Raw genomic sequence first — 72,089 nt, forward strand, 5'->3', positions numbered from 1 at the left:
ACAGGGTTAATGCAGGCAAGGTACAAGGCAAAGCAATAGGGGACCTGAACACTAGCTTACTAAACACGTAGAACAGGCCCCGCCCACCAGGAAAGAGAACCCTTATATACCCTGTACCTTTCTATGCAATATCCTGTTTCTGGTTGCTGGCCCTTTAAGAAAGGGTCAATGACCGCGCGCGCGCCCTAATGCGCATGCGCGAGGCCCGTGTGCCAGAAGTCAGTCCAGGAAGCGGTGAGGCGGAGGCAGGAGCGCCCGGCTGGGAGTCCCACCTCGCAGAGGAGCGCCGGGAGCGGGGAGCAGGACGCGTGGAGGCTGCAGGCGGGGACGAGGAGGACGGGACCGGAGTGGTGACCAGGGGACGCCGCCGGGGAGCGGGAAGCGGGCCACGGGGACCGGAGAACGGGACAAGGGGACCGGGACGCGTGACACGTGCTTAGGGTCATTGTCTTGTTGGAAGGTGAACCTTCGGCCAAGTTTGAGGTCCAGAGCACTCTGGAAGAGGTTTTCTTCCAGGATATCTCTGTACTTGGCCGCATTCATCTTTCCTTCAATTGCCACCAGTCGTCCTGTCCCTGCCCCCATAGCATGATGCTGCCACCACCATGCTTCAGTATGGGGATTGTATTGTGCAGGTGATGAGCAGTGCCTGGTTTCTCCACACATACCGCTTAGAATTATCACCAAAAAGTTCCATCTTCATCTCATCAGACCAGAGAATCTTATTTCTCATAGTCTGGGAGTCCTTCATGTGTTTTTTTGCAAACTCTATGCGGATTTCATATGTCTTGCACTGAGGAGAGGCTTCCGTTGGGCCACTCAGCCATAAAGGCCCGACTGGTGGAGGCTGCAGTGATAGGTGACTTTGTGTAATTTTCTCCCATCTCCCTACTGCATCTCTGGAGCTCAGCCACAGTGACCTTGGGGTTCTTCTTTACCTCTCTCACCAAGGCTCTTCTCCCACGATTGCTCAGTTTGGCTGGACGGCCAGGTCTAGGAAGAGTTCTGGTGGTCCCAAACTTCTTCCATTTAAGGATTATGGAGGCCACTGTGCTCTTAGGAATCTTGAGTACTGCAGAAATTATTTTGTAACGTTGGCCAGATCTGTGCCTTGTCACAATTCTGTCTCTGAGCTCCTTGGGCAGTTCCTTTGACCTCATGATTCTCATTTGGTGTGACATGCAGTGTGAGGTGTGAGGTCATATACACACAGGTGTGCGCCTTTCCAAATCAAGTCCTATCAGTTTAATTACACACAGCTGGACTCCCATGAAGGAGTAGAACCATCTGAAGGAGGATCACAAGGAAACGGACAGCATATGACTTACATATGAGTGTCTGAGCAAAGGGGCTGAATACTTATGACCATGGGATATTTCAGTTTTTCTTGTTTGCGAAACTTTCTGCATTTCTGGGTTTTTTTCTACCAAGATGGGGGATGGGGTGCAGAGTGCACATTGCTAAGAATTTACCAAATGGCTGCAATGAAACAAAGAGTGAAAAGTGTAAAGGGGTGTGAATACTTTCCGTACCCACTGTACGTGATTATTTTCTTCCTCCGTAGTTTTCAGTTGCTTTTCTTGGGCCTGTGGTGGAGTTGTTACCCCGGGTCTGTGGCCTCCGCTCCGGCCTCCTGCAGTCTCTACATTTATCGCAGTAATGGAGTCCAGTCGCTGTCCGGTGTCTAGACAATGTCCCTACAGACCTGAGTAAATATTTTTGGGACATTTCTTTATTTTGTCACTTCCTTTCTTTTTTCCATCCTCATCTCCAAAAATAATGTTTATGTGGCGGCGGCCCCCACGCTGCCATTACATGGGGGGAGGGGGGGTGTTACATCTGTCCTGAGCACAGGTGAAGCCTGATGGGTCTGATACATTTATATCATTTTTCCTCTGCATTGCTTCATTCTTTTACCTAAAATGTCCCCAAAATAAATTAAAGTTCACTACAAATGACAGTCCCACATTGTATCAGTTGCTCCTGACACCAGTAACCCCACTATTATAGTGCACAGGGGCAGGCCGGGTGAAATAGGGGCCATCTGGTGTAATAGGGGCCGGCCAGTGTAATAAGGGCAAGCTGGTGTAATAGGGGACGCCGGTATAATAGGGGCCGGCCGGGTGTAATAGGGGCCGGCCAGTGTAATAGAGGCCGGCTGATGTAATAGGTGCCGGGCAGTGTAATATTGTCCGGCCGGTGTAATAGGGGCCGGCCGGTGTAGTAGGGGCCAGCCAGATGTAGTAGGGGCCGGCTGGGTGCAGTAGGGGCCGGCTGGTGTAATAGGGGCTGGCCGATGTAATAGGGGCTAGCCGAGCTTAACTGGACGTCCAGTGTAGTAGGGGCCAGCCGGGTGTAGTAGGGGCCAGCCGGTGTAATAGGGGCCAGCCGGGTGTAGTAGGGGCTAGCCGGGTATAATAGGGGCCGGCCAGTGTATAGGGTCTGACCAGTGTTATAGGGGCCGGCCAGGTGTAATAGGGGCCAGCTGGGTGTAATAGGGGCCGGCCAGGTGTAATAGGGGACAGCCGGTGTAATAGCGGCCAGCCAGGTGTAATAGGGGACGGCCGGTGTAATAGGGACCAGCCAGGTGTAATATTGGCCGGCCGGTGTAATAGGGGCCAACCAGATGTAGTAGGGGCCGGCTGGTGTAATAGGGGCCGGCCCGTGTTATAGGGGCCAGCCAGGTGTAATAGGAGACGGCCGGTGTAATAGGGGACGGCCGGTGTAATAGGGGCCAGCCAGGTGTAATAGGGGACGGCCGGTGTAATAGGGGCAGGTCAGGTGTAATAGGGGCTGGCCAGTGTATAGGGGTCGGCTCGTGTTATAGGGGCCGGCCAGGTGTAACAGGGGCCAGACGGTGTAATGGAGGCCAGCCAGGTGTAATAGGGGACGGCCGGTGTAATAGGGGCAGGCCAGGTGTAATAGGGGACAGCCGGTGTAATAGGGGCAGATCAGGTGTAATAGGGGCTGGCCAGTGTATAGGGGTCGGCCCGTGTTATAGGGGCCGGCCAGGTGTAATAAGTGGATGGCCAGTGTAATAGGTGGATGGCCAGTGTAATAGGGGACGGCCGTTGTAATAGGGGCCAGGCGGTGTAATAGAGGCCAGCCAGGTGTAATAGGGGACGGCCGGTGTAATAGGGGCAGGCCAGGTGTAATAGGGGACAGCCGGTGTAATAGCGGCCAGCCAGGTGTAATAGAGGCCAGCCAGGTGTAATAGGGGACGGCCGGTGTAATAGGGACCAGCCAGGTGTAATAGGGGACGGTCGGTGTAATAGGGGCAGGTCAGGTGTAATAGGGGCTGGCCAGTGTATAGGGGTCGGCCCGTGTTATAGGGGCCGGCCAGGTGTAATAAGTGGATGGCCAGTGTAATAGGTGGATGGCCAGTGTAATAGGGGCCGGCCGGGTGTAATGAGGGCCAGCCGGGTGTAATAGGTGGATGGCCAGTGTAATAGGGGCCGGCCGGGTGTAATGAGGGCCAGCCGGGTGTAATAGGTGGATGGCCAGTGTAATAGGGGACGGCCGGTGTAATAGGGGACGGCCGGTGTAATAGGAGCCAGCCGGGTGTGGGGTATAATACAGGACGTAACTCAGGATCAGTAATGTAATGTATGTACGGTGTGATGTCGGGATTAGAGGTGATATGTTTCTTGTATGAACCATTCCTTGAAGGCCTCTTAAAGGTGCAGTGTCACTAGTAACAGATAACGTTGTCTTCTATATTTTCCCTGATATCTTCCGGTGTTATCTCAGTCACTAGTAAACTCTGCTCAGACCTTCCTTTCTGTAGGACGGTATTTTTCCCATGGGAGCCATGAGCCCACGCTGGTGTAAGGCTGAGGCCCAGCGTTCAGTGTCTGCTCCCGGCTAATCTGGGCCTGGTCCTGCGCTTTCCTGGATTTTTGGTCCATGTTTGGTGCCACTTGACCCCTGTCCTGTGAGTGATGATGTCTGCAGAAATCTCCGCTCCTCTGCCCTCAGCTCCATTCCTCTGTTTACACAAAGGCCAAGTGCGTCTTCCCTGCAGAGCGGCGCTCTTGTAAATACTGCTCTTTCTCTGGATTTGCTTCCATATTTGTTAATGATCTGGAGATTCACCATGGTGGATTTAATATCATTGTGCTCATATTAACTTTTACTGCGTCTTTCCCTGTAGACGGCAGTGATCAGGATTTGTCACTTGTACCTGCTCCATCTATAACCCCTCACCGAGAATAATAAAAATAACCCCCCGTACCGGCACGGCTCTGCGGTGTGCGGCCCCTGAGCACCTCAGTCTATGGAGAGGCAATAATACTGGAATATATATAGTCATATATATAGTCAGTGTCTACCCCCGTGTCCCCCTGCACCGACACGGCTTTGCGGTGAGCGGCCCCTGAGCCCCTCAGTCTATGGAGAGGTCCTAATACTGGTAATATATATTGTCAGTGTCTACCCCCCATATCCCCCCGCACCGGCACGGCTCTGCGGTGTGCGGCCCCTCAGTCTATGGAGAGGTCCTAATACTGGTAATATATATTGTCAGTGTCTACCCCCCATATCCCCCCGCACCGACACGGCTTTGCGGTGAGCGGCCCCTGAGCCCCTCAGTCTATGGAGAGGTCCTAATACTGGTAATATATATTGTCAGTGTCTACCCACCATATCCCCCCGCACCGGCACGGCTCTGCGGTGTGCGGCCCCTCAGTCTATGTAGAGGTCCTAATACTGGTAATATATATTGTCAGTGTCTACCCCCCATATCCCCCCGCACCATCACGGATCTGCGGTGTGCGGCCCCTGAGCCTCTCAGTCTATGGAGAGGTCCTTATACTGGAATATCTATTATCAGTATCTACCCCCTCCCCGTATCCCCCCGCACCCGGCATGGCTCTGCGGTGTACGGCCTAATACTGGTAATATATATTGTCAGTGTCTACCCCCCGTATCCCCCCGCACTGGGCCGCAGGGGCTTATTCCAAGGATAGAGAAATATTCCTCACTTATACAAACTCCAGCGTAGACTCTGCCCAAGGCCACATTTTGGCTAAGTCAACATTCCCACGCCAACACTCTACACAGGATCTGGATTGCGCCAAAAACCCCTTGTCTTCTGCGTGGGGGGAACATACAGCAGAGCCGAGCGCCGGTCCGTCCTCTCTGATCTCTGGAGGCAAAAGAACAACACTTGGCAGATGTGCGCGGTCTGTGTATACGAGTGCAGAGTTTACACAGCGGCACAGAACCGTCCCGTCTGAGTCGGGAAAACAATGCCGCACTGCTCTTATGTTATTGCTTCAGAACGGCAGTGTCCAATGTGCAGGGCGGGCGCATATCTGCTGGGTAGGTGACCAAGCCACGGACACCCAGGATGCCCCACACCACACCCTGGACACCAGTGTCCTCCACATGTGTGGGGTCCTGGGGGATTAAGCACAGACCTGCAGGAGAAAGGTCCAGAAAGCCATGGCACAATGAAAGCTGCGTGCGGAGGTATCAACCTAGGTCCCCGACACGGTTCGTCCATGCAGGAAAGCCATGCCACAGTAAGAGGGCATTACAGCAATGGTGCAATCACACCGGAGGGCTGCACGGGGCCAGTGTCACTTTTCTACTATGGTTTGTGTAATTCAGGGGGTACAGAGGTGGCATGTGTGTCTAAGATGCCCCGTGACCACAGCAGGACTATACACGGCCCGAGCTTCAGATTGGGCATCAAAGTCCAGAGGCAATACCGTTATTATTGGCATGGGATGAGGGGCGATGAGCCGCAGCAGCACGCCACGCCAGGCTTCATTTTACCAAGTGTACGCCGCTTTTATCAATGCAGTGACACTTATTCTGCTGCAGAACGTGTCAGCGAGCACAAGGCAGGTGTTGTCTCCCATCGCTGCTCCGTATGAGGAGGGGACATGTCCGGGCAGAGATCTCAGCCCGGATCTTGTGCCATCGGCTTGTTATGAATTGAGCGGGATGTTTTCTTTTGAAAGTTTCAGGTAGAATGATGCAGATTCCTCCAGAAAGAAAACATTTCACACATCGTCCTGCTGCTATAATTGGCTGCGACTCTGCACAAAGCCCCGAGCTCGCTGAATGTGACTGCGAATCATCGGCCAAACCTGCCGTCTCATCGGTCGAACCTGCCATCTCATCGGCCGAACCTGCCATCTCATCGGCCAAACCTACCGTCTCATCGGCCACACCTGCCATCTCATCGGCCGAACCTGCCGTCTTATCGGCCGAACCTGCCGTCTTATTGGCCGAACCTGCCATCCCATCGACCAAACCTGCCATCTCATCGGCCAAACCTGCCGTCTTATCGGCCGAACCTGCCATCTCATCGGCCAGACCTGCCGTCTTATCGGCCAAACCTGCCATCCCATCGACCAAACCTGCCATCTCATCGGCCAAACCTGCCGTCTCATCGGCCAAACCTACCGTCTCATCGGCCAAACCTGCCATCCCATCGACCAAACCTGCTGTCTCATCGGCCGGACTTCCATCTCATCGACCAAACCTGCCGTCTCATCGGCCGAACCTGCCATCTCATCGGCCAAACCTGCCATCTCATCGGCCAGACCTGCTGTCTCATCGGCCAGACCTGCCGTCTCATCGGCCAAACCTGCCGTCTCATCGGCCAAACCTGCCATCCCATCAACCAAACCTGCCGTCTCATCGGCCGAATCTGCCATCTCATTGGCCAAAACTGCCATCCCATCGACCAAACCTAGCGTCTCATCGGCCAAACCTGCCGTCTCATCGGCCAAACCTGCCATCCCATTGACCAAACCTGCCGTCTCATCGGCCGGACTTCTAGCTCATCGACCAAACCTGCCGTCTCATCGGCCGAATCTGCCATCTCATCGGCCAAACCAGCCATCTCATCGGCCAAACCTGCCATCTCATCGGCCAAACCTGCCGTCTCATCTGCCAAACCTGCCGTCTCATCGGCCAAACCTGCCGTCTCATCGGCCAAACCTGCAGTCTGCCCCGATTATCAGTAATAACCCGAGATCTGCCCCGATTATCAGGAATGACCCGAGATATGCCCCGATTATCAGTAATGACCTGATATCTGCCCCGATTATCAGTAATAACCCGAGATCTGCCCCGATTATCAGGAATGACCCGAGATATGCCCCGATTATCAGTAATGACCTGATATCTGCCCCGATTATCAGTAATAATCCGAGATCTGCCCCGATTATCAGTAATGACCTGAGATCTGCCCCGATTATCAGTAATAACCTGATATCTGCCCTGATTATCAGTAATGACCCGAGATCTGCCCCAATTATCAGTAATAACCCGAGATCTTCCCCGATTATCAGTAATGACCCGAGATCTGCCCCAATTATCAGTAATGACCCGATATCTGCCCCGATTATCAGTAATGACCCGTGATCTGCCTCGATTATCAGTAATGACCCGAGATCTGCCCCGATTATCAGAAATAACCCAAGAACTGCCCCAATTATCAGTAATAACCCGAGATCTGCCCCGATTATCAGAAATAACCTGAAATCTGCCCCAATTATCAGTAATAACCTTAGATCTGCCACGATTATCAGTAATGACCCGAGATCTGCCCCGATAATCAGTAATCACCAGAGATCTACCCCGATAATCAGTAATCACCCGAGATCTACCCCGATTATTAGTAATGACCCGAGATCTGCCCTGATTATCATTAATAACCCCAGATCTAACCCGATTATCAGTAATAACCATAGATCTGCCCTGATTATCAGTAATAACCATAGATCTGCCCTGATTATCAGTAATAACCCGAGATCTGCCCCATTATCACTAGTAATCAGAGTAATAACCCGTCCTCTAGGCTCCATCCACTTCACATTGGTGGAGCTGGTATAAAGCAGCCAATACTTCGCACATTTTCCCACCAGTTTCAGAAATGTTTTTCAGCAGTTTTTCGGCACCTGCGGACGGATGATTTGGCCTCTGAGGTTTCGGTGTTGCCTCTAGCTCTGATTTCAGGCCTCCCCAGCTTTCTGTACTCCGGGCACCGGATTCTGCCATCGCCCGAGGCACGCTTTTTATAGTGTGATCTGTCTGCCAGTGTCAGGTAATTGTAATTGCTTTGGGGTGATGCCATTCTCACTCGGCCGGGGATTTCCACCTTTTCTATTAGAGTGATAATTAAATTGCGGATTTCCACTTCACATAACTTGTTTTAAATGTGAGAATTCCCCGCAGACGTTGCTTCATACTGTGGATGAAGGCAGCCATCATCAGTCGTGTATCACCCTGCGTCTGGGGGGTCCCAATGCTGGCACAAGGAATGCCAAGATAGCATCAGCGCAGAACACCTGGAGAAGGTCTGCTCTATCTCCATCATCTGTGGCCCCAGAAGGGAGGTCAATCACATCCTCCATGTTCTCCCACTCCAGCCTCTGTATATTATGTGCACAGTCAGGTCCACTAATATTTGGCGTTTTACCAAAACATATTCCAGATTCAGTTCTATCAATCTGGGCTTAAAGTGCCGACTCTCGGCTTTAATTGAGGGGTTCACATCCTAATTGGAGGAAGGTTCAGGAATCACAGCTCTAAAATGTCGCTTTATCAAGGGACCAAAAGTACTTGGACAATTCTCTCAGAAGCCTTGTATTGGGCTGAATGTGTAATTCCCTCATCAATTAAGCAAGATACAATGAAGTGTCGTCAGTGTGGGATGTGGCCAGCGGACGTCTTTTCTGTGACTCTTTCAGTCTCTCTGTGTCTCTGTTGTAATCTGCTGATGACACTCTGTGACGCTATAAGCTCAGTGGCCACTTCTGTGACTCTTCCAGTCTCTCTGTGTCTCCCTACAACCTGTGATGCTTTAAGCTCTGTAGCCACTTCTCTGCCTTTATGTGACTCCTCCAGTCTCTCTGTATCTCGGTACAACCTGCTGGTGACACTCTGTGATGCTCTAAACTCAGTGGCCACTTCTCTGCCTTTCTGTGACTCTTTCAGTCTTTGTGTCTCTATACAACCTGCTGGTGACACTCTGTGACACTCTAAGCTCAGTGGTCACTTCTCTGCCTTTCTGTGACTCTTCCAGTCTCTGTGTCTCTATACAACCTGCTGGTGACACTCTGTGACGCTTTAAGCTCAGTGGCCACTTCTCTGCCTTTCTGTGACTCCTCCAGTCTCTCTGTGTCTCTGTACAACCTACTGGTGACACTCTGTGACGCTTTAAGATCAGTGGCCACTTCTCTGCCTTTCTGTGACTCCTCCAGTCTCTCTGTGTCTCTGTACAACCTGCTGATGATACTCTTTGACGCTCTAAGCTCAGTGGTCACTTCCGTCTGAGACCCACCTTCTTGAAGCCTCAGAATTGCGCGGTGCTGCTGATCAGTTGTTAGGTGTCGTGTTGGTCTCATGATGAGGAGGACGGTTTAATACCAATTCTACCTGAACCCCAAAATTTATTGAGCGATTCATGGACCAAACACCTGATGTTAATTTTGCCATAAAGCTCCTTGTTAGAGAACAGCGAGTTGTGCAAAAGTCCTGAAACATTGAACAGCTGGACGTGAGCATCAACAAGTGCAGAGAAGGTCACACTAAGGTCACCGAAAAAGGTCAGAGGGCAGTGTAGGATCATCACCAAATTTCACCCAAAACCCAAATATCCCTGACTTTTTGTGAGTAGTGTATAAATGAAATCATTAACCATTTACCTTCAGGACAGGTAAGTGACAGCTGCTCTGCAGCCAGTGACCTGCAGCTGACTTTCCTCCTGAGCTGCGCTCCCCCCACGGTCCAGACTTTCCTCCTGAGCTGCGCTCCCCCCACGGTCCAGACTTTCCTCCTGAGCTGCGCTCCCCCCACGGTCCAGACTTTCTTCCTCAGCTGCGCTTCCCCCACGGTCCAGACTTTCCTCCTGAGCTGCGTTCCCCCACGGTCCAGACTTTCCTCCTGAGCTGCGCTCCCCCCACGGTCCAGACTTTCCTCCTGAGCTGCGCTGCCCCCACGGTCCAGACTTTCCTCCTGAGCTGCGTTCCCCCCACGGTCCAGACTTTCCTCCTGAGCTGCGTTCCCCCCATGGTCCAGACTTTCCTCCTGAGCTGCGCTCCCCCCACAGTCCAGACTTTCCTCCTGAGCTTGCGCTCCCCCCACGTTCCAGACTTTCCTCCTGAACTGCGCTCCCCTCACGGTCCAGACTGTCCTCCTGAGCTGTGCTCCCCCACGGTCCAGACTTTCCTCCTGAGCTGCGCTCCCCCCACGGTCCAGACTTTCCTCCTGAGCTGCGCTCCACCCCACAGTCCAGACTTTCCTCCTGAGCTGCGCTCCCCCCACGGTCCAGACCCTTCTCCTTTCCTCAGTATATAGAGCTTGTCACAGGATTCTGGGCTCTGTTTCCAGTATGGCCGCCATGTTGTTCTCGGACGGGCTGTTCTTCGCTTTCTTAGCGCTGTGGATGGTGGTTCAGGAGTAATCAGGACACGGTCGGGGCAGGTGTTCTCATTCATTGACAGCAATCAGAGAACTGGAAATGGAGCGGAATTCAGCACGGAGAGGGGACAATATCAGATGTTATGCACCAGGATTTTGGTGCATTTTGGGCCCTTCTAGGACAGCTGTGCCCTCTCTGTAAAGCGTCCTTTATTTTGCGCTCGTTGCACCGGCCGCTTCCCGATCGGATTATGACCTTTCTTAAAATGTTGCAAAACTGCTCCAGTAGAAAACAGCATAAAAAGTGAGATATCTCGATAAATCCCCCAAAGTCCTCCTGAAAGCTGGGCAACTTTCCTTGTAATAAGTGGCCATTATCCCTTTTTAACCTTTTGAATGCTGGGGTAAATAGTGATAAAGCCGAAGGTGTTCCCGGCCAGCAGCCGCCAGCTCCATATTGTCCTGACTCCATCCAGTGAGGCCGGGGGAGGGGGATGGAGTCTGACAGATGGTGGTACCCAGTCCCTCATTCACAGATGAAATCCACACTGCACCCTCCCCACAAGGCATGTGCCCGGGGAGACCCTCCAGGACCAGGCAAGGCGCTGCTCCGAGGACTCGGGAAGACGTCCAGAGTCGGAGTAGTCTCCATCAACAATTTCAGACCTGGAAAGAGAAATCACAAGATGATTCTAGGCAGAGTTCCACTCAAAATAGGAAAATCCGTACAAATAAAGGGGCTGTGAGCAGGTGTTTTCCCCTCGTAGGGTCCATGTTAGGGGTCTTTGTACTCATAGGGCCAATGGTAGGGCCCTTGTGCCCTCGTAGGGCCCATGGTAGGGATCTGGTGTCCCCGTAGGGTCCATGGTAGGGGTCTGGTGTCCCCGTAGGGTCCATGGTAGGGGTCTGGTGTCCCTGTAGGGTCCATGTAAGGGGTCCTGTGTCCTCGTAGGGCCCACGGTAGGGGTCTTGTGTCCTCGTAGGGTCCATGTTAGGGGTCCTGTGTCCTCGTAGGGTCCATGTTAGGGATCTTGTTTCCTCGTAGGGTCAATGTTAGCAGTCCTGTGTCCTCGTAGGGTCCATGTTAGGGGTCTTGTGTCCTCATGGGCCCATGTTAGGGGTCTTGTGTCCTCGTAGGGCCCATGTTAGGGGTCCTGTGTCCCCGTAGGGCCCATGTTAGGGGTCCTGTGTCCCCATAGGGCCCATGTTAGGGGTCCTGTGTCCCCGTAGGGCCCATGTTAGGGGTCCTGTGTCCCCGTAGGGCCCATGTTAGGGGTCCTGTGTCCCCGTAGGGGTCCTGTATCCCCGTAGGGCCCATGTTAGGGGTCCTGTATCACCGTAGGGCCCATGTTAGGAATCCTGTGTCCTCTTAGGGCCCATGTTAGGGGTCCTGGGTCCCCGTAGGGCCCATGTTAGGGGCCCTGGGTCCCCGTAGGGCCCATGTTAGGGGTCCTGTGTCCCCTTAGGGCCCATGTTAGGGGTCCTGTGTCCCCGTAGGGCCCATGTTAGGGGTCCTGTGTCCCCGTAGGACCCATGTTAGGGGTCCTGTGTCCCCGTAGGGCCCATGTTAGGGGTCCTGTGTCCCCGTAGGGCCCATGTTAGGGGTCCTGTGTCCCCGTAGGGCCCATGTTAGGGGTCCTGTGTCCCCGTAGGGCCCATGTTAGGGGTCCTGTGTCCCCGTAGGACCCATGTTAGGGGTCCTGTGTCCCCGTAGGGCCCATGTTAGGGGTCCTGTGTCCCCGTAGGGCCCATGTTAGGGGTCCTGTGTCCCCGTAGGGCCCATGTTAGGGGTCCTGTGTCCCCGTAGGGCCCATGTTAGGGGTCCTGTGTCCTCGTAGGGGTCCTGTGGCCTCGTAGGGGTCCTGTGGCCTCGTAGAGGTCCTGTGTCCTCGTAGGGCCCGGTCTTTCTACAGTTTTCTGCCACAGTCCACTACATATCTATTAAAGTCACCCCCTGCCGCGTAGTGAGGCAGGCCACTTCTGCTGTAATGTGGCACCACAAAAGTACCACAAATACCAGCTGGTTCTGCACCCTAGGGTTCATTTGGTGACTCAGGACTGACAGTTGATGTAGGACTACAAGTACCAGCAGGATGTGACATGAAGTAAGAAGCAATCACAGTACTGCACACTGCTGGGATTTACGGTCCCCTGACAGCTCTTCCTGTCACCAGTCCCCTGGGCCCTGTGCCTGCAGCCATAGCCACCAGCCCCCCCGGACCCTTCCCCCTCCACCCCGGCCGCACTGCGCCCTCCACACTCCCATTCACATGGTAATGTGTGAGCAGCAGCCGGATCCCTCCGCAGCCACAAGTCACAACTTTTGAAGTTTGTATAGAAGTAGTCCCTCCCTCTGCTGGCGGAAGGAGACTGGCGGTCGCGCACTCCCCGCGCTGCGCTCACTCTGGCATTTCCCTGCTGAGACCTGGAGCTCCGGGGACTGAGAGCGGACACCTGCGGAGGAGCCGGCACTGTACGAGGGAGGAAGCCGGCCAGTGTGCGAGGGAGGAAGCCGGCCAGTGTGCGAGGGAGGAAGCCGGCCAGTGTGCGAGGGAGGAAGCCGGCCAGTGTGCGAGGGAGGAAGCCGGCCAGTGTGCGAGGGAGGAAGCCGGCCAGTGTGCGAGGGAGGAAGCCGGCCACTGTGCGAGGGAGGACGCCGGCCACTGTGCGAGGGAGGACGCCGGCCACTGTGCGAGGGAGGAAGCCGGCCACTGTGCGAGGGAGGAAGCCGGCCACTGTGCGAGGGAGGAAGCCGGCCACTGTGCGAGGGAGGAAGCCGGCCACTGTGCGAGGGAGGAAGCCGGCCACTGTGCGAGGGAGGAAGCCGGCCACTGTGCGAGGGAGGACGCCGGCCACTGTGAGAGGGAAGCCGGCCATCCCCAGCAAAGGAAGCCGGCAAGTTGGAAGAAGAAGCCGGCCATCGCGAGCAAAGGAAGCCGGCAGGTGGGAGGAAGAAGCCGGCCAGTGAGAAGGAAGCAGGCAGGTGGAAGAAGCCGGCCAGTTTGTAGAGGAGCCGGGATTATTACCGAGGAGCAGCCGATCTCCGGGACTTATGTGTCTGCTGTAGCCGCATCCAGGAGGAATGGAGCGGGCAGGAGCCGCCGCTGTTCTGGTCCTGGCGCTGACAGTCACTGCACAAGGTAAAGCCTGAGCCCAAGAGCTGACACTCCATAGTATAACGGACGGGAGCTGTGCACAGACTGATAGTGTAACGGACGGGAGCTGTGCACAGACTGATAGTGTAACGGACGGGAGCTGTGCACAGACTGATAGTGTAACGGACGGGAGCTGTGCACGGGCTGATACAGTGTAACGGACGGGAGCTGTGCACGGGCTGATACAGTGTAACGGACGGGAGCTGTGCACGGGCTGATACAGTGTAACGGACGGGAGCTGTGCACGGGCTGATACAGTGTAACGGACGGGAGCTGTGCACGGGCTGATACAGTGTAACGGACGGGAGCTGTGCACGGGCTGATACAGTGTAACGGACGGGAGCTGTGCACGGGCTGATACAGTGTAACGGACGGGAGCTGTGCACGGGCTGATACAGTGTAACGGACAGAGCTGGAGGTGTGTGTACTGAAGCTGTGTAATTGTGCTATAGGTGTGTGTACTGATGCTGTGCATGGACAAATAAAACGTAACGGACTGATGCTGTGTAACGGACTGATGCTGTGTAACGGACTGATGCTGTGTAACGGACTGATGCTGTGTAACGGACTGATGCTGTGTAACGGACTGATGCTGTGTAACGGACTGATGCTGTGTAACGATGCTGGAGCTGTGCATGGACAGATACAGTGTAACGGTGATAGAGCTGTGTAACGGACTGATGCTGTGGAGGTACTGATGAAGTGAAATGGTGCTGGACTGATGCTGTGCATGGACAACTACGATGTAACGGACTGATGCTGTGTAAAACGGTGCTGGAGGTGTGTGGACTGATGCTGTGCATGGACAAATTCAATGTAACGGTACTGGAGCTGTGTAACGGACTGGAGCTTTGGAGGTACTGATACAGTATGGTGCTGGAGGTGTGTCTACTAGTGCTGTGTACCTACTGATACACTGTATCGGTTCATGCACAGCTCCAGCACCATTACATTGTAACGGTGGTAGAGCTGTGTAACTGACTGATGCTGTAGGGTACTGATGCTGTGTAATGGTGCTGGAGATGTGTGTACTGATGCTGTGTATGGACTAATGCTGTGTAAAGGACTGATGCTTTGTAAAACAGTGCTGGAGATGTGTAGACTGGACTGTTGCTGTGCATGAACAAATACATGTAATGGTGCTGTGTAATGGGCTGGAGCTTTGTAATGGATTGGAGCTTTGGAGGTACTGATACAGTACGGTTCTGGAGGTGTATGGACTGATGCTGTGCACGGACCGATACAGTGTAATGGTGGTAGAGCTTTGTAACGGACCGGAGCTGTGGAGGTGCTGATGCTGTGTAATGGACTGGAGCTTTGGAGGTACTGATACAGTGTAACTGCTGGAGGTGTGTGTACTGATGCTGTGTATGGACAAATACAATGTAACGGACTGATGCTGTGTAAAACAGTGCTGGAGGTGTGTAGAGTGGACTGATGTTGTGCATGGACTGATACAGTATGGAGGTGTAACGGACTGATGCTGTGTAACGGACTGATGCTGTGTAACGGACAAATACAATGTAATGGACTGATGATGTGTAACTGTGCTGCAGCTGTGTAATGGACTGGAGCTTTGGAGGTACTGATACAGTATGGTTCTGGAGGTGTATGGACTGATGCTCTGTAATGGTGTTAGAGCTGTGCACGGACTGATACAGTGTAATGGTGGTAGAGCTTTGTAACAGACCGGAGCTGTGGAGGTGCTGATGCTGTGTAATGGACTGGAGCTTTGGAGGTACTGATACAGTGTAACTGCTGGAGGTGTGTGTACTGATGCTGTGCATGAACAAATACAATGTAACGGACTGATGCTGTGTAACGGACTGATGCTGTGCATGGACAAATACAATGTAATGGACTGGAGCTTTGAAGGTACTGATACAGTACGGTTCTGGAGGTGTATGGACTGATGCTGTGTAATGGTGCTGTAGCTGTGCACGGACCGATACAGTGTAATTGCTGGAGGTGTGTGTACTGATGCTGTGCATGGACAAATACAATGTAACGGACTGATGCTGTGTAACGGACTGATGCTGTGTAAAACAGTGCTGGAGGTGTTTAGACTGGACTGATGTTGTGCCTGGACTGATACAGTACAGAGGTGTAACGGACTGATGCTGTGTAACGGACTGATGCTGTGTAACGGACTGATGCTGTGTAACGGACTGATGCTGTGTAACGGACTGATGCTGTGTAACGGACTGATGCTGTGTAACGGACTGATGCTGTGTAACGGACTGATGCTGTGCATGGACAAATACAATGTAATGGACTGATGCTGTGTAACTGTGCTGGAGCTGTGTAATTGACTGGAGCTTTGGAGGTACTGATACAGTGTAACTGCTGTAGGTGTGTGTACTGATGCTCTGCGTGGACAAATACAAAGTAATAGACTGCTGTGTAATGGTCATGGAGCTGTTTAACTGACTGGAAGTTTGGAGGTACTGATACTGTGTAACGACGCTAGAGGTGTGTGTATTGAGACTGCATAGATTGATGCAGTGTAACGGTCTGATGCAGTGTAACGGTACTGGAGGTGTGTGGACTAATGCTGTGCATGGACAAATTCAATGTAGCGGGTCGATATAGTGTAACTGACTGTAATTTTGGATGCAGTGTAATGAACTGATGTGTAATGGTACTGGAGGTGTGTATGGACTAATGCGGTGCATGGCCAAATTCATTATAGCTGGTCGATATAGTGTAACTGACTGGAGTTTTGGAGTTACTGATACTGTGTAACGGTGCTGGTGGTGTGTGTATTGAGGCTGTGCATGGATAAATGCAGTGTAATGGACTGATGTGTAATGGTACTGGAGGTGTGTAACGGACTGATGCTGTGTAATGGTCTTGGAGCTGTGTAACTGACTGGAATGTTGGAGGTACTGATACAGTGTCACGGTGCTGGAGGTGTGTGTATTGATGCTGTGCATGGACAAATACAATGTAATGGACTGATGCTGTGTAACGGACTGATGTGTAATGGTACTGGAGGTGAATATGGACTAATGCTGTATATGGACAAATTCAATGCAGCGGACAGAAGTTGTGTAGCGGGTTGATATAGTATAATGGACTGGAGCTGTGTATGGACAAATACAATGTAATGGACAGGAGCTGTGTAACTGACTGATGCTGTGTACAGACCGGTACAGCGTAACAGACAGGAGCTGTGAAGGTACTGATACAGTATAACTGTGCTGGAGCTGTGTATGGACTGATGCTGTGTATGCACAAATTCAATGTACCGAGCCGGAGCTGTGTATGGACCGATACAATGTAATGGACAGGATCTATGTATGGACTGATGCTGTGTATGGACTGTTGCTATATACGGACTGATACAATACACTGTATAATCAGTAGGATCTGATCACTATTCAGGTTTCTGGCATGCGGAGCTGACAATCTTCAGCTGCCTCTCATGGGTATGTATAGATGATTTTGTATTTGGAGGGTAAGGTTCTCTGGTTTTTCGGGATTCATCCACGCTACTTTAGTGGTTGGAGGGGGTACTCTGTCCCTGCCCTGGGTCTATCACCCACACATTGTTGGGGTGCAGTGTGTAGACCTCTGAGGTTGGGGGATCTGTGTGGCCTCAGTTTTATTTTCTAGTACACAGGGTACACCTGCTGGGCCCTGTGGTTCCCAGGAGGAAGGAGCCTCAGATTCATCTTGTCATTGTATTTGCGTTTTTGCTGCGTTGGCCACATAAACCCTGGATATCTGTGGGTGCCTTTGGTGGTGGGTGGTGCTGTGAGATGAGGGGTCTGCTGGTGTAGTATGGGGGTTTATGTGTGATTAGCAGGATTCAGGCCTGGGTGCCTCTGCAGTATCTGCTGTTATCTATGAAGCATCTTCTAGTGGGGCCGTTCTGAGATGCTGCAGGTCTCGTCCCATGAGCTTGCAGTCATTATCGGTGGCTTCGCTGTCTGCTCCATTTTGAGGGTTTCCGGCCTCTGACTAGGGACAGTTATTCTTCTGCTTTCTGTTTAGTGGCGGAAGCAGAGTCGCCCCCACATGTAGGTGTCCTCCCAGCCTCCATCTGCGCTAGCCTCCCTAATCTGCCCTCCATTTGGGGTCGTTCTGCACCTGCTGTGACCGTACTTATTAGTGTAGGAAAGTGCTGTATCAGGAAGGGTTAAATATCGTGTTTCTACTTTATTGCTGATATGTGAGGGGTCTTCTATGAGGCAGCGCCCCCTGTGGTGGACGTATTAGGAAGTAGCTGAGAACTTCACTTAATACTCTGCGCCGTGTTATGACTTTTACCATTAAAAACGGTGGATGATGATTAGCACCTAGTGATTTTTCTGGCTATAGTAGCATGGGCTCAGTGGCAGTGTTTGTAGTAGTGCGGGCTCGGTTGTTGCAGATTGCAGTGGCGTGGGCTCGGTGGTGGAGGCTCCAGTGGTGCTGGCTCGGTGGCTTTGTGGCGCGGGCTTTGTGGCGGTGGTTGCAGTGGTCTAGGCTCTGTGGCAGTGGTGTGTGCTTGGTGGGGATGGCTGCGTTGGCTAGATGGAGGTTGCTGCAGTGGTGTGGGTTGCAATTGCATGGGCTTGGTTGTAGTGGCTGCAGTGGTGTGGCTTGCAGTGGTGCAGGTTTGATGTGGTGGCTGCAGTGGCGTGGGCTTGGTGCTGGGCGCTCTGGGTACACTGGCTAACATGTCTCTGGCTTGTATTTGAGGTGCTCGTGCCCCGTCAGGGTGGAGTAAAACATTCTAGACGCCCGGGGCTTGCCGCTGGTGCCCGGGGCTTGCCGCTGGTGCCCGGGGCTTGCCGCTGGTGCCCGGGGGTTGCCGCTGGTGCCCGGGGGTTGCCGCTGGTGCCCGGGGGCTGCCACTGGTGCTCGGTGGTGGCCGCGTCTCTGAACTTGTTTTGGAGCAGAGCTCTGTTCCTCTAGAAGAAGCTGGAGGCGCAGACTTTCCCCGTCTAGTTTCATAGCGCAGATCATTTCCTATCACAGAAAGACTTGCGGGGGAATGGGAGGAGGGCGAACGTGAGACTCGTCTGCTTCTTAAGATGCAGAATTTCCAAGTGTCTGTTTGAGTCGTCCCTGAGAGGATCATAACCAGTCACAATAAGACGGTGTCGTCCTTTCTGCTTTTTTCTAGTTGTATCAGAGTCTGGCCGACATTAGAGGATGGCGCCCAGGTCGCTCACATCTGCTGCTGGGGTATGTGGTCTCCGCAGCCGTGGCCTCACAGGTGGAGTGTGGTGGGCTTGTTCCCTTTGATGCCCCCTCAGCAGGGCAGACACAGGGGCAGTGTGCTCCCCTGGCAGGGGGTCATTATTGCCCCTGCCCCAGGCTGCAGGTATTATGTGACGTGGGGGGGGGGGGGGGACATGGATTCCTGCCCTGCCCTGAACAATATGCCAGGAGGTGTGCGGCTCCGCACAATGGCCGGCTCTGATTTCCCTCTTTGTTGGGAATGAAGAATAGACCCTGCTCTGCAGCTGTTGTGTTTTCCCAGGAGCAGCCCGAGGGGTGGTGGGGCGTCCCCTCCCCCACACTGGGCACTTCAGGACACATCAGTAGTGGTGCTGAGGAGTGACCCCTGAGATGTGGCACCGCTGCTAGTAAATGAATAACCAGACTAGTGGGGGAGCACTACAACTCCCAGCATGACCAAGGTGCAGACGTTGTACCCCGCTGTCCCCTACTCCATATAGGGCCACTCATTGTGATGTTTGCTTTGTGCTTCTTGTTAAATGAAGACTCCGATGCAGGAACAAATAAGAACATGTCACCGGCCGGCAGCCACAAAACGTGTCCAGGTGACCACAGGGCAGTGCCCACGTGTGCAGCGCCCCACGCTGGTGCGTGTCAGGAGAGCGCTCCCTACCCTGGTGCCTGGCAGGAGAGCGCTCCCTACCCTGGTGCCTGGCAGGAGAGCGCTCCCTACCCTGGTGCCTGGCAGGAGAGCGCTCCCTACCCTGGTGCCTGGCAGGGGAGCGCTCCCTACCCTGGTGCGTGGCAGGAGAGCGCTCCCTACCCTGGTGCCTGGCAGGAGAGCGCTCCCTACCCTGGTGCTTGGCAGGGGAGAGCGCTCCCTACCCTGGTGCCTGGCAGGGGAGAGCGCTACCTACCCTGGTGCCTGGCAGGGGAGAGCGCTCCCTACCCTGGTGCCTGGCAGGGGAGAGCGCTCCCTACCCTGGTGCCTGGCAGGGGAGAGCGCTCCCTACCCTGGTGCCTGGCAGGGGAGAGCGCTCCCTACCCTGGTGCCTGGCAGGGGAGAGCGCTCCCTACCCTGGTGCCTGGCAGGGGAGAGCGCTCCCTACCCTGGTGCCTGGCAGGGGAGAGCGCTCCCTACCCTGGTGCCTGGCAGGGGAGAGCGCTCCCTACCCTGGTGCCTGGCAGGGGAGAGCGCTCCCTACCCTGGTGCCTGGCAGGGGAGAGCGCTCCCTACCCTGGTGCCTGGCAGGGGAGAGCGCTCCCTACCCTGGTGCCTGGCAGGGGAGAGCGCTCCCTACCCTGGTGCCTGGCAGGGGAGAGCGCTCCCTACCCTGGTGCCTGGCAGGGGAGAGCGCTCCCTACCCTGGTGCCTGGCAGGGGAGAGCGCTCCCTACCCTGGTGCCTGGCAGGGGAGAGCGCTCCCTACCCTGGTGCCTGGCAGGGGAGAGCGCTCCCTACCCTGGTGCCTGGCAGGGGAGAGCGCTCCCTACCCTGGTGCCTGGCAGGGGAGAGCGCTCCCTACCCTGGTGCCTGGCAGGGGAGAGCGCTCCCTACCCTGGTGCCTGGCAGGGGAGAGCGCTCCCTACCCTGGTGCCTGGCAGGGGAGAGCGCTCCCTACCCTGGTGCCTGGCAGGGGAGAGCGCTCCCTACCCTGGTGCCTGGCAGGGGAGAGCGCTCCCTACCCTGGTGCCTGGCAGGGGAGAGCGCTCCCTACCCTGGTGCCTGGCAGGGGAGAGCGCTCCCTACCCTGGTGCCTGGCAGGGGAGAGCGCTCCCTACCCTGGTGCCTGGCAGGGGAGAGCGCTCCCTACCCTGGTGCCTGGCAGGGGAGAGCGCTCCCTACCCTGGTGCCTGGCAGGGGAGAGCGCTCCCTACCCTGGTGCCTGGCAGGGGAGAGCGCTCCCTACCCTGGTGCCTGGCAGGGGAGAGCGCTCCCTACCCTGGTGTAGGGTGAGGGGAGAGCGCTCCCTACCCTGGTGTAGGGTGAGGGGAGAGCGCTCCCTACCCTGGTGTAGGGTGAGGGGCAGACTGGTACACAGCGTTCGGTGGTCACGCCTGAGCCGCGGACCTCCCCCGGTGAAGCTGCTCATTGACAGGCTATCGCTCGCGGTCTGCAGCCACCGCAGTTCACTATCGTTTTCAGCCGGTCACTGCTGGAGTTTAATGGTGCTGTCCTTTTTGTAGGTTTACGGTGTACGCAGCCCGGAGAAACGTGCCTGAATAATGGGAGGTGTGAGGCCAGCCGGACAGAGTGCAGGTGAGTGACCGAGGCGGGAACAGCAGGAGTGCTCGCTATTGCCCTCTTTTATCGGCCATTACAGGATAGGGAGGGGCTGACTGTGTTCACAGTTCACTATTGCTTTCTGCTATCAGCCATTGCATCTGAGGAGGTGCTGACGGTACCTGTCATCATTGGGATGAGTGATGGGTGTAGATGCCTCCTGCCCACCAGGATCAATACATTTGTTGCATACCTCCAGTGCCACAGTCACCAGTGTATGTATATGTGTGTGTGTGTGTGTGTATATATATATATATATATATATATATATATATATATATATATATATATATATATATATATGTATGTATATATTATATATAATATGTATATATAATATATATATATATATATATATATATATATATATATATATATATATATATATATATATTTCTATATGTGGCGCGGTCACCAGTATATGTAGTTCTATATGTGATATGTGATGCTCTTACCAGTATATAAAGTTCTATATGGGGCCCTGTTACCAGTATATATAGTTCTATATGTGATGTGACACTCTTACCAGTATATATAGTTCTATATGCGGCCCTGTTACCAGTATATATAGTTCTATATGTGGCCCTTTTACCAGTATATATAGTTCTATATGTGACACTGATACCAGTATATATAGTTCTATATGTGGCATTACCAGTATATATAGTTCTATATGTGACACTGATACCAGTATATATAGTTCTATATGTGGCATTACCAGTATATATAGTTCTATATGTGGCATTACCAGTATATATAGTTCTATATGTGACACTGATACCAGTATATATAGTTCTATATGTGGCCATACAGTCATATGAAAAAGTTTGGGCACCCCTATTAATGTTAGCCTTTTTTCTTTATAACAATTTGGGTTTTTGCTATTTCAGTTTCATATATCTAATAACTGATGGACTGAGTAATATTTCTGGATTGAAATGAGGTTTATTGTACTTACAGAAAATGTGCAATCCGCATTTAAACAAAATTTGACCGGTGCAAAAGTATGGACACCCTTATCAATTTCTTGATTTGAACACTCCTAACTACTTTTTACTGACTTACTAAAGCATTAAATTGGTTTTGTAACCTCATTGAGCTTTGAACGTCATAGGCCGGTGTATCCAATCATGAGAAAAGGTATTTAAGGTGGCCACTTGCAAGTAGTTCTCCTATTTGAATCTCCTATGAAGAGTGGCATCATGGGCTCCTCAAAACAACTCTCAAATGATCTGAAAACAAAGATTATTCAACATAGTTGTTCAGGGGAAGGTACAAAAAGTTGTCTCAGAGATTTAAACAGTCAGTTTCCACTGTGAGGAACATAGTAAGGGAATGGAAGAACACAGGTACAGTTCTTGTTAAGCCCAGAAGTGGCAGGCCAAGAAAAATATCAGAAAGGCAGAGAAGAAGAATGGTGAGAACAGTCAAGGACAATCCACAGACCACCTCCAAAGACCTGCAGCATCATCTTGCTGCAGATGGTGTCAATGTGCATCGGTCAACAATACAGCGCACGTTGCACAAGGAGAAGCTGTATGGGAGAGTGATGCGAAAGAAGCCGTTTCTGCAAGCACGCCACAAACAGAGTCGCCTGAAGTATGCAAAGCACATTTGGACAAGCCAGTTACATTTTGGAAGAAGGTCCTGTGGACTGATGAAACAAAGATTGAGTTGTTTGGTCATACAAAAAGGCGTTATGCATGGAGGCAAAAAAACACGGCATTCCAAGAAAAGCACTGGCTACCCACAGTAACATTTGGTGGAGGTTCCATCATGCTTTGGGGCTGTGTGGCCAATGCCGGCACCGGGAATCTTGTTAAAGTTGAGGGTCGCATGGATTCAACTCAGTATCAGCAGATTCTTGACAATAATGTCCAAGAATCAGTGACGAAGTTGAAGTTACGCAGGGGATGGATATTTCAGCAACACAATGATCCAACACACCGCTCCAAATCTACTCAGGCATTCATGCAGAGGAACAATTACAATGTTCTGGAATGGCCATCCCAGTCCCCAGACCTGAATATCATTGAAAATCTGTGGGATGATGTGAAGCGGCTGTCCATGCTCGGCGACCATCAAACCTAACTGAACTGGAATTGTTTTGTAAACAGGAATGGTCAAATCTACCTTCATCCAGGATCCAGGAACTCATTAACAGCTACAGGAAGCGACTAGAGGCTGTTATTTTTGCAAAAGGAGGATCTACAAAATATTAATGTCACTTTTATGTTGAGGTGCCCATACTTTTGCACCGGTCAAATTTTGTTTAAATGCGGATTGCACATTTTTTTGTTAGTACAATAAACCTCATTTCAATCCAGAAATATTACTCAGTCCATCAGTTATTAGATATATGAAACTGAAATAGCAAAAACCCAAATTGTTATAAAGAAAAAAGGTTCACATTAATAGGGGTGCCCAAACTTTTTCATATGACTGTAGTTCTATATGTGGCCCTGTTACCAGTGTATATAGTTCTATATGTGGCCCTGTTACCAGTGTATATAGTTCTATATGTGGCCCTGTTACCAGTGTATATAGTTCTATATGTGGCCCTGTTACCAGTGTATATAGTTCTATATGCGGCCCTGTTATCAGTATATATAGTTCTATATGTGGCCCTGTTACCAGTGTGTATATATATATATATATATATATATATATATATATATATATATATATATACCAGTATTGATGGCGCTATAATAATAAATATAGTTCTATATGCGGCCATGTTACCAGTGTGTGTGTATGTATATATATATATATATATATATATATATATATATATATATATATATATATATATGTTCTATATGTGGCCCTGTTACCAGTATATACAGTTCTATATGTGACACTGATACCAGTATATATAGTTCTATATGTGACACTGATACCAGTATATATAATTCTATATGTGACACTGATACCAGTATATATAATTCTATATGTGGCCCTGTTACCAGTATATACAGTTCTATATGCGGCCCTGTTACCAGTATATATAATTCTATATGTGGCCCTGTTACCAGTATATACAGTTCTATATGCGGCCCTGTTACCAGTATATATAATTCTATATGTGGCCCTGTTACCAGTATATACAGTTCTATATGCGGCCCTGTTACCAGTATATATAATTCTATATGTGGCCCTGTTACCAGTATATACAGTTCTATATGCGGCCCTGTTACCAGTGTATATATAGTTCTATATGTGACACTGATACCGGTGTATACATAGTTCTATATGCGGCCCTGTTACCAGTATATACAGTTCTATATGCGGCCCTGTTACCAGTGTATATATAGTTCTATATGTGACACTGATACCAGTATATATATACTAGTATTGATGGCGCTATAATAATAAATAATATTATAATATAGTTCTATATGTGGCTCTGTTACCAGTATATATAGTTCTATATGTGGCGTTGTATTTGGGGGCAGCCATGAGTCTTGTGAATGTTCCCGGTGATGTTGGCCGCTTCCCCCCAGCATGGTCTGCAGGACGGGCGTCCGTACGAGTGCAGCCCCTCTATTGTCAGACCCTCATGAATACAGATGCCCCCCTTCCTCCTTCACACTGAAGCCGCACGGACGCTGACGCTGTAAATCTTGTTTTCTTTTCATTGAGAGAAGCGACAGCTGGGATCGCTGGAGACTGTCCTCCATTATTCCGAGATGCAGATTAGCATTGTGTGACTAATCACCGCTGCCCAGAGAGCTCTGCGGACGCGTCCTGTTCAGGGGGGGGCTACACTGCCGCCCACCCCCACCCCGAGGACAGTGAGAGCACTGCGGACGCGTCCTATTCCGGGGGGCTGCGGACGCATCCTATTCCGGGGGGCTGCACTGACGCCCACCCCCACTCCGAGGACAGTTAGAGCACTGCGGACACGTTCTATTCTGGGGGGGCTACACTGCCGCCCACCCCGAGGACAGTGAGTGCACTGTGGACGCGTCCTATTCCGGGGGGGGGGGCTGCTGACTCGTTTTAGTGAATAAAGTACATATGAAATAAAAATACATTGTATACAAATAAAATACAGTGAATAAAGTGCTAAAACTTTAGATGAGTAGCGCTGAGACCTTCTATCCAGGGGAATCCGTCCTGACGTATCCCTCCCTGAGATCCGGAGGGGCAATTCTCCGTGTTGCGCCTTCTCTGTTGCTAGTTGGATGGTCTTCGCTGCGGACCCCCTGACTGCGTGGTATGGCACCTTTCTCTCCAGCTGGATCTCGGTGAGCGTCCCCCCGATGATGGTTTTGTGCCTCTGTGTGTAATTTGCCTGTAGGAGCCGGATAACGCGAAGCCGGGAAGGAAGCTGCGAAACAGCGATGTTAAACGAAGCGTGGTGCCCATAATCTGCGGCAGATGGTCGCCCGATCCCGGGGGGCTCTGAATAACACCGCGGCCCTGATGAATGTTTTCCTCCCGGGTATCTGGCTGTGTAATGCTAAGTAGCTCAGCCATCTTAAGCCTGATCATCTCCTTAAATAATTTTCCCAAAGGGACGTCTTTAAAGAGAAGTGCAATTATCACCCTATGTTCTTGTATCCTGCCCCTCCCCCACTACGGGAGCCATGGACATTAATTGCTCCAATTAAGCTCCTTGGTATAATGAGGAGTGAGTTCTCTGGTATTTGCTGTCCGCCGCCTGTCCTCCGCCCCTGTCATCGCAGCGTCCGGATGGCGGGTGTACAGTGTGGCACTGGCCGGCAGCCATAGCTCGTTTCACCTGTCACTTATCAGTTTTGTCCACAAAGCTTCCATTATGTTTCCCCCAAATCCAATTAGAAAGTGAAGTGAAATAAAACCCGAGCGGGGACGTGAAAAACGAGTCTCCTCCAGATAGCAGATCGTATTGGGGGCTGCACTCCGGGGCTCGGGGGCTTCATAGCTCCTGGTCTGTAAAATCCTCCCAGAACCTTTCCTCCAGTCACCTGGTGGGTACGGGACATTGGTGCAGTTGGCACCCAGCTTTCTGGGGCCACATGGGATCCCAGTAAAGCTGGGTGGTGACTACTGGTGCCGGACTGGTTGCCCCCTGCGTTTCCTTCTGAGCAGAGGTGACAGAAGGACGTGAATCCATCCACTTGTGATCACGTGTATGGGTGGGGGTCTCATCCTCTCCAGCCTTTCTATGGTGGTCTGTGAGGGGTCCCTGCTGCCCATCTGCCAGCGCTGTAGTCAGCAGATGTTTGCACAGACGGCCTCAGCTCCCCCCTCCTCCATACTTGTTTTGTTGCTGTGATACGGAGGCATAATTCCCCAATAAAGGGGCTCAGGACGCTTCATATTGCCACCACTGGCGCCCCCTGTATGTGCAGTCACCTGTCTTGTATATGGACCCTCGTGTGATCACCGAACTTTGCACAATAGCGACCTGTGAGGGGTTAAAAAAAAGTTCTTTCCGAAGCTGCGCCCATTGCCACATACCACCACAGTATGTGTCAGCGCCATTGTGGTGACCGCTTTGCAGCGGATTGGACTCTTTGCTTTCTTTGTCACTGATGTGTCAGGTTATTTTTGGTTTCCTCCCGCTGCTTTTTGCTGCGCACACATTGTATATAAGGCTAGGTTCACATTTCCGTTAAAATGTATCAGTCACAATCCGCGGCTATGATAAACAACGGCATCTGTTTAGCGGATTCCGTTGTGTCCCATAGACTTGTATTAGTGGCGGATTGCGACTGATGACCTTGCGTTGCATCCGCTGCGTCACGGTCAGTCGGTTTTTGACTGACCGGCGGGCGGGAGCAGCGCAGAATGTAACATTTTTCTGGGCGGCAAAATTAACGCGCCGCGCAGGAATCTGTCGCCATCCGTCAAGCTTGTACTGGATGTCTATGGTGCTGGATTCCGTCGTAATCAGTCTTACAACGGAATCCAGCGCTGGATTCCGTCATGCTCTACTGAGCATGCCCAGCAGGTTGGTACACCCACTGGGCTGTCCCAAACACAAACGGATCATGACTTATCCGTCAAAAAACGGACGCACAGCGGATGTAACGGATGCGACGGATCAGTTTTTTCACAGGATTCCTGTGAAAAACACATCCGTTGCGTCAGTTGACATCTAAAAAACAACTGATCCGTTGCTGACGACCTGACGGATGTAAAACAACGGAAATACGAACCTAGCCTAAGGGGCAGTATTTTGTGCGCCCGGCCAGCTCTGCTGTGTGTGGCACCGTGGGGGGGCACCTGAGAATATGCAGTGCTGGGAGGCGACGCCACGCCTGACTTGTCCTGACTGCCATTCCAGGAGTTTAATGTTCCATGCCCTGCCCTGCGGTTCCCGTTCCCATGCCCGTCGTGTTAATATTCCTGGTGAGGGTAACGTCCGTCTAGAGGTGGGAGATTCACAGCTCGCTGGAAGGTAATAACTTGTTCATTGAGTCGAACATGCGAATAAGCCCCGCGGCTGTAGGGAGTTTATAAAGGGTGCGGCGGAGGTCAGCGTGCGAGGTGCGTTATTCCGGAGATTAATGGAGCAGGCACGTATACATTGCACTGCAGAGCTGCAGGACATGGCTATACACCTGCCTGTAGTCATAGCATGGTGACAAAAAACACACATGACGGCAATTCTGGGCAACGCAATGCAGATATATGGTGAACATAACACCTTTTCTTGATATCAGGTCTACATATCGGTCACCCGGATATCTCCATCCGATCTGGCAGCTCAGGGTGTAAACCATTTGGTTGTTGGTGTTACCATGGCTCGGGGTTCTCCCAAAGACATCATCAATCATCCCAGTCACTGGGGTCACAGATCCTGAGGAATGCTCCAGGGGATGGCCCCAGGGGCGAGGCCAGTTATATTGACTGTGAACCAACACCAAAAGTAAAGGTCTAAATGTGAGAGAAACTGATGGAAGAGGACATATTAAGTTTTGGTTTCTGAGGACTGCGTTTCATTGGGTTGTATCTCTGGAGAGCGGTGAGACGCATCCTGTGAGGATAATGTCCGCCGGATCCCCTGATGCATCTCTGGAGAACGGTGAGGCGCCTCCTGTGAGCACCATGTACGCCGGCTCCCCTGATGTATCTCTGGAGAGTGGTGAGACACCTCCTGTGAGGATAATGTCCGCCGGATCCCCTGATGCATCTCTGGAGAACGGTGAGACTCCTCCTGTGAGGACCGTGTTCGCCGGCTCCCCTGATGTATCTCTGGAGAGCGGTGAGACACCTCCTGTGAGGACCATGTGGGCCGACTCCCCTGATATATCTCTGGAGAGCGGTGAGACACCTCCTGTGAGGACCATGTGGGCCGACTCCCCTGATGTATCTCTGGAGAGCGGTGAGGCGCCTCCTGTGAGGACCATGTGGGCCGGCTCCCCTGATGTATCTCTGGAGAGCGGTGAGATGCCTCCTGTGAGCACCATGTACGCCGGCTCCCCTGATGTATCTCTGTAGAGCGGTGAGGCGCCTCCTGTGAGCACCATGTACGCCGGCTCCCCTGATGTATCTCTGGAGAGCGGTGAGACACCTCCTGTGAGGACCGTGTACGCCGGCTCCCCTGATGTATCTCTGGAGAGTGGTGAGACGCCTCCTGTGAGGACCGTGTACGCCGGCTCCTATGATGTATCTCTGGAGAGTGGTGAGACGCCTCCTGTGAGCACCATGTACGCCGGCTCCCCTGATGTATCTCTGGAGAGTGGTGAGACGCCTCCTGTGAGGACCGTGTACGCCGACTCCCCTGATGTATCTCTGGAGAGCGGTGAGACACCTCCTTTGAGGACCGTGTACGCCGGCTCCCCTGATGTATCTCTGGAGAGCGGTGAGACACCTCCTGTGAGGACCATGTGCACCGGCTCCCCTGATGTATCTCTGCCGCTTATTACAGGTCATTAGCTGTAATGTTCAGTCTCTTGGGCCAGTTATTATTTCTTTTTAGGGTTAATAATCCGATAGTTTTACCCAATTTTACAGAAACGTCTGTTTAGCAACCGGCCACAGATTCCTGGAACAGATGTAGAGAAACCACATGAAGCTCCCATCCAGGTGGAGATCCGTCTGCTGCGAGGGGGCAGGGTGCAGGCAGCTCAGCGGGTTAAACTGATCACTTGTGGTTTTCGGGCGGAGGGGGGGGGTAGGTTCTCTAATGACTATCCCCACGCTCGGAGCAGCTGCTGGCATCTGCTAAGGACGCTGTCCGTGTTCTGATGACTATCCCCACGCTCGGGGCAGGGCAGCCGCTGGCATCTGCTGAGGATCCTGTCCGTGTTCTGATGACTATCCCCACGCTCTGAGCAGCCGCTGGCATCTGCTGAGGACGCTGTCCGTGTTCTGATGACTATCTCCACGCTCGGGGAAGCACTGCCATCTGCTGTGGACACTGTCCGTGTTCTGATGACTATCCCCACGCTTGGCACAGGGCATCTGCTGGCATCTGCTGAGGACGCTGTCTGTGTTCTGATGACTATCCTCACGCTCAGGGCAGTCGCTGGCATCTGCTGAGGACGCTGTCCGTGTTCTGACTATCCCCATGCTCGGAACAGGACAGCCACTGACATCTGCTGAGGACGCTGTCCGTGTTCTGACTATCCCCATGCTCGGGACAGCTGCTGGCATCTGCTGAGTATGCTGTCCATGTTCTGATGACTATCCCCACTCTCGGGGCAGCTGCTGGCACCTGCTGAGGACGCTGTCTTATTCTGATGACTATCCCCACTCTCGGGGCAGCTGCTGGCATCTGCTGAGGACGCTGTCTGTATTCTGATGACTATCTCCCACGCTCGGGACAGCTGCTGGCATCTGCTGAGGACGCTGTTCGTGTTCTGACTATCCTCACGCTTGGGGCAGCCACTGGCAACTGTTGTGGACGCTGTCCGTGTTCTGATGACTATCCTCACGCGTGGGGCAGGACATCCGCTGTCAAGTGTTCGGAGGGCGCACATAGTAACAGACTGTCTATGCAGTTGATATGAGACCACGGACTGGTCTTGTTCCTTCTCTAATGGGAATTGGGGCAGAGGTAAATGAATTGGGAACACTCCAGTTTTGAGTTTTACACGGCACTCCTTCAAATTGTGCATCGACTTTGATTACTTAGTTGTCAGACACTGATTTGATGTAGAGGTTGGTTGTCAGGAAGTTACGAGTCCGGGTAATCTTATTTTCCCTTTTTACCCCTCTGATCCTTTTACTCGCTGATGGTCGGCACTGAGCGCTGTGGGGTGACCCAGCTTTCCTTTTGGAGTCATGGCTTTCCTCCTAGGACTCTATCCATTGGTTTGATGGCCGCTGACCGTGTCCGTTGCCGACTCTTTTCCGGCACCTGGAAACATTTAGAGCTTCTCTGAGCGCTCAGTGATTACTCTGAGGCAGGGGAGGGGGCTGCAGCTAATTAAAGTCATGACCCCTTTACATTTTAAGACTTCTTTCCCACGGTTAACTTTTATTTCTAGTGGAAGCAGAGAGGATGCTGGGAGAAGGCCACCACGAGGATAATCTGGCCACTGACTGGAGCAAGCGCCGGTTATCTGTCGGCGGAGATTTCTCCCAGGACGTATGTAAGAATGTGAGGTGGAAGCGGCCACCATGCCGGCCCTAGGTCTCCTCGCCGTCCTGCACTCCGGAGAACTCCCTGAATGCACAGGTTGGCTGATGCCCCTGCGTGCCGCCATACTGCCTGCTTCACCATCTCCTGGAGGGGTAAATCGAGCGCTGATACTGGGGGACGTGTAGATGATGATCTGTCGTACGCCCGATTCCCACGCTGCTCCGCGGCCAGTCTGGGGCTTTTCCCCTTCTTGTTTTGTGCCTTCCCTCTTGCTCCATTGTTGCGGTACTTTTTCTTGGAAGGAGGCGGCAGATGGCTGCACACAATGGCTGCAATCCCTGAACTCAGAAATAAGGCTGGGGTCAAAGGTTACTGGGAAACATCTGCCATCTTGAGAGTCTTGGCAGCGGCGATCAGCACGAGGCACAAGCACAACTTTTATTGAACTTGTAAAGTGCAGTAAATGTGCGGCAGATGGCTGTAATGTAGAGGACGGGATAGCTGCGCTGCGCAGCACCTTCTGCTCTGCAGGTTTGTGGGGTTTTTTTTGTTGTGCACAGTGTGCAGCACATCCTGCAGAGCCGTCCGTTCACCTCTGTGCACGATGTGCGCAGCACATCCTGCAGAGCCGTCTGTTCACCTCTGTGCACGATGCGCAGCACATCCTGCAGAGCAGTCTGTTCCCCCTCTGTGCACAGTGCGCAGCACATCCTGCAGAGCCGTCTGTTCCCCCTCTGTGCACAGTGCGCAGCACATCCTGCAGAGCCGTCTGTTCCCCCTCTGTGCACAGTGCGCAGCACATCCTGCAGAGCCGTCTGTTCCCCCTCTGTGCATGGTGTGCAGCACATCCTGCAGAGCCGTCTGTTCCCCTCTGTGCATGGCATGGTGCGCAGCACATCCTGCAGAGCCGTCTGTTCCACCTCTGTGCATGGTGCGCAGCACCTCATGCAGAGCCGTCCGTTCCACCCTCTGTGCACGGTGCGCAGCACATCCTGCAGAGCCGTCCGTTCACCTCTGTGCATGGTGCGCAGCACATCCTGCAGAGACGTCCGTTCACCTCTGTGCACGGTGCGCAGCACATCCTGCAGAGCCGTCCGTTCACCTCTGTGCACGATGCGCAGCACATGGTGCGCAGCACATGGTGCGCAGCACAGCTGTCTGTTTCCCCTCTGTGCACAGTGCGCAGCACATCATGTACAGCTGTCGGTTTCCCCTGGACCTGTGGACATACACGGAACAGATAACAACCACCAGATCTGAATGTGTGCGTTCAGGTCCTGTGATGCGGTGTCTGTGGACGGCGATCATGTGAGGCCCAGCTCAGTGGTGTAATGGACGATCACTGAAGATCAGGCACTTTCCCCGCTGCACTCTAGAAGGCAAAATAAGAGGAAAACCACTTGTCCCAGTTACTCCTTCTAGAAGCTGCAGACGTCTCCCGGCCGCTGGTTTTCCGTCTCCCGGCCGCTGGTTTCCCGCCTCCCGGCCGCTGGTTTCCCGCCTCCCGGCCGCTGGTTTCCCGCCTCCCGGCCGCTGGTTTCCCGCCTCCCGGCCGCTGGTTTCCCGCCTCCCGGCCGCTGGTTTCCCGCCTCCCGGCCGCTGGTTTCCCGCCTCCCGGCCGCTGGTTTCCCGCCTCCCGGCCGCTGGTTTCCCGCCTCCCGGCCGCTGGTTTCCCGCCTCCCGGCCGCTGGTTTCCCGCCTCCCGGCCGCTGGTTTCCCGCCTCCCGGCCGCTGGTTTCCCGCCTCCCGGCCGCTGGTTTCCCGCCTCCCGGCCGCTGGTTTCCCGCCTCCCGGCCGCTGGTTTCCCGCCTCCCGGCCGCTGGTTTCCCGCCTCCCGGCCGCTGGTTTGCCATCTTCCTGTATTTAGCATGTGTGTGTGACATTGAGAGAGCCGTCTCCACATTTCACACCGTCCGCCCAGCACCAGATCACGTTACATGGCTCATAATGATACAATAATCCGGTTCTGCCGGCGATCGCTGTGTGAGATCCCGGCCGTGAAGATTCTCAGATCCTGTGCCGTCCGGGCTGTGATGAGGCTTCATGAGACTCGTCATGTGCTTCTTGTAAATGGCCTAAAGGAGAAGCGTCGCCTCGTGTCTCCACATCCTGAAACTGGCGGCGGTCACGTCTCGCAGATGTTTATCATCTGGAGCTTTTATTGAGCAGTTTAATGTCGCCCACTGTGTGGGAGTAATGGGTGTCAATAATAAGATAGGAATGGGCCAACAGGGCTCTGTCTGCACAGAATGTCTGGACTAACCAAGCCCAGGTGCTCGGGCATCATGACGGCCAGTCATCTCCATGTACCTTCCCACCTGCTTATATTGCCTCCATCTCCACCCCCCATCTTTGATTGACAGCTCTGGCTTCATAGAGCAGAGATAGTAGTAGAAGAACAAGCCGGTGGGGAGGAGTATATAAATAACTGGCCGCCATGATGCACGAGCGCCTGGGCTTGGTTAGTCCAGTCATTCTGTGCTTTTTGTACTCCTATCCGGATCATCCGCTTTGTACGCTGCGTCCCAGAACGTGGTCTTGTGCAGCATTTCTAGTACCGGAGCTGAAGTCACTGCCCATGGATGTGGGGTCGGATGAGTCGGGTAATGGCCGAGCTCCTGTAGAGACCTTGCGTCGTGTGTCGCCGTCGCTGGCACGTCACTCCTGCAGGTGCATCCGGGATAACACTGACGTGTGACAGGGAACCCCGGGATGGCTGGCAGCATAGCCCGCATCCTGGAGGAGCGCGGTGGACTTTCCAGCCGAGTGCACACTTCACCAGGCCGCATGCCTTCACTGGCCTCGCTGGCCGCAGGACAATGGCTTCTCTCATCCGCGCAGCCCAGCGAGCAGCCACCCACAATCCTGGGCTCATTCTTCACGATGATTGGGCACCCCTCGCCGGGGCAGCTGCCGCCTCTCATTAATATGCACACCTGTTCTTCGCAGCTTTTGTGCAGCCGGCAGATGCCCTAATTAATTTTGCTCCTATTCTCTGCGCTCCTTTTGGCCGGCATAATGCTTTCTCATTAACTCGAAATGTCTCCGATTCTTAACAAATTCTCTCACAATTCCCTAACAAAGAGAATGTGAGCGAGGAGATCGGGGGCGAGGGTCCTCCCGCAGAATGAAGGAAATATTCCAGACTTTTCACAAAGTTTTTGTTACTTTAAAAATTCTGTACTTTTTAGAAACGAAGTGGAGAATTGTTGATCTAATTAGATGTAGCCGGAGCTTCATCCGCTGAACATAGGAGCTCACAATCTAATCTGCGCTTTTCCCTCACTTTGTCACATCATCACGCACAATGTCTCCGCAGCTTTAGATCTTCAGGAACCTGGGAAAGCCAAGTAACAGTCTCTGGGCAAACTATTGGAGGGCATTACGTTGTTTGTCAGGCTACATCCCTGATATACGGTCTCTTGGCGTCTATAAATGGTACCAGTCCAGATGGGGCCGGTATCTTTACGACATCTCAGAAGGCTCTCTTCCCTTTTTGTATAGTGGTTACCAGTGGATGCATATGGCGGCGATGTCCCAGCGTGGCCATCCCAGTGCTTGGTGCCTGCAGCTCAGTCTTTAGGTAGTTAAGAGACTCGTGACCTGGTGCGTCCAATCCAGGCGGAGATGGAAGTGGTCGAATGTCCCACAATGTGAGCGCCTCTGGTGCTAATATGCACCCAATATATATAGCATGTTCTGAGGCCTCCTGTATCCGTATGTTTCCTCCACCTCCCGATTTATCTGGTGGGGACGGTCTGAGGCCTCCTGTATCCCTGTGTTTCCTCCACCTCCCGATCATCTGGTGGGGACGTTCTGAGGCCTCCTGTATCCGTATGTTTCCTCCACCTCCCGATCATCTGGTGGGGACGGTCTGAGGCCTCCTGTATCCCTGTGTTTCCTCCACCTCCTGATCATCTGGCGGGGACGTTTTGAGGCCTCCTGTATCCCTGTGTTTCCTCCACCTCCTGATCATCTGGTGGGGACGGTCTGAGGCCTCCTGTATCCCTGTGTTTCCTCCACCTCCTGATCATCTGGCAGGGACGTTCTGAGGCCTCCTGTATCCCTATGTTTCCACCACCTTCTGATCATCTGGCGGGGACGTTCTGAGGCCTTCTGTATCCGTATGTTTCCTCCACCTCCCAATCATCTGGCAGGGACGTTCTGAGGCCTTCTGTATTCGTGTGTTGTGTTTCCACCACCTCCCGATCATCTGGTGGGGATGTTCTGAGGCCTCCGGTATCTGTGGGTTTCTACCACCTCCCTATCATCTGACGGGGACATTCTGAGGCCTCCTGTATTCGTGTGTTGGGTTTCCACCACCTCCCGATCATCTGGTGGGGATGTTCTGAGGCCTCTGGTATCTGTGTGTTTCCTCCACCTCCCGATCATCTGGTGGGAAGTTTGCAGCTCTTGTAGGCACATTGGGAAGTGATGATCCCTGACGACAGGGGCCGCGCACTCCCACAAATCTCCCTGTAATCTGCGTAGATTGAGGCAGTAACAGGTGGTGATGTTGGGGGTCCCACATCTGCTGCCCCCTCTGACCGCCCGTCTGCGCACGCCATGCTTATTTCATGCTTTTTACATCAGACACTAAAGTCATCTTAAAGGCTTTTCGCCTGGAGGTGTACGATTCTCCCGGGGCCGATCTCACTGATGGAGGACAGATCTCGTTACCTCCTAAACTAATCCTGAGGAGAAGAGCTAAGAATCTGCAGCCATTGCGTAAGTCCCCGGCTTCCATACCACGGGGCGACCTGATCAGGGAACGCTTCTACACTCAGCTCAGCAGATAACAGGGAGCAATAAACTGTATTTCCCTGTCCTATAATTGGCCGCTCTACAGTCACATCCCTTCCCTAACCTGAAATGGCTGATAACTGAGAACATTGCATTGCGTATGTGTGTAAGATGTCTTCTTCTAGAAGCGTTTTCAGGCTGATTCTGATACTTCTCTTAGATGCCCGAGTCCATATGTCGGCGAGCGCTGCCAGTTCACCAATCCCTGCATCAGTAACCCCTGTCTGAATGGTGGTTTGTGCAAATATGAAATCCGAGGGAGCGGAGCTTTCTTCACCTGCAGCTGCCCGCTAGGTTATCAAGACTCGCGGTGCATCACTCGGAAGGACAATGCGTGCCTCAATAACCCCTGTCGCAATGGAGGAACCTGCGACCTGACCACTGATGAGTGGAGCTACAAATGCAAATGTCCCCCGGGATGGACAGGTAGGATATACATGTACACTGAGCGGTGCTAGTGCCAGGGAGTCGTCATTTCTGATGTTCATAGTGTCTGTCTCATGTTGTGTTTGTGCATTTCTACAGGTGACACGTGCCAGAAAGCCGATCCATGTGCATCCAACCCATGTGCCAATGGTGGCAGCTGCGTCCCTTTCGACTCCCAGTATGTTTGTAAGTGTCCGGAAGGATTTCATGGAGAAACCTGCAAACTGGACATTAACGAATGCAAACAGAACCCCTGCAAGAACGGAGGGTCGTGTTCAAATGAAATCGGATCTTTTTCCTGCAAATGCAAAAGCAGGTTTACCGGAAACAACTGCGAAATCCCCTACGTGCCATGCAACCCGTCACCATGCCAAAATGGTGGGACCTGCCGTCAGACGGATGACACCTCCTACGACTGCACGTGTCTGCCAGGTATGTCCGTTTCTAGGCACTTTGTGCATCTGTTGTCGAGATGACGTCACACAGACCTGGATGGTGACAGTGTTGTGCTATAATGAGGCTGAGCGGGGGGCTGCAGAGCGGACCGGGGTCTGGGGACTGCAGAGCGGACCGGGGGTCTGTGGACTGCAGAGCGGACCGGGGGTCTGGGGGCTGCAGAGCGGACCGGGGGCTGCAGAGCGGACCGGGGGTCTGGGGGCTGCAGAGCGGACCGGGGGTCTGGGGGCTGCAGAGCGGACCGGGGGTCTGGGGGTTGCAGAGCGGACCGGGGGTCTGGGGGTTGCAGAGCGGACCGGGGGTCTGGGGGTTGCAGAGCGGACCGGGGGTCTGGGGGTTGCAGAGCGGACCGGGGGTCTGGGGGCTGCAGACCGGGCGTCTGGGGGCTGCAGAGCGGACTGGGCGTCTGGGGGCTGCAGAGCGGACCTGGGGGCTACAGAGCGGACCTCGGGGCAGCAGAGCGGTGTGGGGGCTGCAGAGCGGACCTGGGGGCTGCAGAGCGGACCGGGGGTCTGGGGGCTGCAGAGCGAACCTGGGGGCTGCAGAGCGCTCCGGGGGTCTGGGGCAGCAGAGCGGACCGGGGGTCTGGAGGCTGCAGAGCGTTCCGGGTGCTGCAGACGCCATGTAGGCTTTGGGGCCTCATGTTGCAGCAGGAAGGGCTTTGTTTGCTGTAATGACAATCACTCTCCACTTCTCTCCACAATACGAGGATGTGGCCATTTATAAAATGACAAATTCAGCCGTAGCCGGTGTAAGCGTTCGTGGTATATGGCTCGAAGGAGAACGCGGTTCGCTCCATTGTACCGAGCTCGGTGGTGGAAATGCTGCACCACGATACCGAGCAGAAGGAAGACGTCGGCTCCGGCAGCCTCCACTATAGAAAATGGAGGTTACGAGGGTATGAAACCGCAACCAGATAAGTGAAGAATGATGTGTGTATTCAGTGTCTGGCCTTACCGCTCTGGCTGCAGCTTCCTATGGGACGATGTACGTGGGGTCTGACTCCGAGAAGATGATGACCCGTGAACATCGCACATTTCTACAACAGGAAGCTTCAGCCTCGCACGAAGCGGAACTTATGTCTTCCTCCTCAGCTCAGAAAAGCCATAAAAATAAAGAAATTCTGTCCAGACCAAGACCCCAAGAAGATGAAGATCCCTTCCCCCCCCCCTGCGCATGTAGCATCAGTGGTGCTGACAGTGCCGCTGGTGCGGACTGTGCCGGCTGCTGTCGGTGGGTGGTGATGACGATGCCGGTGGGGCTGACTGTGCCGGCTGCTGACAGTGCCGGTGGTGCTGATGGTGATGCTGACGGTGCCGGCACCTCTTGTCTTCTGGAATACGAGGTGTCAATGGCTCCACGAGAGCATTATGTTTTCAGTGAATCAAAGTCGGAGTGAAGCAATAAACAGCCTCTACTTTTGTTTGATAAGAAATAGCTATAAAAGCCCAGATTCATGCGCAGCATTACTGTCACGGCACAGAAGAATCGGGAGCATTAATCCTACCGCAGGTCAATAAGTAACCAAACATCCATCAGCCCAAATTTAAAGGCACAATGGTCTGATGTTTAGTGGCATGTGCCTATAGACCTGCCGCAGACTGTATGGAGCACGGCTGGCTGTGACGCGGGCTCTGGGCTTGCTGGGAGTTGTGCTGCAGGCCGGAGGGCACACAGTAAGACGTCTCCAGTGTCTCAGGATTTCCTGGCCATTCCAGGGGTTAAGTTGTGAATCATCAGCTATTTTCTCCTTCCCCTTAGCTCTGCACCCAGGCATGTTAAAACTGGGCAAACATTAACCTGCTTGGTACTTTGAAGCTGTACAACAATAGCCGCTTGGATTTTATGGGCTCCTGGAGCAGGTGTCTCTAACAGCACATGCGACCTGGGACATTTTATCACAAAAAGAAAACCTCCCCTCGAGAATGAGAGATCAAAGAGCAGAGCACATGATCCCCGGGTGCGTGTACGGCGGTGGGACGCACCACGCTCCCATCACACCTGGATCATTGCTGCCTTTTATTGGGCCGGCTGCTGCGAGCGGCTGGGCTTCAGTTTGCCGGCCGCTGCGGGCGGCTGGGCTTCGGGTTGCCGGCCCCTGCGGGCAGCTGGGCTTCGGGTTGCCGCTCTCTGTGGGTGGGTGGGCTTCGGGTTGCTGGCTGCTGATACACGCTGATGTTATGGTGTCTCCTGCAGCGTCCGTCTTTTTGGAGTTGGTTACAACTAGTTTGGGTGCAGGGAGTGACGCTGCGGGCGGCTGGGCTTCGGTTTGCCGGCCGCTGCGGGCGGCTGGGCTTCGGTTTGCCGGCCGCTGCGGGCGGCTGGGCTTCGGTTTGCCGGCCGCTGCGGGCGGCTGGGCTTCGGTTTGCCGGCCGCTGCGGGCGGCTGGGCTTCGGGTTGCCGCCCTCTGCGGGTGGGTGGGCTTCGGGTTGCCGGCTGCTGACACACGCTGATGTTATGGTGTCTCCTGCAGCGTCCGTCTTTTTGGAGTTGGTTACAACTAGTTTGGGTGCAGGGAGTGACGCTGCGGGCGGCTGGGCTTCGGTTTGCCGGCCGCTGCGGGCGGCTGGGCTTCGGTTTGCCGGCCGCTGCGGGCGGCTGGGCTTCGGGTTGCCGGCCGCTGCGGGCGGCTGGGCTTCGGTTTGCCGGCCGCTGCGGGCGGCTGGGCTTCGGGTTGCCGGCCGCTGCGGGCGGCTGGGCTTCGGTTTGCCGGCCGCTGCGGGCGGCTGGGCTTCGGTTTGCCGGCCGCTGCGGGCGGCTGGGCTTCGGTTTGCCGGCCGCTGCGGGCGGCTGGGCTTCGGTTTGCCGGCCGCTGCGGGCGGCTGGGCTTCGGTTTGCCGGCCGCTGCGGGCGGCTGGGCTTCGGTTTGCCGGCCGCTGCGGGCGGCTGGGCTTCGGGTTGCCGGCCGCTGCGGGCGGCTGGGCTTCGGTTTGCCGGCCCCTGTGGGCGGCTGGGCTTCGGGTTGCCGGCCCCTGTGGGCGGCTGGGCTTCGGTTTGCTGGCTGCTGATACACGCTGATGTTATGGTGTCTCCTGCAGCGTCCGTCCTTTCGAAGTTGGTTACAACCAGTTTGGGTGCAGGGAGTGACGCTGCGGGACGGCTGCACCAGCAGATTTAGAAACACTTTCGGAAAGACTTGTTTCTTGTTGTTGGATAAATATGTTCAGATCAGATTACACCTGGCAGAGAGCGGCAGCCAAACGGCAATGTTGTCACTGTAAACACAGCCTGGGATGGGGCTGACGTTGCTCGCATTGAATTCCAGTGTTGGGCCCCTCCCGGGCCCCGCTGCAGAGCTCTTCAGGCCGCTGTTATCGGATGTATTGTGAGCAGTGATTTATGGCGTGGCCCTGGTTCTCACACACGGTCATGTATTGGATGAATGGGAGCAGCGGTGGAGGATCGGGCTCACACTGACCTGCGGCTGATTTATCGCTGTGTACAGTAAACCTAGATTGGATTGGAAGAGTTTGTTTTTCTCACAGTAAAACGTTGTGTAAAGTCTTTGAAATGATCAATTATCCAGTAATCTGTAGATATATTGTGTTTACTGTAACTGAGAGTGTTACAATGTATCAGCCGCTCGTAGGACATTGTATCTGCCCCTCCGCGGTGATACCGATTGTCACCAAAATAGCGAGGAAGTGAAACGCTAAGTCAGAGCGTCAGATCCTCAATACCGGGGCGGGATGAAGAATCACAATCCCACCATCAGAACAGGTTTTCGGTGGAGATTTGTGATCCAGGTGATCCTCTCTACTGTGTTTGAGGTGACCCTTCTCCAGTGGCAGATATCTGGGGGATACGGGATTTCTACTTTCCAGAAGAGCCCGTATGTGTGGTGCCCGGCCACCTCTTATACCCCACACTTGACCCGCTGTGCCCATCACATGTGCATGGAGTGTTCAAGCGCAAAACACCGACCACATGAATGATCAGCCAACAAACGTTCATGGGCTCCATTAGGAATGGCGTTATCACACCGGCTTTGTATCTGGTAGTAGCCTGTTTAATAAGTAACTTGCCACATGTTGGTCTTGTGTACGAGCTTCCAGCAATCAGGCTGGCGGCAGCAATAGAAGCCTTTTGTGCGGGGTTTATGAGCGGTCTACGCCCGGCCCTTCCCTGGCACATTGATTGCTGCTGCAGACTTGCTCTAATCTCACTTGTTGCTCAATTTTCATCTTCCTCGCACTAAACAAACAAAACGGCTCCATGTAACCGAAGTGTTCTCCACGTAGAGGCGACCCCAGAGCGTGCGCTCCTCGTATTGTGGACACCGCGTATAAGGAGCCGCCGTCTAATGCCGATCCCACCAGAGCGTGCGCTCCTCGTATTGTGGACACCGCGTATAAGGAGCCGCCATCTAATGCCGATCCCAGAGTGTGCGCTCTTCGTATTGTGGACACCGCGTATAACGAGCTGTCTTCTAATGCCGATCCCGGAGAGTGCACTCCTCGTATTGTGGACACCGCGTATAAGGAGCCGCCATCTAATGCCGATCCCGGAGCGTGCGCTCCTCGTATTGTGGACACTGCGTATAAGGAGCCGCTGTTTAATGCCGATTCCAGAGCGTGCGCTCCTCGTATTGTGGACTTTGCGTATAAGGAGCTGTCGTATAATGCCGATCCCGGAGCGTGCGCTCCTCGTATTGTGGACACCGCGAATAAAGAGCTGTCTTCTAATGCCGATCCCAGAGCGTGCGCTCCTTGTATTGTGGACTTTGCGTATAAGGAGCTATCGTATAATGCCGATCCCAGAGCGTACGCTCCTCGTATTGTGGACACTGCATATAAGGAGCCACTGTCTAATGCCGATCCCGGAGCGTGCGCTCCTCGTATTGTGGACACCACGTATAAGGAGCTGTCTTCTAATGCCGATCCCAGAGCGTGCGCTGCTCATATTGTGGACACCGCGTATAAGGAGCCGCCGTATAATGCCGATCCCAGAGCGTGCGCTGCTCATATTGTGGACACCGCGTATAAGCAGCCGCCATCTAATACTGATCCTGACCTCCTGCGTCTGGTCTCTACACTGAAATTCAGCTGTTTCCGCTAACCATTCTTTTGATATAAAATAATGACCTGTGTTTTTTCTTTCTGACATTTAGCATTTTTACTTCTTTTTAAAGGATTTTCTGGCCAAAATTGTGAGGAGAATATTGACGACTGTCCGGGAAACCAGTGCAAGAATGGCGGCACCTGTGTGGATGGAGTGAACACCTACAACTGCCGGTGCTCTCCGGACTGGACAGGTAGGATGGGTTGGTGTATGATGCGCATAGTGTTCCTCAGCGCGGTCGCCTCACCATCTCTCGGCTTTTCTGTCTCGCAGGTCAGTACTGCACCGAAGATGTGGACGAGTGTCAGCTGATGCCAAACGCCTGTCAGAATGGAGGCACCTGCCACAACACTCACGGAGGGTATAATTGTGTGTGCGTGAACGGCTGGACGGGAGAGGACTGCAGCGAGAACATTGATGACTGCGCCAACGCTGCGTGTAACAGCGGAGCCACGTGCCACGACCGCGTCGCTTCCTTCTACTGCGAGTGTCCACATGGCCGCACTGGTGAGAGCCGTCTCTTCTGATGACGCTTCTAGACAGCTTTTTTTTCAGAATGATAAAGCCTCGATGTCTTTTCGATGTTCTCAGGTCTGCTTTGTCACCTGGATGACGCTTGTATTAGCAACCCCTGCAACGAAGGCTCCAACTGTGACACCAATCCAGTGAATGGCAAAGCCATCTGCACCTGCCCCTCCGGGTACATGGGCCCAGCCTGCAACCATGATGTGGACGAGTGTTCTCTAGGTAAAGACTTCTAATCAGCAGTAACGCTGGACATTACTGGAGAATCGCACTAACCCTTGGTTTGACTGTGCAGGTGCCAACCCGTGTGAGCATGGTGGAAAATGTATCAACACCCAGGGCTCTTTCCAGTGTAACTGCCTCCCAGGCTACACAGGCCCTCGCTGCGAGATTGACGTCAATGAGTGTCTCTCCAACCCGTGTCAGAACGACGCCACGTGTCTGGACCAGATTGGCGAGTTTCAGTGTATCTGTATGCCAGGTGCGTCCATTACTGATCCTGGGACGGTTCGGAGCGTGCACCTCCTCATTGTTCCGGTCGTGTGGCCTTCAAAACTTCATCATCTGAACTGTTACTCTTTAATTCGTTAGGTTATGAAGGGAAGTTCTGTGAAATCAATACGGACGAATGTGCCAACAGCCCCTGCCAGCACAATGGCAGATGCATCGATAAAATCAACGAGTTTCACTGTGAATGCCCCACAGGTGAGAAAGCCGATCAATGGAGGAGCGCGGTCTGGCCGGGCTGCAGCTAATCGTAGCCGCAGGCATCTTCCTCCAGCAAAATCCCATCAGCTGAACCGCGATGATCACATAGGAATGAATGGGCTCTCACAGGACCGGCCACGGCTTCTGACTGTATTGGGCTCCGTATTGGATGCTGCTCTCTTGTTTTATGTTTATGACCCAGTTATAAATGTGAATATTCCCCATAATGGACATTAGTTCCATAAATGCTGTGTCCTGAGGAAAGATATTATGCAGGTTGCACTGACAATGCACATGTGTAGTGTGGAGAGGGGTGTGGGATATGTGAGGAGGGGGTTAGGCTTTAGAGATGAATGTCCCCGGCCATCAGGAGACGTCTAATCTGTGTAAAGAATGTAAATAACGTGATGTGACTGCGGCATCGGGGGCTCTGGTCCCTTTCATTCCCGGCATGGACGCCTCCAGGGTATCCGAAGTGAAGCACGTGCTCTGGCCCCTGTGGCTAAGGATTAAGACGGCTGGAGTCCTAAAGTCATTCATACAGCGGCTCTGGTCTCCTGTGACCTGGGGTGGAGGGCGGCGTAGTGTGAAGATTGTGGAGCTGAGGCTCTGGCCTCCTGTGACCTGGGGTGGAGAGCGGTGTAGTGTGAAGATGTACAGTGAGTGTTACAGGGTTGTGGGGCTGAGGCTCTGGCCTCCTGTGACCTGGTGTGGAGAGCGGTGTAGTGTGAAGACGGACGGTGTTACAGGATGGTAGGGCTGAGGCTCTGGTCTCCTGTGACCTGGGGTGGAGGGCAGTGTAGTGTGAAGATGGACAGCGAGTGTTACAGGGTTGTGGGGCTGAAGCTCTGGTCTCCTGTGACCTGGGGTGGAGAGCAGTGTAGTGTGAAGATTGTGGAGCTGAGGCTCTGGTCTCCTGTGACCTGTGGTGGAGGACGGTGTAGTGTGAAGACGGACGGTGTTACAGGATGGTAGGGCTGAGGCTCTTGTCTCCTGTGACCTGGGGTGGAGGGCAGTGTAGTGTGAAGATGGACAGCGAGTGTTACAGGGTTGTGGGGCTGAAGCTCTGGGGTGGAGAGCGGTGTAGTGTGAAGATGGACAGCGAGTGTTACAGGGTTGTGGGGCTGAGGTTCTGGTCTCCTGTGACCTGGGGTGGAGGGCAGCGTAATTTGAAGATTGTGGAGCTGAGGCTCTGGTCTCCTGTGACCTGGGGTGGAGAGCGACGTAGTGTGAAGATGGACAGTGAATGTTACAGGATTGTGGAGCGGAGGCTCTGGTCTCCTGTGACCTGGGGTGGAGAGCGACGTATTGTGAAGATGGACAGTGAATGTTACAGGATTGTGGGGCTGAGGCTCTGGTCTCCTGTGACCTGAGGTGGAGAGCGGCATATTGTGAAGATGGGCAATGAGTGTTACAGGGTTGTGGGGCTGAGCCGTTTGCAGTAATGGGGCAGAGAGATGTCCCCTACGTTCCAGCTGAAGATGGGCACGCAAGACTTGGCCGCCATATGGAGTCACTAAGACTAGATATTCGCCCTCTCTCTGCCTAATTTGTTGGTGCAGTTAATGGACGAGTTCTTGGATGGTGAATACGATCATGGTCATAGCTACAAAAGGGTTCCCTATTGTTCTGGTAAATTCCAGAGCCCAGCTGTAAGCGGCCACCTTAAGTGTGTTCACATCACTGATGTCTCATTATATTTTTGCAAAAAAAAAAAAGTAATTCAGGCTTTTATTATTTTTTCCTTTCTTAGGTTTTAATGGGCACTTGTGTCAGTACGATATTGATGAATGTGCCAGCACACCCTGCAAAAATGGAGCCAAATGTGTGGACGGACCCAACACCTACACCTGTCAGTGCACTGAAGGTAACGTACCGGGGGGGACTGTAGGGCCTGGGGGTTGTAGCTCGGGGTACGTAGCCCGGCACTGACCAGAGACAAATATTTCCCTTGTGCAGAGGATTAGATAGTCTGCCCCATGCTACAGAAGCCAATGGCTTGCTGATGAAAGCGGGTGGAAAGTGATCTCGGCTGGAGCAGATGTCTGCAGCTTTGGTGTCACAATTAGAATGAAAGCGGAGCGCTCCCCATGTGGGACGCAGGGCAGAGGTGTTGTCACACAGGGGCCCTTTTCTTTTCTTCCTTTTGTGCCTTTATCTTCTCAAGCCAGAACATTTTTTTTTTTCCTGTGGAGAAAGAGGGGGAAAAAAAAAAGACGCGGGAAAAGTTGGAAGCCATTGTACAGAGAGGCTGTGTGTTTTCCCCCTCTTTTGCATTGAGCGGCAGGCTGTGAGGAGTGGCCTTGGTGGGACGATGACATGAGCCCCAGGGGGAGACAATGCCACCATTGTCAGGGCCGCTCTCAGCTGAATAACTTCTCATCAGCTCCTGTGAATGGCGGGCAGCGATGAAAAGCTGTTCTTCCCAGCGAGTGCGGCGCTGTGTGCTCTGAACGCTCCTCCTGCGAGCGGCGCAGACTTCCCATGTGTGGTTAGTGGCAGGTGGAATATCAGAGCTTCTCCGACATTCCCGGGCCGCGGGGCCGGGCGCTCATGTGGCAGGGCATCGTCGTAGAGTCTACACGTCCAGCCCAATCATGTGTAATGGCTTCTCACCTATCTGACAAATGCTAGACATTTCACACCAGACCTTTCACTGTTGAGAAATCTTTAGGCTTATGACCATCGTGGTCCTCGCATATAATCGGCCCTCGGCTCCGGCTTTCCTGCCGCTATGGCTGATTGTGTTCTTGTTTGCAGGATTTACTGGTCCCCATTGTGAAGTGGATATAGATGACTGCAAGCCAGACCCCTGCCACTATGGCAGCTGCATCGATGGCATTGCCACCTTTACCTGTGACTGCAGACCCGGGTATACCGGAAGACGATGCGACACCAACATTAATGAATGTCTCAGCATGCCGTGCCACAATGGTGGAGAGTGCGTAGACAAAGTGAACAGCTACCTGTGCCAGTGCCTGAAAGGAACCACAGGTACGGGCGTCCGAAATCCTCGCCCCTCACAGGTGGACCTGTTTATAGGGCTAGAAGCCATGGGCCGCGCAGGGCCGGGAGCAGAGTATACACTGGAATGACGAGCCACGAGCTGCATCGTTAATGTACTCCTCTCCTCTGCAGGAACCAACTGTGAGGTGAATGTGGACGACTGTGCCAGCAATCCCTGCGACTCCGGGACGTGTATCGATAAGATCAATGGCTACGAGTGCGCCTGTGAGCCGGGCTATGCTGGTAAGTGGCCGAGGAGCCGCCATTAGGCAGAGCGCAGTACGGGGCCGGCCGCTAAGATGCCGGGAATGAATAGACATCCGAGGACACAGATTACGGAGTCCATTCACCGCAGCGATCGGGTTTCTGCGCTTGTCTGGCTGCTGTGTCTGATTAGGGAGGTTAATAGGATCCTTTGATTAAGAGTCCACCCCTCTGGATGGCCCGTTGCCCACCTGTGCAAAGTCTAATTTTCTGGGATTTTTTTTCTCCTCCCTCCCCCCAATTTTCTCATCTGTCCTGTGATCAATAGAGCCTTTATTCCAGTATAAAGCCGGTGTGCCCCATTCTAGGCCTCCGGTAACTGGAGACGTGCCGGTGGAGACGCCGTCCCTGCGCTCAGATCCTTCTCTCTGTAGGAATGCCATTCGCCATTTGTGACCTTTATGTTTTCAGGGAAGATGTGTAACATTAACATTGACGAATGTGACGGCAATCCCTGCCACAATGGGGGAACCTGCGAAGACCTCATTAATGGCTTCCGGTGCACGTGTCCTGAGGGTTTCCAAGGGCCGAAGTGTCTGTCTGAAGTGGACGAGTGCAGGAGCAACCCCTGTATACACGGACTCTGCCGTGACGGCATCAATGGGTGAGGGTCCACAGTGGGGTACCGGCTCATTTATCCTCCATGATCAGCTTTAGTTCACCCTGTTTGTGGGGAAAAATGGCTAAAAATCTCATTACAATGAGCCCCTGTAGGGGGTACATGGGGCATCATGAAACGTTTCCTCGTCCTCTGAACGGTATACATGTCCGGTCATGGATCCAGGGATGGGCCCTTAATTTGGCGGTTTGCTGTCCAGGCCCTATAGAGCAGCCATATTGGATAACCGTGTAATTTTGGCCGTATATTTGTTTTCTAGATATAAATGTGACTGTGATTCCGGCTGGAGTGGAACAAACTGTGACATTAATAACAATGAATGTGACTCCAATCCGTGCATGAACGGGGGAACCTGTAAGGACATGACCAGCGGCTACATCTGCACCTGTAAGAAGGGCTTCAATGGTAAGTGTCCCCCCCCGTCCGTGCAGTCAGGACGCTCATGGGTGGTCTTTTATCCTGTATGCTTCATTTCTCAGGACTGAACTGTCAGACAAACATCAATGAATGTATGTCCAAGCCGTGCCTGAATGAGGGGACGTGCATTGACGGTGTGGCCGGATACAAGTGTAACTGCATGTTACCGTACACTGGTAAGTGATACCCCCGGCACCGGCTGCCTGGGAGAGTCAGCCATGTCCATCGCTCTTATCCAAGTCAGGGGAGGAAAATATTTTGCTTGGAAAAAGCGTCCATTGCCCCCTCCTCCTGCGCCTCTCCAAAAATAACATAGTTTTCCTGCAAACAAATCTCTACAATAATTCTGTCCGCGGTGGAAAAATCCTCGGTGTTTGCGTAGTCAGTGCCGTTTTTTGAACCGTTCTCGGCGGCCGGCTCATAGGGCTCGTCTCTAGCCCTGGTGGGCGGGTGAGGGGTTATTTTGACAGGTTTGCAGTAGATGAGAATTGCTGTCCGAGTCAAATCCTGCTTCCTGCTTCCCCTTCCATTAAAATGGCAATGTGCACAATGGCAGGAAACCCTATTGAATTTCCTGGCCCCGGTCACCACAGTAACCCGAGGAGGACGGCGAAGGCTCTGGAAAACGGCCTATGTGGGAGATGGACGCTCACAAAGTCCTAGGGTGGTCCTTCCCTGCTGCAGGGTTTTAAGCTGCTTGTTCTTGTAGTTCTTCTTACATAACATTGATGCATTAATCCTGGCGCTGATTATAACAGCGGGGGTCTTTCACGCCGTTTTGGTAATGCTGCTTGTCTGCTGTCTCCAGGGGCCACATGTGAAGACGTCTTAGCCCCCTGTGCTAATAGCCCGTGTAAGAATGATGGCAAATGTCAGGAATCTGAAGACTATGAAAGTTTCTCCTGCGTCTGTCCTGCTGGCTGGCAAGGTAAATGTCTGATCTCTGAGAATATCTGTAGTGATAGAGCTCGGTGTGGCTACCTTTTCTGCAGTCTCCTCCATGTCTGTGATGGACTCATCATGTAGAGGCTGCTGGCAGACGAGCTGCCGTGTGTGCTCGGTTATATGACTGCTGTTTTCTTCAGCCTCCTCCATGTCTGTGATGGACCCGTTGTGTAGAAGCTGCTGGCTGACTAGCTGCCGTGTGTGCTCGGTTATATAGCTGCTGTTTTCTTCAGCCTCCTCCATGTCTGTGATGGACCCATCGTGTAGAGGCTGCTGGCAGACGAGCTGCCGTGTGTGCTCTGGTATATGGCTGCTGTTTTCTTCAGCCTCCTCCATGACTGTGATGGACCCGTCGTGTAGAGGCTGCTGGCAGACGAGCTGTCATGTGTGCTCTGGTATATGACTGCTGTTTTCTTCAGCCTCCTCCATGACTGTGATGGACCCATCGTGTAGAGGCTGCTGGCTGACGAGCTGCCGTGTGTGCTCGGTTATATGGCTGCTGTTTTCTGCAGTCTCCTCTGTCTGTGATGGACCCGTCGTGTAGAGGCTGCTGGCTGACGAGCTGCCGTGTGTGCTCGGTTATATGGCTGCTGTTTTCTGCAGTCTCCTGCATGTCTATGATGGACCCATCGTGTAGAGGCTGCTGGCTGACGAGCTGCCGTGTGTGCTCGGTTATATGGCTGCCTTTTCTTCAGTCTCCTCCATGTCTATGATGGACCTGTCGTGTAGAGGCTGCTGGCAGACGAGCTGCCGTGTGTGCTCGGTTATATGGCTGCTGTTTTCTGCAGTCTCCTGCATGTCTGTGATGGACCCGTCGTGTGTGCTCGGTTATATGGGTGCTGTAACCTGATCTGTAGACACGCCGGCAGCCGATGCTTGATCATTCAGCTGAGGCGTGCAGATATTCCTGAATCCATCCTCCATATCTCTACAATCTTATCATTAGCGCTTTTTTCTTTTCTCACAAAGGACAAACATGTGAGATTGATATCAATGAGTGTGTGAAGAACCCCTGCCGAAATGGCGCCATTTGTCAGAACACGAACGGCAGCTACAAGTGCGTGTGTAAACCTGGATACAGCGGCAGGAACTGCGAGACGGACATTAATGACTGCCAGCCGAGTGAGTGTGCAGTGCCGGCGTCCGGATGGCTCCTCTACCTGCTGCACTTTGTGGGGGGCGGAGTGAGAAACTGACCGCCTCCCTGTTATTTTACCTTTCAGACCCCTGCCACAATGGCGGCTCCTGCACGGACGCCATCAATGCCTTCTACTGCAACTGTCTGCCCGGCTTCCGTGGGCCAAAGTGTGAAGAGGATATTAATGAATGCGCCAGCAACCCCTGCAAGAACGGCGCAAACTGCACGGACTGTGTGAACAGCTACACCTGCACCTGTCCCTCGGGGTTCAGCGGCATCCACTGTGAAATAAACACTCCGGACTGTACAGAAAGGTACCTGCCCGCTCACGTCCCCCGGGGGAGGATGGCCGGCTCACCACACCCCCGGGGGAGGATGGCCTGCCCACCCCCCTTCCCCTTCCCGGGGGAGGATGGCCTGCTCACCCCCCCTTCCCGGGGGAGGATAGCCTGCTCACCCCCCCCCCCCCTTCCCGGGGGAGGATGGCCCGCTCACCCCCCCCACCCCGGGGGAGGATGGCCCGCTCACCACACCCCCCCGGGGGAGCATGGCCCGCTCACCACACCCCCCCGGGGGAGCATGGCCCGCTCACCACACCCCCCGGGGGAGGATGGCCCGCTCACCACACCCCCCCAGGGAAGGATGGCCCGCTCACCACACCCCCCGGGGGAGCATGGCCCGCTCACCACACCCCCCGGGGGAGGATGGAGGATGGCCACACGACTGGACATCTCACACTCTTCTCTCTTCCAGCTCCTGCTTCAATGGTGGTACCTGTGTTGACGGAATAAACACCTTCACCTGTCAGTGTCCGCCCGGATTCACTGGCAGCTACTGTCAGCATGACATCAACGAGTGCGACTCCAAGCCTTGTCTGAACGGTGGTACGTGCCAGGACAGCTATGGGACGTATAAGTGCACCTGCCCCCAGGGCTACACCGGCCTGAACTGTCAGGTACTCGCGGTCACAAGCTTCTTCCTTCCTTTCTTCCTACAGTCGGATTTTCCCTATTCCTGAATGCAATCTTCCTCTTTCTTTTCTGCAGAATTTGGTGAGATGGTGCGACTCTTCACCATGTAAGAACGGAGGAAAATGCTGGCAAACCAACAACCTGTATCGGTGTGAGTGTAACAGCGGCTGGACCGGGTTGTATTGTGACGTCCCCAACGTCTCCTGCGATGTGGCGGCCTTACAACGAGGTGGGGGCTTCTTGGAGACCACTGCACTTCATAATCACATGTTGCTGCTTCCGTTCCTTACAGTCCTGTCACATGGCACCTTTTCTGTCACCAGATGTGGACGTCCATAGTCTCTGCCGGAATTCTGGGTCTTGTCGTGACACCGGGAACACCCACTACTGCCAGTGTCAGCCCGGATACACGGGAAGCTACTGTGAGGAGCAGGTGGATGAATGCAGTCCAAATCCGTGCCAGAACGGGGCCACCTGCACCGACTACCTAGGCGGCTATTCCTGTGAGGTGAGGCCTCGCTTGCTGCTCCGTGCTCAGTAGCCAGAAAGCGGATAGTCTCTGATCTATTCTTCTCCTCCACAGTGTGTTGCAGGCTACCATGGGGTTAACTGTTCAGAGGAAATTAATGAGTGCCACTCACACCCCTGCCAAAATGGAGGAACCTGCATTGATCTGATCAACACGTACAAATGCTCCTGTCCCAGAGGCACGCAAGGTAATGCCAGAGCCAGAAAAGTAACAGGCCATTGCAGACATGTGGACTCGCGGGTGCCGACCCCCCCAGGTCTTACGTCACATTAATATTCAGCATTTTCTCTTTTTTTTTTTCCCTCCCCCATCTCTAGGAGTTCACTGTGAGATTAACATCGATGACTGCAACCCGCTGTATGAGGGCCCCAACCAAGAGCCGAAATGCTTCAACGGCGGCAAATGTGTGGATCGTGTTGGCGGCTATCACTGCAAGTGTCTGCCGGGTTTTGTCGGGGAGCGCTGTGAGGGCGATGTGAACGAATGCCTGTCCAACCCCTGCGATGCCCGCGGTACCCAGAACTGCGTCCAGTTGGAGAACGATTACCGCTGCGAATGCCGACAAGGGTTTACAGGTAAAGCAGATCCCCGGTCACTAAAGTCTCCTCCCGGCTGCAGCGGAAACCTCAGGTACTGATCCGGTTCTGTATCTCACCAGGGAGGCGCTGTGAATCATTGCTTGATGGATGCAAAGGAAAACCCTGCAAAAACAGTGGAACGTGTGCGATTGCAACTAATACGGAGCGAGGCTTCATCTGCAAGTGTCCCCCGGTAAGAGATGAGCAGGACCGCGCCATGTAACGCTGGGCAGAAAACACAATGGCCCCCGATTAATCACGAGAGGGAACTTTCCTGCCGGTCTTGATGAGGAGGGGTGGTGGGGTCTGTTCATGAATAGGGGGGTGACTGGAGCCGGGGACCAGCAGTGGCATCAAGCCCCCACCCATCACCATACATCCCAGTTCTGGTCAAAACTAGCGTGACAGCGCCGAAAGTCGCAACGTTTATGTGCAACTCTGATTTATCAAAGCAATTTATGCCAAAATTCTGGCAAAATTGGTTTGATTACTTGGCCTAAGTGTAGATCGGAAACTGTTCTATAAAAATGACACCCGGTCTTTATCTGTAGATCAATAAGATGAACGTGAATTTGGAAATGGTAAACTGATTTGTTGTTGTTTTTTAAGGGATTTGATGGCGCCACTTGTGAATATGAGACCCGACTGTGTGGAGATCTTCTTTGTCACAATGGTGGGACCTGTATATCCGCCCCCAAGACCCCTAAATGTCTGTGTCCGGAGGACTTCACTGGACCCCTGTGTCAGCACCCGGTCAGCAGCCCCTGTAATTCCAGCCCTTGTTACAATGGCGGCACTTGCAAGTTGGTGACGGAGAAACCATTCTACCAGTGCATGTGCCCCCAGAACTTTAATGGGCTCTTTTGCCACATCTTGCACTACGGCTTTAAAGGCGGCCAAGGCCAGGATATCGAGCCCCCCGATTTAGAAAAGGCTTGTGGGATTGACCTATGTGCTGAGCAGGCAGGGAATAAGATCTGCAACACAAACTGCAACACTCATGCCTGTGGATGGGACGGGGGCGACTGCTCCCTAGATTTCCACGATCCTTGGAAGAATTGCACCGAGGCTCTGCAGTGCTGGAAATATTTTAACGATGGAAAATGTGACTCCCAGTGCAACAACACAGGATGCCTGTATGACGGCTTTGACTGCCAGATCATTGACAATCAGTGCAAGTAAGTAGGAAAGTAGTGATAAGCTGAGTAAAAAAGGGGAGGAGGTGCTAATGGTGGGGGGAGCGTGGGGCGAGTGCGGGGGATGCAAGGGTTGAGGGGGGTGAGGTGCTGTTGGCAGTGGGGCGAGTGCTGGGGAGGAGGAAGTACAGACAGTGGGGCGAGTGCTGGGGATGCGCAGTGTCTGCAATGGAATGAGTGCTGGGGGGAGGTGGTGCTGACAGTTGGGCTAGCATGGGGGAGGACGTGGTGCCAACAGTGGGGCAAGTGCGCGGGAGGAGGTGGTGCCAACAGTGGGGCGAGCGTGGGGAAGGAGGTGGTGCCGAAAATGGGGCGAATTGCTGGGGGGGGGGGGTGTGCCGACAGTGGGGCAAGCGCAGGCGAGGAGGAGGTGCCGACAGTGGGGTGAATGCTGGGGAGGGGGGGTGGTGCCGAAAATGGGGCGAATTGCTGGGGGGGGAGAGGGGTGCCGACAGTGGGGCGAGCGCAGGCGAGGAGGAGGTGCCGACAGTGGGGTGAATGCTGGGGAGGGGGGGTGGTGCCGACAGTGAGGTGAATGCTGGGGAGGGGGGAGTGGTGCCGACAGTGGGGCGAGCGCGGGAAAGGAGGTGGTGCCAACAGTGGGGCGAATGCTGGGGGGGGGTGCCGACAGTGGGGCGAGCACAGGGGAGGAGGTGGTGCCGACAGTGGGGCGAATGCTGGGGGGGAGTGCCGACAGTGGGGCGAGCGCAGGGGAGGAGGTGGTGCCGACAGTGGGGCGAATGCTGGGGGGGAGTGGTGCAGGCAGTGGAGCGAGCACAGGGGAGGAGGTTGTACCGACAGTGGGGCGAATGCTGGTGGGGGGAGGGGGGGACTGGTGCCGACAGCGGGGCAAGTGCAGGAGAGGAGGTGGTGCCGATAGTGGTGCGAGCGCGGGAAAGAAGGTGGTGCCTACAGTGGGTCGAGCGCGGGGGGAGGACGCACTGACTTTGTGAACTGTATTTGAAGCTGTTGTGACTGACTATTTTCCTACTTTTTCTTCCAGCCCTCTGTATGACCAGTATTGCAAGGACCACTTCCAGGATGGTCATTGTGATCAAGGCTGTAACAATGCCGAGTGTGAGTGGGATGGTCTGGACTGTGCTGATAATATGCCCGAGAAATTGGCTGATGGCACCCTGGTATTAGTCGTCCTGGTGCCCCCAGAAAAGCTGAAGAACATTTCTGTTGAATTCCTCCGAGCGCTGAGCAGGATCCTCCACACCAATTTTGTATTTAAGAAGAACGAGCAGGGAGATTACATGATTATCCCATACTACGGCAACAAGGAGGAACTGAAGAAACATCACATCAAGAGGTCCATCGGGGATTGGGCTGCTGCCCCGAGTGCCATCTTCAGCAGCGTGAAGGATTCCCTGATGCCTGCCAGATATCGGAGAGAACTGGACCAGCTGGAGGTGAAGGGGTAGGTGGACGCTGTCCTCCTGACACGTTACATGTGACAATATGCCATGATTGAATACAAGTGACCTCTAACCCCTGTACACAGGTCAATCGTCTACCTGGAGATAGATAATCGGCAATGTTTGCAGACCACTACTCAGTGCTTCAATAGTGCCACAGACGTGGCGGCATTCCTCGGGGCTCTGGCGTCTCTTGGCAATCTAGACCTCCCGTACAAGATAGAGGCTGTTAGAAGTAAGTTCCCAAACTTCAGCCGTCCAGACAATAAATCGGCAGCTTTTTTCCATCAAGCTTCGTAAATAAAACGCCTTTCAACTTTTTTTTTTTTTTTTTCTACTGGATTTATGTCAGGATCATTAATTCTTTAAGAAGGGAGAGAAACTGATCAATAGCGTGCACGAGGTGGTGGAGCCGTTATCTCGAAAATCCCATGTAAATCCTCGGTCTTAACAGCTCAATGAGAGCGCAGTGATGTGAGGTTGATTAATCCGTTTTCTTAAAGGAGTAGAGAAAACCTGTCTCTTGATACTGCCGTTTGGGGCAGGAGAGAATTTTAGGGGTAATTTGCAATTCTGATGAGTGACGGAAAATAATCTTATTTTTGGAATGTTTTTTTTGTCTCATTTCCATTGTGCTTGTGCTGTGAAATGCAGCAGCTTTAATGTCTGTCTCACCGAGCTTCTCCTGGTTGTCTTCAGGTGAAACGTCCGCTCCCCCGACCAGCTCGCCGCTCTACCCCAGCCTCGGGGTCAGCCTGTGCGTCATCCTTGTCATCTTTGCTATCGTGGGAGTCCTCATCCTGAACAAGAAGAGACGCCGGGAGCAAGGTCACCTCTGGTACCCAGATGGGTTCATGGAGTCAACCAAAAAGAAGAGACGCGAGCCTCTCGGGGAGGATTCGGTGGGCTTAAAGTAAGTGCTGTGGCTGGAGATGTGCACATCCCGCCACATTTCTTTATTTTCGTCTTTTACATATTGGCATTCGCTTCTATACTGATTATTTGCATTTAGTTCTGAGTTATATAAGTTTTTTAATTTTCGTTTATTAAAGGCCCCTCAAAAATGGTGCAGATGGTTCTTTAATGGATGATAATCAAAATGAGTGGGGAGATGAAGGAGCCTCGGAAAGCAAGCGATTCCGGGTAAACACTGGCATAGTTCTTGTACCTCGTTTTGCTCGAAGATTTCCCGGTTGAGTCTCTGTAGAGATGTTTGGTCTTTCTGTGAGATTTCTGCTGCGTTCATAGATCAGGGAACATCAGAATTTCTTGTGTGTCTTTGAGCTGAACGTTGTCTTCTCCATTAGTTTGATGATCATGTCATACTTCCCGACCGCGGTGATCAGACCGACCGCGGTGATCAGACCGACCGCAGACAGTGGACTCAGCAGCACCTGGACGCAGCCGATATCCGAGCTCCGTCTATGGCTCCCACTCCACCCCAAGGAGAGCTAGATACTGACATGGATGTTAATGTGCGAGGACCTGGTAGGTTTAGATTTCTTGTCTTAATGTGTAGGTATGATGAATGTAAGCTGCTTCTTGGGTATTAGAAGGTATCGTCTTAACCTTCTTGTCTCCTTGTAGATGGCTTCACCCCACTTATGATCGCAGCTTGCAGCGGAGGAGGACTAGAGACTGGAAACAGTGAAGAAGAGGAGGATGCTCCCGCTAACATGATCTCTGACTTTATTGGTCAAGGTGCAAATCTGCACAACCAAACTGACCGCACCGGAGAGACTGCCCTTCACCTGGCTGCTCGATATGCCCGAGCTGATGCTGCCAAGCGGCTGCTAGAGAACAGTGCAGATGCCAACGTGCCAGACAACATGGGGCGCACGCCTCTTCATGCTGCGGTGGCGTCTGACGCACAAGGCGTATTCCAGGTGTGTAGTCTTGTGTTCACTCCAGACATCTACGGAATGTAATATGTGACCCTCTTCCATAAGTCTACACACCAGGGCAATGATAGACCTTCAGCTTCTGAAGATGCCATTTCCTTAGAATTACACTTCATCATTATTTTTCTTGCGTAGATTCTTATTCGGAACAGAGCGACCGAGTTGGACGCCCGCATGTACGATGGGACGACCCCACTCATCCTGGCGGCTCGCCTGGCTGTGGAGGGCATGGTGGAAGAGCTGATCAACTCCCACGCCGATGTGAACGCGGTGGATGATCTGGGTAAACACCGGCACCATGTTAACCATCACCTTTATTTCCTGGTGCTTTCTGGGGAAGGTTGTAACATCTTTTCATTTGTGTCCTCCTAGGAAAATCTGCTTTACATTGGGCGGCTGCTGTGAATAACGTGGATGCAGCCACTGTTCTCCTGAAAAATGGGGCCAATAAAGACATGCAAAATAATAAGGTAAGGAGAAGGTAGGCTCCTCGCAATGTGATCATGTCCTGCTGTGGAAGATCAGACATTTCCTAACCTTTTGCTTCTCTACATGCAGGAGGAAACGCCTCTATTCCTCGCTGCAAGAGAAGGAAGCTACGAGACGGCCAAAGTGCTTCTGGATCACTACGCCAACCGAGACATCACTGACCACTTGGACAAGCTTCCACGTGACATTGCCCAAGAGCGCATGCACCACGATATTGTGCGATTACTGGACGACTATAACCTCGTGAGGAGCCCGCAGCTGCACAATGGGCCCATGGGTGCTTCAACTTTATCTCCCATCTGTTCTCCTAATGGTTATCTTGGAAACATGAAGGCGGCAGTGCAAGGGAAGAAAGCTCGAAAGCCAAGTGCCAAGGCTTCTGGGTGCAAAGAGTCAAAAGACCTTAAAGCCAGGAGGAAAAAGTCTCAAGAAGGCAAGGGTGGGCTGCTAGATAACAGCAGCTCTGGAGTCCTCTCTCCCGTGGACTCGCTGGAGTCTCCTCATGGCTACCTGTCTGATGTCTCATCTCCTCCTCTGATGACCTCTCCATTCCAACCGTCTCCATCAATGCCTCTCAACCACCTCAGCAATATGCCAGATACCCACATCAGTATGAATCACATGAATATGTCTGCCAAGCAAGAAATGGTTGGTGGCAGCACCCAAATGGCGTTTGAGTCCATGACACCTCGTCTCACTCATATCTCCGTATCTAACCCCAGCACGGTGCTGAACGGAGGCTCCATGCAGTTTACGGTGGGAGGCTCAGGGATGAACGGCCAGTGTGAGTGGCTGAGGCTACAGAATGGAATGGTCTCCAACCAGTACAATCCCATGAGAACTGGTCTCCAGCAGGGCGGCCATCAACAAGCTACAGCGGCTCTCCAGCACAGCTTGATGTCGTCTTTGCATAATGGTTTGACAACCACAACTCTCTCACCGATGATGACCTATCAGGCCATTCCCAACCCACGATTGTCTGGACAGACTCATCTTTTGCAGGCGCAGCAAATCCAGCAGATGCAGCAACAAATCCAGCAACAAAACATGCAGCAGCAACACAATGCAGCGTCTGCATCTAGCACCCACATTGGTGCCCCCTTCTGTGGAAACGACCTGGCACAATCAGATATGCAGCAGCTGACTAGCAGCAGCCTGCGTTCATTAATGCCCCAGGACACCCAGATCCTCAGCAGTTCCCTGCCAACCACGCTCACTCAATCTATGTCCACCACCCAGTTCCTAACGCCTCCCTCGCAGCACAGTTACTCCTCTCCCATGGACAATACCCCAAGTCACCAGATACAGGTCCCGGACCACCCTTTCCTGACCCCATCCCCTGAATCACCAGACCAATGGTCAAGCTCATCCCCTCATTCCAATATATCGGATTGGTCGGAGGGAATATCGAGTCCTCCGACGAATATACAGCCCCAACATAACCACATTCCTGAGGCTTTCAAATAGACTCAAGACGAGAGACATGAAGCGAGGCCCGGCGATCAAAGACATCAAAACTTTTTATACAATTTTATACTTCAAAGACCAGAACAATTTTTTTTATTTATTTAAGTACTTTTAGTGATGAGCGTAACACTGTCCCTGTGTATTTATGTTTTATGGATGAACTCTCCTTTTTTATATAGAATACAGCTGGGTGACGGCAGAGTCTACACCGAGCGCGGCTTTACTCTGTCCTCCTATACAGCCGCGTGACGGCAGAGTCTACACCGAGCATGGCTTTACTCTGTCCTCCTATACAGCCGCGTGACGGCAGAGTCTACACCGAGCATGGCTTTACTCTGTCCTTCTATACAGCCATGTGACGGCAGAGTCTACACCGAATGCGGCTTTACTCTGTCCTCCTATACAGCCGCGTGACGGCAGAGTCTACACCGAGCATGGCTTTACTCTGTCCTCCTATACAGCCGCGTGACGGCAGAGTCTACACCGAGCATGGCTTTACTCTGTCCTTCTATACAGCCATGTGACGGCAGAGTCTACACCGAATGCGGCTTTACTCTGTCCCATAGAGCCGCGTGACGGCAGAGTCTACACCGAGCACGGCTTTACTCTGTCCTCCTATACAGCCGCGTGACGGCAGAGTCTACACCGAGCATGGCTTTACTCTGTCCTTCTATACAGCCATGTGACGGCAGAGTCTACACCGAATGCGGCTTTACTCTGTCCCATAGAGCCGTGTGACGCAGAGTCTACACCGAGCATGGCTTTACTCTGTCCTCCTATACAGCCGTGTGACGGCAGAGTCTACACCGAGCATGGCTTTACTCTGTCCTCCTATACAGCCGCGTGACGGCAGAGTCTACACCGAGCATGGCTTTACTCTGTCCTCCTATACAGCCGCGTGACGGCAGAGTCTACACCGAGCATGGCTTTACTCTGTCCTCCTATACAGCCGCGTGACGGCAGAGTCTACACCGAGTTCGGCTTTGCTCTGTCCTCCTATACAGCCGCGTGACGGCAGAGTCTACACCGAGCATGGCTTTACTCTGTCCTTCTATACAGCCATGTGACGGCAGAGTCTACACCGAATGCGGCTTTACTCTGTCCCATAGAGCCGTGTGACGGCAGAGTCTACACCGAGCACGGCTTTACTCTGTCCTCCTATACAGCCGTGTGACGGCAGAGTCTACACCGAGCGCGGCTTTACTCTGTCCTCCTATACAGCCGTGTGACGGCAGAGTCTACACCGAGCGCGGCTTTACTCTGTCCTCCTATACAGCCGGGTGACGGCAGAGTCTACACCGAGCTCTGCTTTACTCTGTCCTCCACCTCCTCCTTTTCTATCCATTGCAAAGAACAAAACTCTTCGCCCCTCACTGGCAACGCATTTGTACATTTCTTAAGATGTAAAAAGGAAAGCTGTATTTTGTTGTAGGCATCTTGTGCCCGCGGCCGCTGCCCCTCCTCGGAGACCCTCTGCAGTATTATGTACTTTTTCACTAAACATTATTGACCACTCAGTCGCACAGAAAATGGTTTTGCGTCCCCTTAAAGCTTTTTTTTTTATTGTATTGCGCAGTATGTTGTGATTGTTCCCCTCAGTTACACCTTCTCATGGTTAATGGTCGCTTTTTATGCATTTGGTATCTTTTCCCCGGAGTTTTCAGCGCCTCCAAGAAACAAACACAAGTGATTTCTGGTACAAGCCTGTGGGATTTCTAAGCTTTGTATATAGACTTTTACTGTGGATTTTGTTTAAAAAGTCTACGTGAATATCCCCGAGTATGGGGAGCGCCGGCTCTCGGAGACTTCAGACATGGACTCGTCAGCCTCTTTCTATACATGGATCAATGCCGGGAGCCTCACAAGACGTCATGTACAGAGAAAAAAAAGAAGGCTCTAGACTGTAGTGACAAATGTATCTATCTACATACAATGATGTAGTTTGCAAATAATATGTATTTTTTTTTACACCTTTGTAAGCAAAACAGTTTTGTTATAATAAATCATATTAAAAAAATGTTTGAGGTTTTGTAAAAGAAAATAGGAGTTTGGACGACTTCTAGCTGAAATCTCCCAGCATTCCCTGCTCTATTCATGTCCGCACAGCAAAGCCCAGGAGACAGCCGATGTACAAAGAGGTACAGGAGCTCGATAACGCTGGAAAGGCGGGAGCATGGCAGCAAACTTACTGACTGTTTCCAATAACAACCAATAGGGCTATTACTACAGGACAAGAAATGTAGTGTGTTCATACAGAGCGACTGCACCAGCAGAATAGTGAGTGCAGCTCTGGAGAATAATGTATGTACACAGTGACTGCACCAGCAGAATAGTGAGTGCAGCTCTGGAGTATAATACAGGAGGTAACTCAGGATCAGTAATGTATGTACACAGCGACTGCACCAGCAGAATAGTGAGTGCAGCTCTGGAGTATAATACAGGGGGTAACTCAGGATCAGTAATGTATGTGCACAGTGACTGCACCAGCAGAATAGTGAGTGCAGCTCTGGAGTATAATACAGGAGGTAACTCAGGATCAGTAATGTATGTACACAGTGACTGCACCAGCAGAATAGTGCGTGCAGCTCTGGAGTATAATACAGGAGGTAACTCAGGATCAGTAATGTATGTACATAGTGACTGCACCAGCAGAATAGTGCGTGCAGCTCTGGAGTATAATACAGGAGGTAACTCAGGATCAGTAATGTATGTACACAGTGAATACACCAGCAGAATTGTGAGCGCAGCTCTGGAGTATAATACAGGAGGTAACTCAGGATCAGTAATGTATGTACATAGTGACTGCACCAGCAGAATAGTGCGTGCAGCTCTGGAGTATAATACAGGAGGTAACTCAGGATCAGTAATGTATGTACACAGTGACTGCACCAGCAGAATAGTGCGTGCAGCTCTGGAGTATAATACAGGAGGTAACTCAGGACCAGTAATGTATATACACAGTGACTGCACCAGCAGAATAGTGAATGCAGCTCTGGGGTATAATACAGGAGGTAACTCAGGATTAGTAATGTATGTACACAGTGACTTCACCAGCAGAATAGTGAGTGCAGCTCTGGAGTATAATACAGGAGGTAACTCAGGATCAGTAATGTAATGTATGTACACAGTGACTGCACCAGCAGAATAGTGAGTGCAGCTCTGGAGTATAATACAGGAGGTAACTCAGGATCAGTAATGTAATGTATATACACAGTGACTGCACCAGCAGAATAGTGAATGCAGCTCTGGGGTATAATACAGGAGGTAACTCAGGATTAGTAATGTATGTACACAGTGACTTCACCAGCAGAATAGTGAGTGCAGCTCTGGAGTATAATACAGGAGGTAACTCAGGATCAGTAATGTAATGTATGTACACAGTGACTGCACCAGCAGAATAGTGCGTGCAGCTCTGGAGTATAATACAGGAGGTAACTCAGGACCAGTAATGTATATACACAGTGACTGCACCAGCAGAATAGTGAATGCAGCTCTGGGGTATAATACAGGATCAGTAATGTAATGTATGTACACAGTGACTGCACCAGCAGAATAGTGAGTGCAGCTCTGGAGTAAAATACAAGAGGTAACTCAGGATCAGTAATGTAATGTATATACACAGTGACTGCTCCATCAGAATAGTGAGTGCAGCTCTGGAGTATAATACAGGAGGTAACTCAGGATCAGTACAATTGACTTAGTGTATTATTATGTGAGGACTTCTTTTAATATGGATTTCACATATTTAGAGGGATGCTTTGGTGGTCTACTCTGCGGTTGCTTCGTACGTCTTCCCGTTTTGCTGACCACTTCCTGCTCTTTGACCGCTGGGATGAGCGATGGGCCGGGGTTACTGCTTTCTAAGCAGAGTTGCTTTATATCAAATCTCCATGGATTCCTCTTGACAAACACTGGGAATTCCTGTCCGCTCTGCCTCCATTCACAGCAGACAGATCTATTTTTGCTTCCAGGATGTCACCTGTTTGTGGGGTCACTAGTGGCCTGGAGGGCTCTGTCCTAAAATATCATTATGAATCCCCAGTAACGAGTGCGGCTCTGATTATTTCACTGGAATGATAAACCTGATCCTGGGGACGTGGGTCATCATCTGTGTCCTCGGGAAGAGAGAACTCACATGGATGTCGCCGTATATGACCGGATCCAACACTGACCCCATCCACCTACTGCACCCGAGAGGGGGGTCACCTGTGCTGATGCGGAAGGGGGGATAGCAATGTATGGAGAGCCCTGTGAGCCCGGCCCTATAGCACTGCACTGATTTCCCTGTGTTCAGTGCTTCCAGCTGTTACCCGCTGCTGGAGATCTGGGGCTCCTGTGTGTGCTGCGCTCTCGCCCCCTGGTGGCCAGCTGAGGGTTTGTTATCTGCAGGGAAAACTCCAGCAGGACGACCTCCATACAGCAGCTGCACAGAGGATTTCAGGAGTAATGTTAACCTTGTGGGAGAAAGTGACCTGTTTCTTGATGTGACGCTGTTAGAAAAGAAAATGCTGCGAGTAGTGTCAAGATACCAGGGACACAAGCAATGCTCCCAGCAGCACAAAGTATTTCAGAAAACCCAACGTAGTAAAGGTGGGTCACACTGTGTCATCTGAACAAAGTATCTGGCCACATGTAATCAATGAATTTGGCTTTCATTCAGCCCCATTATCCCCAGTGTATAACATCCTGGATATATGACATCTGACCCTATCGCCACCTGGTGGCTATTAACCTGCATATCACCCCTGTTATATACCCTCCAGACCCCCCCCCCCAAGGTATATAACCTCCAGCCCCCCGCCCCTGGTACATAACCTTCAGCCCCCCGCCCCTGGTATATAACCTCCAGCCCCCCTGCCCCTGGTAAATGACCTTCAGCCCCCCCCCCGCCCCTGGTACATGACCTTCAGCCCCCCCCCCCCCGCCCCTGGTACATAATCTTCAGCCCCCACGCCCCTGGTACATAACCTTCATCTCCCCCCGCCTCTGGTACATAACCCTCAGCCCCCCCCCCCCCCCCCCCCCCCGCCCCTGGTATATAACCTCCAGCCCCCCTGCCCCTGGTACATAACCTTCAGCCCACCCCCCCCCCGCCCTGGTACATAACCTTCAGCCCCCCGCCCCTGGTATATAACCTCCAGCCCCCCGCCCCTGGTACATAACCTTCAGCCCCCCGCCCCTGGTATATAACCTCCAGCCCCCCTGCCCCTGGTAAATGACCTTCAGCCCCCCCCGCCCCTGGTACATAACCTCCAGCCCCCCGCCCCTGGTATATAACCTCCAGCCCCCCGCCCCTGGTATATAACCTCCAGCCCCCCGCCCCTGGTACATAATCTCCAGCCCCTGGTATGTAACCTCGAGCCCCCCGCCCCTGGTATAATAACCTCGAGCCCCCCCGCCCCTGGTAAATAACCTCCAGCCCCCCCACCCCCTGGTATATAACCTTCAGCCCCCCCGCCCCTGGAATATAACCTTAAGCCCCCCCCCGACCCCCCCCGCCGCTGGTAAATAATCTCCTGCCCCTGGTACATAACCTCCAGCCCCCCGGCCCCTGGTACATAACCTCCAGCCCCCCCGCCCCTGGTACATAACCTCCGACCCCTGGTATATAACCTCCAAACCCCCTGGTACATAACCTCCAGCCCCCCACCCCTGGTACATAACCTCCGACCCCTGGTATATAACCTCCAAACCCCCTGGTATATGACCTCCAGCCCCCCGCCCCTGGTATATAACCTCCAGCCCCTGGTATATGACCTCATGGACCCGCTGAGAGGTTCGCTGTGACGTGGCGGCGGCTTCTTACAGTCTGATCAGAATGTTACACTGAGAACCTCGCATTCCATTGCACAATTTTTGCTGGTGACATTAGATCAGGTTATGATTTTTGGATGTGCGGCCCTGTCTTTCTCTACAGCAGGGGTGGGAACCTTTTTTCTGCCGGGGGCCATTTGGAAATTTCTATCAACCTTTGGGGGCCGCACCAAATGATCAATGTCAAAATTACCCGGCTATAATTGATCAACCAATTAATTACATCCCCCTACTATGGAGGCCACAGCGGCTTCTCTCTTGTGCAGCCGTGATGTTTGGTGACATTGATGATGTGGAGAGACGCCGTATATACATCACAGGAGACGCCGTATATACATCATAGAAGGGTCTGTATATACACCACACAGGAGACGCTGTAAATGCATCACAGGAGGGGCCGTATATACATCACGGGACGTTGTATATACATCACAGGAGGGACTATATACATCACAGGAGACGCCGTATATACATCACAGGAGGGGACGTATATACATCACAGGACACGCCGTATATACATCACAGGAGGGGCTGTATATACATCACAGGAGACGCCGTATATACATCATAGAAGGGTCTGTATATACACCACACAGTAGACGCTGTATATGCATCACAGGAGGGGCCGTGTATACATCACGGGACGCTGTATATACATCACAGGAGGGACTATATACATCACAGGAGACGCCGTATATACATCACAGGAGGGGACGTATATACATCACAGGACACGCCGTATATACATCACAGGAGGGGCTGTATATACATCACAGGAGGGGCTGTATATACATCACAGGAGGGGCTCTATATACATCACAGGAGCGGCTGTATATACATCACAGGAGGGGCCATATATACATCACAGGAGACGCCGTATATACATCACAGGAGACGCCGTATATACATCACAGGAGCGGCTGTATATACATCACTGGAGGGGCTGTATATACATCACAGGTGGGGCCGTATATACATCACAGGTGGGGCCGTATATACATCACAGGAGATGCTGTATATACACCACAGAGGAGACGCTGTATATACATCACAGGAGATGCCGTATATATACATCACATGAGGGGCCGTATGTGCATCACTGGAGGGGCTGTATATACATCACAGGCAGGGCCGTATATACATCACAGTAGGGGCCGTATATACATCACAGGAGATGCTGTATATACACCACAGAGGAGACGCTGTATATACATCACATGAGGGGCCGTATGTGCATCACTGGAGGGGCTGTACATACACCACAGGAGGGGCCAAATATACATCACAGGAGACGCTGTATATACATCACAGAAGGGGCTCTATATACACCACAGGAGACGCTGTATATATATCACAGGAGGGGCCGTATGTGCATCACAGGAGGGGCTTTATATACATCGAGGGAGGGGCCGTATATACATCCCAGGAGGGGCCGTATATACATCACAGGAGACGCTGTATATACATCACAGGAGGGGCCGTATATACATCACAGGAGGGGCCATGTATACACCACAGGAGACGCCGTATATACATCACAGGAGACGCCGTATATACACCACACAGGAGACGCCGTATATACATCACAGGAGACGCCGTATATACATCACAGGAGAAGCCGTATATACATCACAGGAGAAGCCGTATATACATCACAGGAGAAGCCGTATATACATCACAGGAGGGGCCGTATATACATCACAGGAGGGGCTGTATATACATCACAGGAGAAGCCATATATACATCACAGGAGAAGCCGTATATACATCACAGGAGAAGCCGTATATACATCACAGGAGAAGCTGTATATACATCACAGGAGAAGCTGTATATACATCACAGGAGAAGCTGTATATACATCACAGGAGGGGCCGTATATACATCACAGGAGGGGCCGTATATACATCACAGGAGGGGCCGTATATACATCACAGGAGGGGCCGTATATACATCACAGGAGGGGCTGTATATACATCACAGGAGACGCCGTATATACATAACAGGAGACGCTGTATATACATCACAGGAGGGGCCGTATGTGCATCAAAGGAGGGGCTTTATATACATCGAGGGAGGGGCCGTATATACATCACAGGAGGGGCCGTATATACATCACAGGAGGGGCTGTATATACATCACAGGAGACGCAGTATATACATCACAGGAGACGCCGTATAATCACAGGAGGGGCTGTATATACATCACAGGAGACGCCGTATATACATAACAGGAGACGCTGTATATACATCACAGGAGGGGCCGTATGTGCATCAAAGGAGGGGCTTTATATACATCGAGGGAGGGGCCGTATATACATCACAGGAGGGGCCGTATATACATCACAGGAGGGGCTGTATATACATCACAGGAGACGCCGTATATACATCACAGGAGACGCCGTATAATCACAGGAGGGGCTGTATATATACATCACAAGAGCGGCTGTATGTGCATCACAGGAGACGCTGTATATACATCACAGGAGGGGCCGTATATACACAAGAGGGGCCGTGTATACATCACAGAAGGGGCTGTATATACATCACAGGAGACGCTGTATATACATCACAGGAGGGGACGTATATACATCACAGGAGAAGCCGTATATACATCACAGGAGGGGCCGTAAATATACATCACAGGAGACGCTGTATATACATCACAGGAGGGGCCGTATATACATCACAGGAGGGGCCATGTATACACCACAGGAGACGCCGTATATACATCACAGGAGACGCCGTATATACATCACAGGAGACGCCGTATATACATCACAGGAGGGGCCATATATATACATCACAGGAGGGGTTGTATATACATCACAGGAGGAGCTGTATATACATCACAGGAGGGGCCGTATATATACATCACAGGAGGAGCTGTATATACATCACAGGAGGGGTTGTATATACATCACAGGAGGAGCTGTATATACATCACAGGAGGGGCTGTATATACATCACAGGAGGAGCTGTATATACATCACAGGAGGAGTTGTATATACATCACAGGAGGAGCTGTATATACATCACAGGAGGGGCTCTATATACATCACAGGAGGAGCTGTATATACATCACAGGAGGAGCTGTATATACATCACAGGAGGAGCTGTATATACATCACAGGAGCTGCCGTATATATACATCACAGGAGGAGCTGTATATACATCACAGGAGGGGCTCTATATACATCACAGGAGGAGCTGTATATACATCACTGGAGACGCCGTATATACATCACAGGAGATGCCGTATATACATCACACAGGAGACGCTGTATATACATCACAGGAGAAGCCGTATATACATCACAGGAGACGCCGTATATACATCACAGGAGGGGCTGTATATACATTACAGGAGGGGTTGTATATACATCACAGGAGGAGCTGTATATACATCACAGGAGGAGCTGTATATACATCACAGGAGGGGCTGTATATACATCACAGGAGGAGCTGTATATACATCACAGGAGACGCCGTATATACATCACAGGAGGGGCTGTATATACATCACAGGAGACGCCGTATATACATCACACAGGAGACGCTGTATATACATCACAAGAGAAGCCGTATATACATCACAGGAGATGCCGTATATACATCACAGGAGGGGCTGTATATACATCACAGGAGGGGTTGTATATACATCACAGGAGGAGCTGTATATACATCACAGGAGGAGCTCTATATACATCACAGGAGGAGCCGTATATACATCACAGGAGACGCCGTATATACATCACAGGAGGGGCCGTATATACATCACAGGAGGGGCTGTGACTGCGGTATATACATAGTTACATAGGTGAATAAAGCCCCCGTCAATCTAGATCACCTTCCTCCACCAATTCTACATTTCATCACTAAATAATTTATAACTGACAATGTTGTGTACTGAGGAATCATCCGCCCTGATATAAAGCTCTTATAGTATCTGCTATTGCTAGCTCTTGTGCTCGGCATTCCACAGTCTGACTGCTGTAACTGTAAAGAACCCTTTCCTATTTAGCTGCCGGAATCACCTTTCTTCCTCCCGCAGTGAGTGCCCCCTGATTCTTAGTATTATCTTTGGAAGGAATAAGTCCTGTGCCGTCCTTTATATTGACCACACATGTATTATACACATAATGAGATCTACTCTGAGATGTCTTTTCCACTTCTCATCATACGGACGACCTCCATTACTCATCATACGGGCGGCCTCCATTACTCCTCATTCGGGCGGCCACCGTTCCTCCTCATTCGGGCGGCCTCCATTACTCATCATACGGGCGGCCTCCATTACTCCTCATACGGGCGGCCTCCATTACTCCTCATACGGGCGGCCTCCATTACTCCTCCATTCCTTGTAATAATCTAGTTGCCGCCTTTGAACTGACTGTAACTTCTGAATATCCTTTTTAAAATATGGAGCCCAAAACTGGATCCCATATTCCAGATGTGGCCTTACCAGTGATCTATTGAGGGGTAACAATACGTTGGGATCTCTCTTTTTCTCCTCTCTTTTGCAGCTGCTGCCTGACATTGAGTGCTGCTGCTCAGTTACTTGTACCCAGAATCCCCCACTCTTTCTCCTGTTCTGTAGTCCAGAGGTTACTTCTATTTAATGTATATACAGCTATAGGATGACTCCGTCCTCGATGCATTACTCCACATTTATCACCATTACATCTCTCCTGTCCAGTGTCTGCCCATTCCCTCATCTTATACATTTCATTCTGTAATATAGCATCAAGGTCAGTATTTAATATCCTGCATAGTTTGGTGTTGTCAGCAAAGACACTTTACTATCAATCCCATCCACAAAGTCATTAATAAAGAGATTAAAAACATCACATAGTAGACGCTGGAACTACTGAGACACTGGGGGCACATACATCACACGAGGGGCTGGGGACATGTATATGCCCCCATACCCTCCTATGATATATAGGATCCAGACCCTCATGTGATGTATATGCCCCTAGCACCTCCTGTGATATACCCCCAGCGTCTCCAATGTGATGTATATGCCCCCAGCGTCTCTATTGTGATGTATATGCCCCCATCCCCTTCTGTCATTTATATGCCCCCAGCGTCTCCTGTGATGTATATATCACAACAGTATGGGATGGGGCATACACATGACAGGAGGGGCTGGGGCATATACATAACAGGAGACGCTGGGGAACAGACATCACTGGGAGGCATAGACATGGCTGTGGGGCACAGAGAGCACTTGAGGGGCACAGACAAAACTGGGGGAGGGGGCACACAGCACCGGAGAGTGGGCACCCAGTGCTGGAAGCGGTGAAACTGCTGCACTTCTTCTGTGGAACGGGAGCGTAAAGCGCTAACCCCGCCCACAAATTAAGTCCTGAGCACACTGGCACGTGAACGCTGAGTGTGCGTCCTCGCAGCGCATATGGGGATTTAAAGGGCCGGCAGTTGACAAGCTGCAGTGGCCAGCCCAAGCCCTGCAGCCCCCGGGAATCTGCCCAGGTGCCACAGAAAAGGCCATCGCGGGCCTCATATGGCCCGTGGGCCGGAGATTCCCCACCCCTGCTCTACAGCCATGGTGCAGAGCTCAGATAGCAGCACTGTAGGAGCCACCGGGTAACACATCCATTACTGACATTTCTTCTAACATCACCTGTGAGTGATCATTATACACCATGTTCCAAATTATTATGCAAATTATATTTTTCTCTGATTTTCCTAAATGGTCGGTGCAAATGACAGTCAGTCTAATAAAAGTCATCACCCGTTAGAGAGTATACATGGAATTTTATTGAAGAAACCTCCTAATGATAACAGTATAATCTTCATGTTCCATATTATTAGGCACAGCAGAGTTTCTAAACATTTTATATGTCTTAAAGAACTGAAAATGCTCATTTGTGGAATTTGCAGCATTAGGAGGTCACATTCACTGAAATAAAAAGCTATTTAAGTCCAAAACATCCTAACAGGCCAAGTTACATGTAACATAGGAACCCATCTTTGATATCACCTTCACAATTTTGAATTTCTGCTTGAATTTCTTTGCATGATGTCAGAATAGCCTCCCAGAGCTGCTGTTTTGATGTGGACTGCTTCCCATCCTCATAGATGTTTTGCTTGATGATACTCCAAAGGTTCTCTATAGGGTTGAGGTCAGCGGAAGATGGTGGCCACACTATGAGTTTATCTCCTTTTATGCCCATAGCAGCCAATAACACAGAGCTATACTTTGCAGCATGAGATGGTGCATTGTCATGCATGAAGATGATTTTGCTCCTGAAGACACGTTTCTGCTTTCTTCCAAGGTACAAAAAGTTGTCAGTCAGAAACTCTATATACTTTGCAGAGGTCATTCTCAAACCTTCAGGAACACTAAAGGGGCCTACCAGATGTCTCCCCATTATTCCGGCCCAAAAGGACTCCTCCACCTCCTTGCTGACATCGCAGCTTTGTTGGGACACGGTGGCCATCCACCAACCATCCACTACTCCATCCATCTGGACCATCCAGGGTTGCTCGACACTCATCAGTAAACAAGACTGTTTGAAAATTAGTCTTTAGGTATGTCTGGGCCCATTGTAACCGTTTCTGCTTGTGAGCACTGGTTAGGGGTGACTGAATAGTAGGTTTATATAAGGATAAGGCTGCACATCAAACTTAGATAATGGTATAATGCCTCAAGCATATGGAAAAATATTGGAATATACAATGAAAAATGCTACTTGCTAATTTGAACATGTGAATAATGAATTGCATACCTGCCATGAATATAAGGAAAAAGGAGATATTTAGCAATCGCATTGATCAATGTAACTGAGCCCCAAGACCTCGTCAAGGTATATCTCTATATTGGGGTCCCTAGCTCTGTGACCCTAACTGTGTGTCATCTCATTGCAATTAAAAACTGCTGTGGGTGGAGAGGGGTAACTAAGGACTTTCTTATATAGGCGATGGAAAAAACATGGCCGAAAGGGGCGGAGCTGTGTTCACATTCAGAAAAAAACTACATATAACTGAATAGGATAACTGAAGTGAGCACTAATATATATATATTATGAGTGCAAGCCAAAAAATACATACTATATATAAGGATAAGGCTGCACATCAAACTTAGATAATGGTATAATGCCTCAAGCATATGGAAAAATATTGGAATATACAATGAAAAATGCTACTTGCTAATTTGAACATGTGAATAATGAATTGCATACCTGCCATGAATATAAGGAAAAAGGAGATATTTAGCAATCGCATTGATCAATGTAACTGAGCCCCAAGACCTCGTCAAGGTATATCTCTATATTGGGGTCCCTAGCTCTGTGACCCTAACTGTGTGTCATCTCATTGCAATTAAAAACTGCTGTGGGTGGAGAGGGGCAACTAAAGACTTTCTTATATAGGAGATGGAAAAAACATGGCCGAAAGGGGCGGAGCTGTGTTCACATTCAGAAAAAAACTACATATAACTGAATAGGATAACTGAAGTGAGCACTAATATATATATATTATGAGTGCAAGCCAAAAAATACATACTATATATAAGGATAAGGCTGCACATCAAACTTAGATAATGGTATAATGCCTCAAGCATATGGAAAAATATTGGAATATACAATGAAAAATGCTACTTGCTAATTTGAACATGTGAATAATGAATTGCATACCTGCCATGAATATTAGGAAAAAGGAGATATTTAGCAATCGCATTGATCAATGTAACTGAGCCCCAAGACCTCGTCAAGGTATATCTCTATATTGGGGTCCCTAGCTCTGTGACCCTAACTGTGTGTCATCTCATTGCAATTAAAAACTGCTGTGGGTGGAGAGGGGTAACTAAGGACTTTCTTATATAGGAGATGGAAAAAACATGGCCGAAAGGGGCGGAGCTGTGTTCACATTCAGAAAAAAACTACATATAACTGAATAGGATAACTGAAGTGAGCACTAATATATATATATTATGAGTGCAAGCCAAAAAATACATACTATATATAAGGATAAGGCTGCACATCAAACTTAGATAATGGTATAATGCCTCAAGCATATGGAAAAATATTGGAATATACAATGAAAAATGCTACTTGCTAATTTGAACATGTGAATAATGAATTGCATACCTGCCATGAATATAAGGAAAAAGGAGATATTTAGCAATCGCATTGATCAATGTAACTGAGCCCCAAGACCTCGTCAAGGTATATCTCTATATTGGTCACAGAGCTAGGGACCCCAATATAGAGATATACCTTGACGAGGTCTTGGGGCTCAGTTACATTGATCAATGCGATTGCTAAATATCTCCTTTTTCCTTATATTCATGGCAGGTATGCAATTCATTATTCACATGTTCAAATTAGCAAGTAGCATTTTTCATTGTATATTCCAATATTTTTCCATATGCTTGAGGCATTATACCATTATCTAAGTTTGATGTGCAGCCTTATCCTTATATATAGTATGTATTTTTTGGCTTGCACTCATAATATATATATATTAGTACTCACTTCAGTTATCCTATTCAGTTATATGTAGTTTTTTTCTGAATGTGAACACAGCTCCGCCCCTTTCGGCCATGTTTTTTCCATCTCCTATATAAGAAAGTCCTTAGTTACCCCTCTCCACCCACAGCAGTTTTTAATTGCAATGAGATGACACACAGTTAGGGTCACAGAGCTAGGGACCCCAATATAGAGATATACCTTGATGAGGTCTTGGGGCTCAGTTACATTGATCAATGCGATTGCTAAATATCTCCTTTTTCCTTATATTCATGGCAGGTATGCAATTCATTATTCACATGTTCAAATTAGCAAGTAGCATTTTTCATTGTATATTCCAAT

The 72,089-nt window shown here is 51.9% G+C and overlaps 1 protein-coding gene across 1 annotated transcript; it reads left to right on the forward strand.

Annotated features, from left to right (window-relative positions):
• Nucleotides 1–12,751: 12,751 nt before the first annotated feature.
• NOTCH1 (notch receptor 1) lies at nt 12,752–58,081 on the forward strand. Its single transcript, XM_075324339.1, has 34 exons — nt 12,752–13,523; nt 20,900–20,972; nt 35,486–35,751; nt 35,851–36,183; nt 41,339–41,461; nt 41,542–41,775; nt 41,860–42,015; nt 42,089–42,274; nt 42,385–42,498; nt 44,255–44,368; nt 45,262–45,495; nt 45,640–45,750; nt 46,183–46,375; nt 46,650–46,795; nt 46,870–46,983; nt 47,616–47,735; nt 48,722–48,874; nt 48,976–49,204; nt 49,644–49,845; nt 49,937–50,090; nt 50,185–50,369; nt 50,445–50,577; nt 50,708–50,965; nt 51,049–51,161; nt 51,578–52,146; nt 53,168–53,587; nt 53,672–53,820; nt 54,285–54,498; nt 54,638–54,728; nt 54,893–55,073; nt 55,173–55,471; nt 55,622–55,769; nt 55,859–55,956; nt 56,045–58,081. The coding sequence occupies exons 1-34, from the start codon at nt 13,466–13,468 to the stop codon at nt 57,440–57,442; spliced, it is 7,569 nt and encodes a 2,522-aa protein (XP_075180454.1). The 5' UTR covers nt 12,752–13,465; the 3' UTR covers nt 57,443–58,081.
• Nucleotides 58,082–72,089: the final 14,008 nt, after the last annotated feature.

Source organism: Anomaloglossus baeobatrachus, chromosome 9 (genome assembly GCF_048569485.1).
Source record: "Anomaloglossus baeobatrachus isolate aAnoBae1 chromosome 9, aAnoBae1.hap1, whole genome shotgun sequence".
NCBI lineage: Eukaryota > Metazoa > Chordata > Amphibia > Anura > Aromobatidae > Anomaloglossus > Anomaloglossus baeobatrachus.

Bases quoted from the DNA above. Each gene is read 5' to 3' on its own strand.
- NOTCH1 (XM_075324339.1), top strand. From the start codon at position 13,466: ATGGAGCGGGCAGGAGCCGCCGCTGTTCTGGTCCTGGCGCTGACAGTC. The intron at 47,736-48,721 runs GTAAATGTCTGA...TTTCTCACAAAG, and splicing joins CTGTCCTGCTGGCTGGCAAG to GACAAACATGTGAGATTGAT. The intron at 53,588-53,671 runs GTAGGTGGACGC...CCCTGTACACAG, and splicing joins GACCAGCTGGAGGTGAAGGG to GTCAATCGTCTACCTGGAGA.